The sequence below is a fragment of the Salminus brasiliensis genome, chromosome 9 (genome assembly GCF_030463535.1).
Source record: "Salminus brasiliensis chromosome 9, fSalBra1.hap2, whole genome shotgun sequence".
In the NCBI taxonomy this organism is placed as follows: Eukaryota; Metazoa; Chordata; class Actinopteri; order Characiformes; family Bryconidae; genus Salminus; species Salminus brasiliensis.
Genome location: NC_132886.1, coordinates 25,842,242 through 25,914,330, shown reverse-complemented (window position 1 = coordinate 25,914,330; position 72,089 = coordinate 25,842,242). Strand labels below are relative to the sequence as shown.

At 42.4% G+C, this 72,089-nt stretch overlaps 2 protein-coding genes and 1 long non-coding RNA gene across 4 annotated transcripts; 1 reads left to right on the top strand and 2 right to left on the bottom strand.

Annotated features, from left to right (window-relative positions):
* Positions 1-47,494: 47,494 nt before the first annotated feature.
* Positions 47,495-51,738, bottom strand: LOC140561672 (uncharacterized). The gene is made up of 2 exons (XM_072686904.1): positions 49,277-51,738; positions 47,495-48,907 (listed from the first exon to the last, which is right to left on the bottom strand). Exon 1 carries the CDS (start codon positions 51,561-51,563, stop codon positions 49,284-49,286), a length of 2,280 nt encoding a protein of 759 aa, XP_072543005.1. The 5' UTR covers positions 51,564-51,738; the 3' UTR covers positions 47,495-48,907; positions 49,277-49,283.
* A 3,310-nt stretch (positions 51,739-55,048) lies between these two features.
* On the bottom strand, positions 55,049-60,002 carry LOC140561671 (uncharacterized). 2 transcript variants are annotated; one of them, XM_072686902.1, is made up of 3 exons: positions 59,983-60,002; positions 57,492-57,614; positions 55,049-57,377 (listed from the first exon to the last, which is right to left on the bottom strand). In XM_072686902.1, the coding sequence occupies exon 3, from the start codon at positions 56,631-56,633 to the stop codon at positions 55,341-55,343; it is 1,293 nt and encodes a 430-aa protein (XP_072543003.1). In that variant the 5' UTR covers positions 56,634-57,377; positions 57,492-57,614; positions 59,983-60,002; the 3' UTR covers positions 55,049-55,340. The 2 variants fall into 2 exon arrangements, with proteins under 2 accessions (XP_072543003.1, XP_072543004.1); XM_072686903.1 differs by lacking the exon at positions 59,983-60,002 and adding an exon at positions 59,469-59,492.
* Positions 60,003-68,497: 8,495 nt separating this feature from the next.
* LOC140561670 (uncharacterized) lies at positions 68,498-70,399 on the top strand. Its single transcript, XR_011980085.1, has 2 exons — positions 68,498-69,340; positions 69,411-70,399. It is a non-coding gene; the product is annotated as an uncharacterized lncRNA (long non-coding RNA).
* The last annotated feature ends 1,690 nt before the right edge of the window (positions 70,400-72,089 follow it).

The following is a 72,089-nucleotide window of genomic DNA, read 5'->3' as shown; positions in this document are numbered from 1 at the left end:
TTCTGAGCACACTGTTTGGGAGATGTTCAGAGAAGCTGCAACTTCTGGTGATTCTATCAACCTGGAGGAGTATACAGAGTCAGTGACTGGCTACATCAGCAAGTGCATTGACAATGTTACTGTCTCCAAGGTCATCACAACTCACCCCAACCAGAAACCACAGATGACTGCAGAGGTGCGCATGCTGCTGAGAACTTGTGACAAGGCTTTCAAGTCAGGGGATAAAGCATGCCTCAAACAGCCATAATGTTTGTGATAAGGGTTGATTTTCATGGCAAGTAATTACTTTGCAATTAATTGCAATTCATCTCATCACTCTTCGAAATCTAGAGTTAATGCAAACTGCCACGAATAAAAATTGAAGCAGAACTTAAAACATGAAAATGAGGCCTTATAATAGAGTGTGAGGCCACCCTATTTGACTGTTCGGTTTTTCAAAATGTTTTTGGGTAATTTTGGAGGCTTCGTTTTTCCTTTTGACGATTTAAGTGTATTTTAAGACTGCAAGATATACAACAATGTATTTTACTAAATTCTGTTTTTATTTTAGTCTAATCAAAAACTATGATTTCAGGTGTAAATCTGTTTGTTCAGTTTGACCCAAAGTAAATAACGTTCCGTAGAGAAGAAAGGCAACAATTTCAAGTTTTAATGTCCCCCGCTATTATTTCTCTCCGAAAGTGTTTGTCTGTTGTAGACAACAAAAATAGGTAAAGTGTTTTTCCATGAAACCTGATTAGTTCTAGCTAACACTAGATAATGTGTGAATTACTAAAATTCCAAGACTGCTATGCCTAACTGGAAAGGAAAGCATAAAAAACAATATTGAATGTATGATAAAAGCATAAAATGTATGTATTATATAAAAATGCATTTAGATACTTTACACCGCACTCTTTGATTGGTTTTGCAAAGCTTCAACACAGACAGTACGGACATGGCATATATATGCATGCACCTATTTTAGCTGTCCATGCACCTGAAAATCTTGGAATGCACTCTTGAGCCGCTTTTCAAGTTGTCATGAGCCATCCTCAAAAACTGAATTGACAACAAAAAAGTAATCAAGAATGGAAGAGTTGAAGGAGCAATGGCCTGTGTTGTTAACAATAAATGAAGTAGGTACATTTTCTAAGCGGTGGCAGTAGGTCAGTTGTGGTCTGTAAATTAACTTATTATAAGAACCTAACAAACTGAACCAAACCAATTTAAAATACATGTCTGAACTGATGTCAAAAAGAAAAGATCACACCTCACAGCTGTAATGTAGTATGAAATTACATTTTTTATTTGCATTTTAATTTTTTTTAGATCATTAATGAATTATTGAGAATTCAAATTATTGAGTTTTGCTCAAAGCATTTGTAAATCACAATTACTTTCATTGTTGTGTTGTGTAGTGTTTGCATCTTTAGTCGAAGTTGTAAAATCAGGCACTATTATATTGAATTGTATGTGTTTGTGTTCTAACCTAGAGTCTTAAGGTGAGTCTGAAAAGAGTGTCTGCTGAATTGCCTTATTGTGTACCTTGGGGAGGATGTGTACACTCTTATCAAGAAGTATCTGGTAAGAAGCTTTATCATCACAGGGATTGAAGCAGCAGTCTCCTGATGATGATGCTTAATGCATAAACCACTTCTCTATCAAAATACATTTCTAAGAACTGTCTTGTCTCTCATCAGGTTTCTCAGAAGAATGAAGCAGATGCAGAACTTAAGAGGTATACAATGGCAGTGTTTGTGATCAGGGAAAATGAGGATCCTGTCCATCTCACTTTATAATGTGACATTCACCCATCCTGGTCAGTGCATTTTAATAAATACACTGTATTTTTTTGCACTTTTTTTACACTTCTTAATGGCTGTTGGAGTGCATTTCAAGTTTTGAAGAAGAGTTACAAACCAGTTTCATGTGTTACTCTGGTCGACCACTTCATTAATGCCACCTTCTTGTTTCTACACTCGCTGTCCATTATATCACTCCACTCCACTCCACTGACCATATTGGAGCACTGTGTAGTTATATTATTCCAGACTGTAGTCCATCTGTTTCTCTACATACTTTATTAGCCTCCTTTCCCCGTTTTTCAAATGCTCAGGACCCCACAGGACTGACCACCACAGCGCAGCCATCTTTTTAAAGATGGCGCCGCTGATGACGGCCGCCGTAACGACTGCTCTGACCACATCTAGCTTTTTTTAGTTAAATTTAGTGTTTTTAGCTATTTTATTCAACCCTTTTCATCATGGCTCGTATTGTATACGACCGTGAGACTCTTCTTTCTGTTAATTTACAATTCACTCACCTTAAATCGCTGCTAACTCTGGATCCAAGCTGGCCGAGAGAAATCCTGAAGGAGGACAAAGGACGGGACGCCGAACTCCACAAGAAGCGACACCGAGGAAAGCGAGCCGGCGTCAGAGACAGACTGAGAGCCAGGGCACACAGGGCACCTCTGCCTAGTATTCTCCTAGCCAACGTCCAGTCTCTAGACAACAAACTCGACGACCTCCGGGCCAGAATCAAGTTCCAGAGAGACATTCGGGACTGCAACGTCCTCTGTTTCACCGAGACATGGCTGAACCCAGCGATACCGGACCACGCCAGCCAGCCGGCCGAGTTCTTCTCGGTACATCGCATGGACAGAACCGTGGAGTCGGGGAAGTCAAGAGGTGGTGGAGTATGTATCATGGTGAACAACAAGTGGTGCGACAGTGCTAATGTTGTGACCCTCGTACGCTCCTGCACACCAAACCTGGAGCTGCTCGCCCTAAAGTTTCGTCCCTTCTATCTTCCTCGGGAATTCACCTCGGTCATCGTCTGTACAGTGTACATTCCACCCGATGTACAGAAGGACACCGCGCTGTGTGAGCTTCACGACACACTCACACAGATCCAAACCCACCATAAGGACGCTGCACTCACTGTTGTTGGGGATTTTAACAACGCCAACCTCAAAAGTGTGGCAGCGAACTTTCACCAACACATCACCTGCCCCACCCGGGGCCACCGGACTTTAGATCACTGCTACACCACACACAAAGACAGCTACAAAGCGCAGTCAGTACCACCGTTTGGAAAGTCAGACCACGCCGCCATCTTTCTCCTACCAAAATATAAACAAAGGCTGAAGCAAGAGCTTCCGGTGGTGAGAGAGGTCGAGCGCTGGACGGACCAATCAGTGGCCACGCTGCAGGACGCTCTTGATGACGCGGACTGGGACATGTTCCGGCGCAGCTCCGATGACGTCAACATGTTTACGGAAGCGGTCGTGGGTTTTATCGGGAAAGTAGCGGACGACACCGTCCAGAAATCTACAATCAAAACATTTCCCAATCAGAAGCCCTGGGTGGATAAAAGCATCCGGGAGGCTCTGAATGCCCGCACTGCTGCCTACAACACGGGACTGATCAGCGGAGATATGCAGGAATACAAGTCTGCGTCATATGGAGTAAGGAAGGCGGTAAAGGAGGCGAAGCAGCGCTACGGGAGGAAACTAGAGTCCCAGTTCCAGCAAAACGACTCTAGGAGCCTGTGGCAGGGACTGAGAACAATAACGGACTATAGGAGCCCACCCTGTGGACTGGGAAGTGCAGACTTGTCTCTGGCGAACGAGCTAAACACCTTTTATGCTCGCTTTGATGCTGCAGCCGGCAACGTTAACTACAGTGACACCGGCACAGCTGATATAGAGGAGCACGTCAGAGAACAAAGAGCCTTCACCATCACAGAGAGAGATGTACGGCGGGTGTTCAGAAGAGTGAATACCAGGAAGGCTGCGGGACCCGATGGCATCTGTGGTCGAGTCCTAAAAGCCTGTGCAGATCAGCTAGCCCCGGTATTCACGGACATCTTCAATCTCTCACTGACGCAGGGGATTGTTCCATCGTGCTTCAAACAGTCCATCATCGTTCCTGTCCCGAAGAAACCACAGCCAGCCTGCCTCAACGACTACCGCCCAGTCGCCCTCACATCAGTCGTGATGAAGTGCTTTGAGAAGCTGGTGAGAGACTTCATCACATCCACGCTGCCCGACACCCTGGACCCGTTTCAGTTTGCATACCGTCCAAACCGTTCCACAGATGATGCCATCGCTCACCTTCTCCACACATCGATGACACATCTGGATGCTGGGAGGGGTAATTATGTTAAAATGCTGTTTGTGGACTACAGTTCAGCATTTAACACTATTATTCCCTCAAGACTCACCACAAAGCTGGAAGATCTAGGTCTCCACCCATCCATCTGTGACTGGATCTCCAACTTCCTGACTAACAGACCACAAGCTGTTCGGGTAGGCAAGCATGTCTCACCCACCCTCACCCTCAGTACCGGAGCCCCTCAGGGCTGTGTCCTTAGCCCTCTGCTGTACTCGCTGTACACCTCAGACTGCAAAGCCACTTCCAGCTCCACCAACATCATTAAGTTTGCTGACGACACAGTTGTGGTGGGCCTGATCTCAGGAAACAACGAGAAGGCCTACCTGGAAGAGATTAGAACCCTGGAGAACTGGTGCCAGGATAATAATCTCCAGCTAAATGCCAGCAAAACGAAGGAGCTGATTGTGGACTTTAGCAGGAAACAGCAGAGGAGCTACCAACCTGTCCACATCAGTGGAACGGCGGTGGATAGGGTAGGAAGCTTCAAATACCTTGGAGTGACCATCTCTCAGGACCTGTCATGGAGTTGCCACATCAACACCATAACGAAGAAGGCTCGTCAGCGCCTATACCACCTGAGACGACTGAGGGACTTCAGACTGCCCTCCAAGGTACTACGATCCTTCTACTCCTGCACCATCGAGAGCATCCTCACGGGGAACATCACAGTCTGGTTTGGGAACAGCACCAAGCAGGACAGGCAAGCGCTACGACGAGTGAGACGTTCAGCAGAGCGAATCACTAGGATGGAGTTTCCTGACCTGCAGTCCATCTACAAGAAGCGGTGTTGGACCAAGGCCAAGAAGATTGTGAAGGACCCTAGTCATCCCAACAATGGACTGTTCTCTCTGTTGCCCTCGGGGAAACGCTTAAGAACCCTGAAGGCTAACACAGAGAGAATGAGGAGGAGCTTCTTTCCACAAGCCATCCGTGCCTTGAATGGGGACAGGGACTAGGACACTACATCAAAGTATCTACATACACAAACTGGACCCTCACTCACTACAATACACAGCCATGGCTCACGGAAAACACACTACGGACAACAATGGAAATATTTCTTTTAACTCACACATACACTCACATACAGATAAATATGTACATATGTATATGTATGTATATATACACACACACACACACAGACACGCACTATTTCATCTCTGTATATATATTTGTATATTTGTATTCTGTACTTTTTTTTGCTTATATTTCTATATTTTCATTTTTATATTCTATTCTTTAACTTAAATGTAACTTATTCTATTTTTATTTTCTTCATTTTTATTTTATTTTTCTTTTGCACTTTTGCACTTTACTTCATTAAGTTAAGGTTTAGTTAAGTTTAAATGTAGATTTTTATTGTATAGCTTGATGTGAGCAGACTGTCAAAAAAGCATTTCACTGCAAGTTATACTGTGTATGACTATGTATGTGACAAATAAAATTTGATTTGATTTTTGATTAGTATTTGGGTGATGGGTCATTTTCAGCACTGCAGTGACACTGAAAATGGTGATGCTGTGTTGCACTGGTGGTACGAGTGGATCAGACGCAGCAGTGCTGCTAAAGTTTTCCAACACCTCAGTGTCACTGCTGGACTGAGGATAGTCCAACAACCAGAAATATTCAACCTCCTGGTAGTTGGTGGACCAATTAGGTAGAGGTGTCTGAGTAGACACAGTGTTTAAACACTTCAGCAGCATCGCTGTGTCCGAACCACTTGTACCAGTGCAACACACACATGGACTTTTTAAAGAGAGTATTAATTAGTTAATTTTAATTAAGTAAAAACTCTGGATGTAATAGTAAATAATAGGGTTTTCCAAAATAAAAAATCATTTTAAACAAGCAGAAAAACTGTATATGGTCTTTATAATAAATGATGTGATTATTGATTGTAAATGTAAGATGAAATGTAAGATTCAACTAAATCATAAATATGATTTGAGAAAAATTAATAAATGTAGGTGTAATAAATTAGAGTAATTTTTTTGTGTTTGTCAAAAGTATAATTTTTTTCAGTGTACTAAAGTTAAAAATAGGCATTACCTATACATATATTAGGCCTAGTTTAACTACAGTATTTCAGTCCAAACACTCATATGTGTCAACACAATCCAACAGCATTTCCCAGCACCATGGATAGCACTTTTCTGAAACACATTGGTAACAGCAAACCAACCAATTATTAAAACCTTGTGTAGCAAGATGACCACAAATATAGATTCTAAATTTTACACAAAGAATGTTTATCTTACCTTAATTGTTATTCTTCTTGAATTTATACTTTTTGTCTGACCGTACTATGTAGGGTTTTTACTTTCAGTGCATAGCTGTAGAACTCCATGGAGCTATTCCCAAAGTTGTTCTTGACTTGAATCTCACTCTTGATAAGATCCACAGAGCACTGGTTTCGTTGGTCAGTCCATGCTGCAGTCATCACACAAAACACTCTTTTCATATGTGCATTTGTCACAGGGATGCTAAAGAGAAAGGATACAAGTACAGTCAATTTTGGTGTGTCTTCTTGCTGGCATGGCAAAGTCAGTACTCTTCATAGAGTTCATCCATGTTTAGTTTATCACTTATCTGGAGGATCTCCACTACATCACAGTGGTGCGAGAATGTGGATTCACTCTCAAGTCCTAACACTGCCAAATGGTTGTGAAAGTTGCTGTCAGACATTTTTTCAATTTTTCAAGGTAGCTGAGAAGACCTGCTTGATTGATATTGCTTCACAGTCTTTGACTGAAGATTGGAGAGAATGTCATATAATTCACAGATGGCCCTATTTTCTTCTTTCAACAGAAGAATAACATCATGGAATATCTTCAGTGCATTATGGAGGAAGGACAGACAGGCATGTAATTTAATAGGTGCCCATCACTGTGTTGATCCTTTTTTAAATGGCTTCCATAGCACCTTTTCCATAGCACAATGTTCCTCTCCTAGTGACAGGAAGTAGGCCTTAACTGCAAGCCAGCTTACATGAAGCCTTGAGACAGCAGGCTATATACTTAGCCATCTTGTAGGTACATGCCTCAGTACAGAATGATAGTCTTGATCCACAAATTCAAACAATGATTTCATTTCTTCAGTGCGCTTTGCAGATGATGAGAATTGACTGTAATTCTTGTTAGTTGTACATTCAATGTCTATGTCCAGTCTGTCTCCAGCATATTGTACACAATTATCAATGATAGGAGCCATACAGCCTTAATAATGCCATTTTTTTCTGCCTTCAGCTTTAGACCAACAGATTTGTACTTTCCATAATTCACGCTAGTGCCATCAGCAGTGTAAACAGAGATCATCTCCATCGTAAGAAGAACTGCTATTGTATTCCAGGTTGTTCCTAAGGTGTTGCTACATGGTTGCTATGATATCCCAGGTGGTTGGTAAGGTTTTACTAAGTGCTTGTTAGGTGATTGCTAAAGCATTGCTAGGTGGTTTCTGTGGTATCCAAGGTGGTTGCCAATGTGTTATTAGTTTGGTATGTCAGGTGATTGCTATGGTATCTCTGGTTTTTGCTAAGGTATTGCTAGGTGGTTGCTATGGTTGCAAATGGTGTGGGTGTGCACTGTACAATAGGCTCATCCAATACAGTGTGTGCAGTGTGTATAGTGGAGAATGTGCAAGAAGAAGAAGAAGGCTTTTCCATGCCAACTTAATAATAACTAGAAAGGGTAAGTAATTAAATGTGATGTGTAGTGTGTTGTGTGCTGGGAGTGTTGTGTACAGAGTGGCGTTACAAGTGTGTGGTGTACTGTGTGTGGTGTGAATAATGTGTGGTTTGGTGTATTAAGTATGTGGTGTATACTGTTTATGTGGTGTGTTTAGTGCATATGTTGCATAGAGTGTCTGTGGTGTCTTAAGTGTGTAGTGTATGTGGTGCATGATTACTAAGAGGATGCTATGGTGTTGCAAAGTGGTTGCTAGAAGGTTACTATGATGCTATGTGGTTTCTATGGTATCCCAGGTGCTTGCTATGGTATTACAAGGTGGTTGCTATGGGATCCCAAATGGTTGCTATACTGTTGCTAAGCAGTTGCTATGGTATCTCCAGTGATTGCTATGGTGTTGCTAAGTGATTGCTAGGTAGTTAATAGATTGTTGCGTGTGTATAGAATGTAGAATGTGGGTGGTGTGTACAGTGTGTGTGATGTGTGTGGAGTGTGTGGTATACAATGTGTGTAGTGTATTAAGTTTGTGGTGTGGTGTGTTGAGGGTGAAGTGTACAGTGTGTAGTATGGTGTGAAGTGTGGTGAGTGTAGTGGGTAGTGTGTGTGGTGTGGAGTATGGTATGTGTGTGGAGGGTCTAGTCAGGAGTGTGCTGTGTATGGTAGGGAGTATGTAGTGTGGAATGTGGAGTGTGTGTGTTGTGCGGAGTGCGCAGTGGAATTTGGAGGTTTGGCAAAAATGTGGAGTTGGTCAGAAAGTTAATCCAAAACGTTTTGAGTCCACAAACTTTGGGTCAAAAGCTCATCCAGTATGTGTGTCCACAAACCTTTGGCTAAAATGTAGAGTACAAAAATGTGACGACGTAACTTAAACATTAGATATATGTCAACTTACTAGCCAGCTAACGTTAATGATAAATATCATGCTCTATCCGTTGCTAGCTAGCTAGCAATTGTGTAAATGAGTGGGCCCCTTTATGGGGCCCTAAGCAGATTTTCATTTGAGGCCCCCATACCACCACCCCATCACCAGATGCTTTATCATTCCATAGGCTACACTGTGTGTGTACAATTCCCACTATCATTAGCATTATTTGTAATTAGCTACATCATTCTGGCTATTGTTTTTAGCCTTACAGGAGTAGCAAACTCACAAAATATTAACTTTGATTAAATTTGCTGGTGACTGCTCCTCACTCTCAGGTGCTGTGACTGCTCCTCACTCTCAGGTGCTGGTGACTGCTCCTCACTCTCAGGTGCTGGTGACTGCTCCTCACTTTCAGGTGCTGGTGACTGCTCCTCACTCTCAGGTGCTGTGACTGCTCCTCACTCTCAGGTGCTGGTGACTGCTCCTCACTTTCAGGTGCTGTGACTGCTCCTCACTTTCAGGTGCTGGTGACTGCTCCTCACTCTCAGGTGCTGGTGACTGCTCCTCACTTTCAGGTGCTGTGACTGCTCCTCACTTTCAGGTGCTGGTGACTGCTCATCACTCTCAGGTGCTGGTGACTGCTCCTCACTTTCAGGTGCTGTGACTGCTCCTCACTTTCAGGTGCTGGTGACTGCTCATCACTCTCAGGTGCTGGTGACTGCTCCTCACTTTCAGGTGCTGTGACTGCTCCTCACTTTCAGGTGCTGGTGACTGCTCCTCACTTTCAGGTGCTGGTGATTACTCCTCACTATTAGGTGCTGGTGACTGCTCCTCACTTTCAGGTGCTAGTGACTGCTCCTCACTTTCAGGTGCTGGTGATTGCTCCTCACTCTCAGGTGCTGGTGACTGCTCCTCACTCTCAGGTGCTGGTGATTGCTCCTCACTCTCAGGTGCTGGTGATTGCTCCTCACTCTCAGGTGCTGGTGACTGCTCCTCACTTTCAGGTTCTGGTGACTGCTCCTCACTTTCAGGTGCTGGTGACTGCTCCTCACTTTCAGGTGCTGGTGACTGCTCCTCACTCTCAGGTGCTGGTGACTGCTCCTCACTTTCAGGTGCTGTGACTGCTCCTCACTCTCAGGTGCTGGTGACTGCTCCTCACTTTCAGGTGCTGGTGATTGCTCCTCATTTCCAGGTGCTGGTGACTGCTCCTCACTCTCAGGTGCTGGTGACTGCTCCTCACTTTGTATTCTTCCAGCATCGTCTTCTTACTTTTCTTTGCTCCAGAGGAAAAATATTTTTAAGGAAGGCACCTTACTCTGACAGGTCCCATAACTCAGACCCTCTCTGCATATTGTGCAATTCCCTTTATTCCAGGAAGGCTTGAGGTGGGAGCTGACGTTTAAAAAAGAAGAGAGATATTGTGCAATGCGCTGAAGCACCTGGGCCTTTATCGATCATCTGAACAGCGCATATCTGCATTTGCCCAACAGTGGCAGCGGTCAACAGCAGGAATTTATTAACCTAGTATTGGTGTGCCAACTATGAAAATAAAATAATATAAAAATCGTGTTATCTGTGTAGTACCACTTCATTTTATTATTCAATGTTATATAATATATATATATATATATATATATCATAATATCTTTTTATCGTGCTCTTGGGGGCCCCCTGGTGGCATTGGGGCCATAAGCGGCTGCATATTTCGAGCATGCCTTGGGTCGGCTCTGTTTAAAGTATGAAAGCAAAGTGGAAGCACATAATAACTGGACTTGGGTGTTGAACTTTAAAAGAAGGTAATTGATTTATACTAAATTCTAAATACAGTGGATGAATTATACAATGGGCATTTTGTATGGAATTCACAAAATTATGTAATAATACCAAACAAAATTACTGGGCTCTATCATCATTGCGCAGGCTTCCAGTTACATTTTGTATTGATCTTAAAACAAATCTATTAACATATAAAACCCTACACGGTACATCTCATTTCCCATTACAAACAATTGTGATTATTAAGATCACAGGGTGCTAGCTTCTCACTAGTTCTTAGAATTCAGAAGGCTTCAGCAGGAGAAAGAGCCTTTTCATATAAAGCACCCCGACTCTGTAATAATCTTCTAAATAATGTTCGAGTCTAGTGTATTTGTGTATTTTATCTTTTGGTACTTCATATTTTGCAGATCCAGGTGCATGCAATTAGAACTAATTCTTTCTCTTAACCTTGTCATCACCTTTGGCTTGCTCACTGGACATTTTATATTTGTGTTGATCTTTAGTTTTATTTATAGATTTCTGTAGTTGCTATGCAAATATATTTGATTTGATAACATTCTTCTGCAACAATATATGATATATTCATGTTTAGTTCTCTCTGAAGCAAATAAACATGAACCTATTGGCACCATGTCTAATGCGAGGAGTAAGCTAGAGAGGTATAAAGCTCCCCAGCATTGAGCTGTTGAGCAGTGGAAGTGAGTTCCCTGGGATGATGTTCCACCATTCAATACTTCTGTGAGAATTTGCAGATGATGGGAGATGGTGACTTTCCAACATCCTGACCTAACACTCTTATCGCTGAATGCAACCAATTCCTCACAGTAATGCTCCAACTTCTAGTAGAATGTCCTTTGCTGGACAGTAGACAAAACAGGATAAACTCATTAATACCCTTGATTTTTAAAAAACACGTAATTGAGCAGGTGTCCCAATATTTTTGACCATATAGGTAAATGTAGTAAAGCATTATGATCTATTTACCTGTCAGGCCCTTGTTATCGCTCCCTCCCCCGGGGTGATCCCGAGCCGCCCACAGGCTCAAATAAGGACTTCATGTTCATGCATGTTTGATTCTGTGTATCATGTTCATTTGCGTTCATGTGTGTTTTGTTCAGTTCATTTGTGTTCACATGTGGTTTGGTTCCGTTGTTCTCGTTCTGTTTTGGATTATTATTATTTGGATTATGACTGGGGGGTACTTAAGGAGTCTTGACACTGCCATTCGGTGCCGAGAATTTAACCAGTTGGAGCCTTCTGGACACCCTGCGGTTCTTCTTTGGTCTCAGATGTGTCTAGGTCAGCTCAGGCGATTCACCCTCATTCAGGAGTAGGTTTTCCCAGCTACTCACGCATCAAGCGAGGCTCGCTCGCTTCCGGTTTGGATACTGAGGTCACCCATGCCCCAGCAAGGTGACCCATGCTCGCAGCAGCGTGCTGCCGTTTCAGGTTTGGTCGGACTTGCCGTTTGGTCTTGCAGCTGGTTTCCCAGCTCTCCTCATTTTGTTATTGAGCGTTGCTCAACGTTACGTTTACTTTATACCCCTCTAATGCCCAGGCGCTGCCTATAGGGTTTTGTTCTAGTCTCCTTTTGGTTTCTCCCCAGTTAGTCTCCCCTTTATCCCCGCACTGCTCACGGCTCCTCCCAGTCCCAGGTTTTGTGTTGTTCGCCATTTCGCTTGTCAAGTTTGGGTTTTGTTTGGTCACAATTGCTCACTGTTTGCTGCCTGACTTGCCCCAGTGGTGGGCAGTGGGGCATGGGGCAGTGGTGGATCAGCGGTTAGAGCGCCGGGTTATCGATAACAGGGTTGTGAGTTCGATTGTCTAGGGAGAGAGAGCAGAGTGGCACAGAAAATTAGCAGACTCTCTCCATGCTGTACTTTTGATTGGAATAAAATGTTTCATGATTGCAAGTAAAAGACGGTGGTCACGAGTCTCCTTTCAAGAGAAATCCTTCCTAGAACACCTCACAAGTAAAACCCCAACCATGAGAGCAGAGATATACAGCAATATGAGACAGAGAGACAAATGGAGACTGGCAGGAAATAAAATAGGGCAATTAGAAGAATGATAGGTGTATTGTGTCAGAAATATGAGTAACTGGTTTGTCATGGGTGGCACCAGGGTGGGCTTGTTTACTGACCTTAACATCTTGTTGAATGCAATCAAATCCTCACTGTAGTGACTTTCCTGGAAAGTAGAGACAGTTACTCCCACAGTAGGATAAACAACAAGGCAGGATAAAGGATAAAAGAAAATAAGAATGGAATCCTCTGGCTCCGTGGTCCAAATTACAAATTGTAGCACTCAGTGTACTGTGTAAAATGCAGTGAAAAGTTCAAAAACCTCTGCCTTTCACTAGCAACCAATCTCTTTGTTTTTTGTCAGAGAAGTAAGAACTAGTAATGTTTAGTTGAAAAACTGAACACTTCACGTCCAATTTTCTTCTTTTGGAATAAAAACATGTTTACATAGTCTTAGATTGCTAATAAATAAAAACACACATCATGTTTTCTCAGTTGCCTATGACCAATGAGTTTGTGTTCCTTTGCCCCCTGGTGGAACAACAGAGACTAACTCTCTTTCGTTGGTAATGTAGTATCCAGGACATTCTAGAATCATTTGGTGGGCTGGCTTGTAACGATAATTGTGCCGGGTCCAGCCAACAGGCTATATGTTTAAGATCCTTGATGTAATGAATTCCACAGCCTGTGAGAACTAACCATTTCACAAAGTAAAACATTTATTTAGGGAAATTTTTGATAAGAACACTTTCACTGGTAAAAGATAATTTGAGCATTTAATTTGAATCTGCCAATAAGCAAAAAGGACAGTGGATACCCTGGAATCTGATACACAGAAACCACGCCCAGTCTCGACCCAGAAGTATCAGGTTAAAAGACAGTAACCCAGGAAGAAAAGGTGTTATAGTTTAGTCTGCAGGAGTAAAAGAGGAGGAAAGTAAGATTAAATAACTCCATCTACCAAAGAAAACCAGCCTTGACCCTTGAGTCCAGACCAAAGCCAGAGGAACTTTACCTGTGGTGCGTGTGGAGACGCTCCCCTTCAGAACAAGACCAGACCCCCACACTCCTCAAGTGGAACAACGCTGACCAAAACCCTCTTGTGTGGTAAGGTGAAACAGCCTTTTTATGCTTACCTGCTTTTAGGTTACCTCAGATAGCTCTTTCTCTAAGCCAGAGTAATCCAATATGTTAATATGCCAATATGTTAAGAGGTGGAAGCAGAAAAGTGAGATGGTGGTAAGTAATTTATTGAATAATATTATCATGTTTTAATAGGGTTAAAACTGTTAACACAAATAAAAAAGAACCAGTTTTAAATGATAACCAACCCAAGAAGAAATAAAAGACAAACACAATATTTGACAGTAAAATCAAGTTTAGCCAGTTGTACTACCCAACACTGTGTGGCTGCTCCTAGCTCTCTGTAGATTGGCCACAGAATTGTTGAGTCATGACAGTATGTTATGACAGCATTTCACATTTACCCAGTTCAGCAGCAACAACCATGTTGGGTGCATTATCAGTGACTAAACGAAATATTTCTTAATCTGCCGTTCCTCTGCTACAAACTTTAACAGCTCAGCCATATTTAGCTCTCATTTACTGTTCTTGTTTTGGAGCACACAAGGTGCTAGCTGCCACTTATCAGTGATAAAATGCGCAGGTACGGTGACAAACAATTCTTTGGAAATGGATGCCCATGCATCATGTTAGATACCCTACCCGTTTTCTTCACTGATTCCATGACTTTGGTTTTGGTCTTATTGTCCAGGATGGGAATCAGTAATGTATATTCAAGATGGGACACTGCATCTCAAAGCACAAAATTGCACAAAAGCCCTGGTTTTTAACAACATCTATGAATCAAATTTTCCCCTACCTCTGTTCATAACCATCTTTTACTTCAGACAAGACTGCTCCCAACCCTTGACTGCTGGCATGAGTGTTACAGGCACAGAAAACTTTTTACAAAATACGCTTTTTTTGCCCAAAATCACGCTAGCAAACAAAATCAAAGCATCATGACAAGCCATAGTTTATAAGCAGAGTCCCTTTCTTCTGATGGAGGGGTACACTTTTAGACTTTGATCACACTGTAAAAGTGGCCCGAATCTGATTTTTTGGGCCATTTTCATACGTGGTATTGACATCCAATACATATCTGATTCATAGCGATGCTCCTCAGTCTAACTAACCAGATCAGAATTCATGCAACGTCAATTAAAGTAACAGACCTAGGGCTGGGTGATAAGACCAAAAATGTGTATCACTGAATTTAAATTTGCTACGACTGGAATGTTATATAGGTTTATGGCGCATTTATATTTAAGTGTTAAAATGGCTGATAATCAGTCACAATTCCCTCGGTTCTGGGCAAAAATTTATATTACACTATGTTACAGTAAAATTGATTTCCAAAAACAACACTATTCTCAACACTATTCTAGTGCTCAACAGTGTGTCCAATAGTGTGCATGAGTAGAAAGAGAAATTAAGCAAAGAGCGAGTTGTTAGAGAAAGCTGCTTGTGTACTTCATGGTTATAATTGTCACAGACTCTGCTGCCTGATGACCTCTCCTAAAGATCGTATAGGACTTACAACGTCTCTGCCTCTCCTCCGTAATTGCGAGGTTAACAGCAGTAGCACCTTAAGATGAAAAACTCGCTGCTAGTGCATGTTTCTGTTTAGGAGTGTGAACTGTTTTGACAAATGTTATATACAGGTTACGTTAAAAAGATGGTGTTAAAAAAGCCTTTGCTGCTGTATGAATACTGCTGTATGAATGTACCCAAAGAGAAATTGTGGTAATCTACACATGCTACTAAATCGACCCAAAGGTTTACATTTCCATTATCCTAATAACACATACATGACACATACATGACACATATTTTAATTCCTTAATAATTCTTCCAAAACACGATTTAAGAATGCCCTCTCCCACCCCTCTAGGCTTAGCAGGAATGCAAATAAGGGAGATTTTCTCATTGTTATAACTGCCATCTGCTTTTTATGGTGGGTCATGAATACCTTTTATGCATCCAATTGATATCAGCACACCATTACTGCTACCTACACAAAAGCTTTAACTAAACCAAGAAAAATATGTATTTAGTTATATATATATTTATCTTACACCAAAAATCATACTAAATACTACATTTTAAAGTACATGAAAGCACTGAGACTTGTGTTTGCTCAGTGATCTTCCAAGTCCTGGTACAGGCAACACAGGTCGTGTAAGCAGTAGTTTGGTCCTGGTATTCTTAATCACTCAGTGTGGAATTAGTGGGGGAGAAAGGGGTGGTTGCTCAATAGGGGAGCTTATGAACTTATTGGCACCATGCCTAATGCCAGGTGTGGACTAGAGGGGTGTGAACTGTGTTCTTTGGAATGATAAATGGTGCTCCATCTAATACTTTGGAGTGGTGCCTATCCAACATCCTGTCCTCACTAATGCTCACTAATGCAATCAAATTGTCACAGCAATGCTCTAAAATTCAGCATTTAACCAAAAATTTGTCTGGACAGAAGAAACAGTTATCCCAACAAAATCAAGATAAACTCTTGATTTTAGAAGAAACAGTGAATGAGCAGGCATCCCAATACTTCTGTCCGTATATTGTATCATGTATGTATATTGACTGTGTGGTTGTATTGATGCTATTGAATATAATGTGTTGTATATGACTCACAATTACGTTTTTTATTTGATTCATAAGTGTTAACTTATGAATTAAATAAATGGAGATTTCATGACTTTGAATTAGTTTTAGAAAGTGTTTGTGTGAGTGTGCATCCCATTGTCAGATCACTTACTCTGCCAAAGTATGTACAGTGTATGTGTATTTCTGATCTTCTGTGTGTGTATGTGTGTGTGTACTGGGGTCTCCACTGCAGCGGATGGCGTTCTGTAGCTGGCTATGCTGGGACATTTAGCAATGCTGATATTTACTGCATAAAGAAAGACTATGTGCAAAATTTTTGCAAAAATGCTGTATGTATGTATTTTGAAATGATCACGTACTTAAAGTGGAAAAAAATGGTGCATTTGTAATACCTAAATTATGTATCTTTTCCGAACTGTAGTTCCTCCCAGTAGTGGATTTACACCAAATTTGCTGATCCAGGACAGCACATAGTAGAGCCATACAAATTAACCCTAGGTGATTATGGCTGTAGAGTTTTGGAACAATCAGTCAAAATAATAAAAACAACAAGGTTTCCACATCTTCGGTGCCAGTGAATTATGGGAAACCAGGCCTAGACCCCTAATGAGCCAAAGGCAACAAGGCAAGGAAAAACTCCATTGGAAGTAAGAAGAGACCTTCAGAAGAACCAAGGCTCAGTTGTGGAACCTATCCTCCTCTGGTTGGTGCTGGATTGTGGAAAGTTACTTTAAGTTTGTAAACATGTTAGTTATGGGAGTATTGAGAGTTGAGAAATGAGAAACTTTATAAAAATATTTATGGTAACAATAGTTACACTCTAGCAGCTGTATTCTGAGCTAATTGCAGCTTATTTAATGATTTGTATAAACTTTCAAGCAGAAGAAGTATCAAACCCAGGACTGACCCTTGTGGAACAGCATATTTTACTTCTGTGTAATAAGAGTAATTAGAGTAATGACATTCTTTTTTTTTTTTTTTTTAAAGGGCTTTAATAGAAAATATTTTTTTTAAGTAAATCAAAGTTTTAGGTACATCCTCAAAATATATTGCAATAAGAGGCAGCCTATCAGGCACTCAGTTTAATTATTTAGTGTTCGTTACGTATTTGAATTTTCTTCATGTTTATGTTGTGTAAAAATATGTACACTGTATTAACATCACTGTTTGTATTCTGATTCCTTAATACAAAATGAATAAATAGAAACATTGAATAACTTTTAAATAGTACAATAGGCAGACTAGGCTCCAATAAACAAAGGTATACAACAACTGTCACAATGAAAACAATCCCAAACTCCAGTTATAAACTATTGGCAATTATACAAAATAATTAAGAGCACAAGATAAGGATTTTTATTTATTTTTTATAGTATATATATTTTAAATACATTCAATTTGATCTTCTGCATTTTTCAGGAATACACGATTAAAAATGGGGAACGTCCCATCAGAATCTAACATGGGCGACCGGCTCAGATGTTGCAAGTGCAACAGAGTCTTGCCTCCATGCACCTCCTTCTCAAATTTATGCCAAATGACTATTCATGGCCGGTATGTTCATGTTTTCAATGGAGGAGAGTACTACAGACCAGTTGGCGAAAATAGTTTATACGAGTGTCCGGACTGCTTTTATAAGCCAATCAGGGATCAAGAAGAAATGATGAGAGAAGAAGAAAGAAGGAGAGAGGAAGAGAGGAGAAGAGAAGAGGAGAGACAGAGAGAAGAAGAGAGGAGAAGAGAAGAGGAGAGGCAAAGAGAAGCTGAAGAGAAGAGACAGGAAGAACTGAATCAAAGACTTGAAGAATCACACCAACAAGCCCAAAAGCAGCGTGAGGAACAGCTGAGCAGGGACATTTCAGAGGAACAGGAGTTCAAGCAGCATGTTCTAAAAAGCCATCTGGATGAGTTTGAGATTAACAATGAATCAGGCAGTGACAGGGATCGGCTTCTAGAAATCCTTTCATTAAAATGCAGCTTCCCGGTTCCGAAACTCAGTCTTGCTCACCTGAGTGCTGATCAGCTTGAGAGCATCATGTCAGCACTGGACAAACTCCTGTTCGAGGAATGGGTCAGTGCTCCTCCATCCCTCAGCACTCTGCAGCACGCTCAGGTCTTCATCACAGAACTGTGGGCCCTGTCTCTGGAGATAGAGGAGGAATTTTCCCAGCAAAGCGTTTCCAGTCAGGCCCAGGAACTGGTGGGGTCCATCAGCCATTTGGCCTGCAATGTTTTTGAGAGTTTCTTGTTGACTCAGGCCCTGTACCTAAACCTCATGCACTTCATTACTGACCATAACAGCTGTGATACTGATGCAGCTCTCCTAGCCAAACGATGGGCTGAGCAGGACCCTTCCACCGAGGAGCTCTATCTTATAGAATTCCTTGGCACACTCACCTTGTCATTACAGAACGTGGTTGAAAGAGCCTCCATGTTCATATTAAAGATGGAAGTCCAGTGCTTCAAGCTTCTCCTCTTTAAACTCACACAGCTAAATGGCAAGGAAAGCCACTCAGATCCCACTAAAAGGCTCCTCAGACTTATGCAAACAAACCAATGGACCCCAGTAGAGGCGATGACTCTGCTCAAAGCACTGTCTGAGAAATATGAAGAGGACGCTCCAATAACTGAAGTGCTCACGTTGGTACAAGTGTATGAAATATCACCAAAATGGACAGATGACTCCGGACACTCACTCATCCAAGCTCTGGACTTTGTTGGCCCTAAAAGATTCCAACAGGATTTCAGAAGGGTTCTCAGAAAGCAGGATGCGAGAAGTCTGGATTCAGCTCTAGCAGAATTAAAAACACTCAGGAATTTGGATGATTCTGTTGTAAACATGATGAAAAACGTTACCACCGGTGTCCTGCAGTATTCAGAAAATGCCCCAAAAGATGAACCATTTATAAAAGATTCCTTTAAATGTGCAAGCCTGAACGCAGAGGACATCCAAAACTCTCTGTCTGTGCTCTGCAAAGCAGTTTTAGACACAAAAGGATGGTGGCCTACAGTGCAGCACATGTTGAGGTGGTGTATGTTGGTGCTAACCGAAAAGTGCAGAACACCAGAACTGGTTGGTGTGGAAGAGGATCCATGTGTCATAGCCATGTTTGCTGCCACACAAGTCTGCATGGGACACAAACTGGACATTGTGCTAACCTCCGACTTTCACTCACACAAGCAAACTGAAGAGTGGTCTGACTTCTACAAGCACCTTGGAATTTCTCTTAACACAAACATGAAGAAAAGCATCATGTCACAGAGTGATGTCTATAAAGCAGACATTGTGTACGGTACCATGGATGACTTTGTCTCTGATTACTTTCAATATGGCTTAGAAGTGATGGAAACAGGGAATCCTCACCTTAGCCGAGGATTTATCATTATTGAAAGAAGCGCCAGTGACTCCTGTAATCTAGAACTTTCAACGCTCAAGGAAAACGATGCCCTGGCGTCTGCTAGAGAGATCTTGCAAAACCTCATGAGTCAATTTCAAAGTGAGGATACTGAACTGAGACATGGGTTTATTAAGGCTTTTTTCCAGGTGCTTAATGCTAACCTAAACAAATGCACAGACACTGACAATAAAAGCATCACCATGTGGCAAAAATGTACTGGAAAAGAACTGCCTTCTGATAAGGTCTACATTCTGACCTTTCTTGAGAATGTCCTCCGAGTGTTTGCTGGAGAAACAGAGAGCGAGAAAAGCAGGGCATCTCTAGTAGGCAAATCATGGTTGGACATTTTTTTTGCCTGTGCAATGCAATTCCACGCCCCAAAAGACATAGTAAAAGAACTCGTCCAGGTGGTGTCCAATCTTGTGGGACAACAACTGTGGTCACCAATAGAAGCCCTAAACCTCCTTGTAGCATTAACTGACCGCCATTACAATGAAGACTGCATTTCCATCATGAAGATTTTACATCTCCTGCAAACATATCAGGTGTCTTCTAAGTGGGCAGATGAGAAGAACCAGCCTCTCCTTAAGCTCCTGAATTCAACAGAAACTGAAAAACTGATCAACCATTTCGAGAAGAGCTTCGGAGATGAGAAGGAAAAAAGCATTGAGTGTCTTGTTGATGAAATACGACAGATGAAAAACATTGATGAACAAACACTGAAGAAATCATACTGTATAGTAACGGCTGTTACAGACATGATTAAATCTGGAGAAATTAAAAAATGCACAGATGTAAAGAAAGCTAGGAATCTGAGTCACAGCACAGACGCAGAAAACCTTAAGGAGATCCTGGCGGTCTTATGCAATGCTGTAAACCAGTGCAATGCTGAAGGGAAGTGGTGGCCCAGAAACACTCAAATGATAAGCTGGTGCCTCTTGGCCTTGTCTGACACTGGAAAGCTCCTGGAGATGGGAACTGGAGAAGGGAAGTCTTGCGTCATAGCAATGTTTGCAGTGCTGCATGCACTTAGGGGTGAAAAGGTAGATGTGTTGTCCAGCTCTTCTGTGTTATGTCAAAGAGATGCACAAGAATGGAAAAACTTCTACTCATACTTTGGCATCACAGTTGACACAAACACAGATAAGACTGAAGACACAGAAAGAAAACACTGCTACCAGAAAGACGTGGTCTACGGAACAATCGAAGCCTTCGCTGCAGATCACCTTCGCCAGATATTCGAGATGAAGGATGTGAGGCCTGATCGCAGCTATCAGTGCATCATCATTGATGAAGTGGATTCACTGCTGCTGGACCAGGGAGTGCAGCTCACCTACCTTTCTAGCCCCATGGACTCCATGCAGCACCTAAACATTATTCTGGCCATGATCTGGAGCCATGTCAGCCAGTATGGCTTCCTGTCAACAGGACACCAGACATTTGTACAGGGATCCCCTACTTCATTCTTCAAGGCCATATTTGACTCAATTGATACAGAAGGAACTGAAATTAATGACCCCATAGATATTTTACAGATTGCTGAAGAATCAAACATTGTGTCAAAAGGATTTACAGAGGACATCTTCAACAGTGAAAAAGATGAGCTTCTCCAAAAACTGAGAACTGTGAGTCAGGATGCAATGGTTGATTTTTTCCAAGAAATTGAGCACTATGTCCCCTATGGCTTTACTGTATACACTTTAGATGACAAAGGATTGCTCCGTCTTAGAAAGCCCAACACGTACAACGACCAGGACATTTTAGATCTTACGTTTCTTGTTTTGGAGGAAGGCTTGTGCTGTCCTCTCTATGATTCTGAAGAAATTCTAATCAAGCCCATTGCAGAACAAATCTCTGAGAAGTTTCAGTACACCCCATGTACAAACATTAAAGACAATATCAGCATCCCTGGATTCCTGAGAAATCTGATAGAGAAGAAAGTGCCCCTGTGGGTTCAGAATGCCTTTCTGGCAATGAGACTGAGGGAAGGACGAGAATACGTGGTAGAAAATGACAGTGTCTGTCCAGTGGACTTCAGATCCACTGGGATTATAGAACTGAGTAAGAAATGGGGTGATGGTCTACAACAGTTTATCGAGATTAAACACAGAATCAAACTGAGCACAATTTCAACCGTCACAAACTACATTTCTAATATTTTCTTTTTTGAAAAATACCAAGGAAAAATATATGGAACAACAGGGACACTTGGGAGTGAACCAGAAATGCTCTTTCTGCAGGACCTATATCCAAATCTCTCGGCCTGCAAAATGCCAACCTTCAACCGGAGGAAATTATTTGAGGTCAAAGGCACTCTGAAGACTTCAGCTGAAGAGTGGAAATCTGAAATCAGACATGTGGTTATGGCTGAAATTACCCCAAATTCATACAGAGGTGGAAGAGCAGCCTTGGTGATCTGTGAAACTATCAACACAGCCAAAGACATCTATGAAGATCTGAAAGGCATCATCCCAGGTGAAATCATTCTCTACTGCCGCAGTGACAAAGACAGTTTGAGCAAAATAGAGAGGGAACTGCTTCCCGGTGATGTCATTGTTGCCACAAACCTCGCTGGCCGTGGCACAGACATAAAAGTCTCCAAACAGGTGAACAACAATGGAGGATTATTTGTGATCCTCTCTTTCCTTTCTGAGAACACACGAGTGGAACTCCAGGCATTTGGCCGAACTGCACGCAAAGGTAAACCTGGATCCGCTCAGGTAATCATGACCACCGATCATCTGATGGAGTCCTCAAGGACAGTGTCTTCTCTGGAGGAAGCAAAGAAGACAAGGGATAGACTTGCAGCAGAAAAGATAACTAACATGACGAACGATGTTGATGAGATGAAACTACGGGAGGACCTATTTTCGGAGTACTGCAAAACCCTTCAGGATATTCACAGGAACACGGATGAAGAGGAAAAAAAAGCTGTTGTCGCCATCTTAAATGAGTTCTGGGGGATTTGGTTGCAAACTAAATCAGAAGAAATTGACCAGCTGAAAAGAAGTGAATTGCAAACAAGCTTGAAAGCTGATTTGTCTCTGGCAAAAAGTCAGTCTCAAAGTCACAGTTCACCGTGTTCTAGCATTTACCACTACATCAAGTTTGGGAATATTGCACTGGACAAAAAGCAATGGGATATCAGTGCTAGACTACTTGAAAAAGCTATGGGACAAGATGAAAGTTGGGCAGCCATAGCATTTTACAGTCATGCGTACTGCACCATTATGCAGAAGAAGGAAGATTACATCGCCAAGACAATAGATGATCTACAGAAAGCACAGGAGTCTCTCAAATACCTAGTTGAGGAATGCCTGGTCTGCCTGCAGTTTGTAAAAATGTCTTCTGCTGTCTCAGCCAACAGTAACTCAACCAGCCTTGAAAAACAGTTAACAACCAAGTGCAACATGTTGAGCTACTTTGATCAAAACATCGGTGAGGCCATGAAGAAGCTGGAGGAGATCAAAGAAAGAGAAAGGGATGCAGGAGCCAAAAAAGCACCCATTTTCTCCCTGGTGCCAAACGCTGATGAAGCTCTCCAAGTTGAGGCCTACAATCTGTACAATCGAGGTCTGAAATATGTCTTTTCTGTGGAAGAGGAGCCTTATTTCCCATGGGAAGCTCTCCTGGTGTTCTTTATAGGGGTTTTGCAGATTATTGGAGGGGTACTGCTCACTGCATTTACTTTTGGAACATTAGCTCAAGTCGGCATGGGGCTGATCACTGAAGGAATATCAGACTGCATGTCCAGCATTGAGTCCATGGTGACAGGTGAATTCAGTTGGAAATCATGGGCCATAGAAAAAGCCATTTCTATTGGTTTATCTCTCATTGGGTTTGGAGTTGGAAAGTTGATTGCAAAGGGATTCAAAGCTACTAAAGTGCTGATTCAAGGATTCGGTAAAAAATTGAAGTTAATGCCAAAGTTTCTCTCTAGACAGGCTAAAGAAGGCCTTAGTGCTGTTACCAAGACAAATATGAAGAATGCATTTAAATTCACTGCAAAAACAATGGCAACGCAAACCAGTAGCTTTCTATTCGGAAAGGCAGAAAAGGCGTTACTAAAAGACATAATTATTGGCATCAAAAATGAGGTGAAAAAGAAAGTTGTTGGTGATGTGAAATCTAACATGGAAAAGGAGCCTCTGGCTGCTTTAGTAGACTCCATCATACTTTCACACCTTCAGGATAAACAACAATTGTCTAATCTCCTGCAGGACAATAACAAAAAGATCAAACTTCTGACCGTTTTCAAAGAGCTAAGCAACAGTGCATTACAGCCATTTTATGCCGATCTCAGCTGGCAAAAGAAGCTTAACTCTTCCATCTCCAGCGTGATTGATAGTGCTAAATCCGAAGCCAAAGGCACAACACTTGCAATTCTGACAGCTATCCAGACCATTCACATGACTTCACTGGCAGCTGATGCCATAAGTTCAGTTCTCAGCCTCTCTGACAAGTTTTTCTCAAACCTTAAAGAACAACTGAATAAATTTAAAACTGAAAAAGGTTTTTCAGAGAAAGTAAAGCCAAGCGAGCTGTCTGCTTCACAAACTGATTTACTGAAAGAATTCAAGCGGGATTTAGCTGACACCATCAGTGCTTTATTAACTGATGCTATGGTAGAAGTATTCAACCAGAAGTTCTCCAGTCACATTGTTTCACGTGTCAAAGTCACAGTACATGGCGTTATTGGCCAATACGTTGAAAAAAATGGCTTAAAGAGTGATAGAACGGAGGAAAAACTCAGAGCTGGACAAAACAACAGATATATTGCACACATGCCAGTAGACCTGAATTATGCCCACAGACCTGCAAAGGAGCCAGGCAGATACTCACAGTCACATGCTGAAAAGATCAAGAACTCCACAACGGCAGGTACTATTCTCGATGTCAAAGTTCTGTCAGAGACCACTGGCACTAAGGTTGTCATTCTAACAGAGAACAGTCATGGCAAGCTAACCAAAATGCAGGAGCTGAACCCTGGCTCGAAGCCTGCCAGTCAAACTGTGACGCTGATCTACAGACCAAAGAGTGCTCAGTACCCAGATGGTCATTATGATGTGAGCATCAATGATCAGACAGTTATTGTAACCAGCAAAGACAAGAGCTGCCTGTTTCATGCTTTAGCACGAGGCTTGAAACCAGAAGCTGGAGAAGAAGAGATCGCTGTGGAAGCAGACCGACTCCGATCTATGGAGGCTGACACCCTACTGAGACACCAGGGCCAATGGGAGCCTTTCATCAAGCGCAAAGAGTGGACGGAAGTAATCAGAGGAGGGGACTGGTACATGGCAGAGGGAGCAGCACCAAAAAGGGTGGTGAAACGTTTGGTAGAAAACAAAAAAGTGCTCAAGAAAGAGGTCGGGAAAGTAGAATTGTACAAAGATTGGAAAAAATGACAGAAACCTAGTCTCCGATATCATGTAATTCAAAGGTAACATGACATTTAATGTATAACTGCAGTGATAGTATGAAAATCGTTAATTGAGGTGTGGGTGGTAAATGAAGTAGATAAACCTTTCTTGGCTGTAGGGCTGTCAAATGAACATATCCAAACATCAACATGTGATTAGTGCAGCTTTCTATTTGAACAGCTTTCAGCTCAGCTTGAAACACAGTTAGCTCTACTGCACTTCTCTTCTGTAATGGCACTTTATTATCCAATTTTACACTTAATTTGATTTCTCTTTTAAATCCATTGTTACCCATGTCTTTAATTTCTATTCTTCCATATTTTAAATGTTTTAATTTGAACTATCTTTGTAGTTTCTCATGTGTATATAGGAGTAAAGGGGGTCCTGTCCTATATGGTATTTAGAAATATTGATGTTTCTTCTGGTATGTTCATCAAGGGAGGGAAAAATACACCAGATTTGATCCAACATGCAAGGTCGTGGGTCACACCACCAACCCCCTTATATATATTAGTAGTAAATGGCTTTCAGTGTTTTAAGTTTTAGGGTATACTACATCAATTTTGCATTTTAACAGACTATGTTAAAAATAGGGAGTGATGGGGAAGGGAATATACATGATAGTTTTTAGCATTGTATCTGCTAATTAAAAGAGTTGTGTTTTTGTGTTTTTCTGTCCATGTGTGCACACAAGCACACCATTAATCAATACAGGCCTTAGGGACTGATGGCACTATGCCAGTGCATCAGAATAAAAAGTATGGTAAAAGGACTGCTGAAGACTTTAGATTAGATTTAACATGAGGCTTGGTGGAAGCACTTCCCAAGTTCACTAATTGAAGACAAGTTAGGAGTTAGCATGCAGCATGGATGGAAAAGGTCACAACTTCTTCCCTTTTTATTTCTGACTAATTTTGTTTATATTCAATGTTTTTTTTTCTTTTATTTCTTTTTCTCTTGCATCAAAACTGTTTTTAACTGGCAAATTCTTTTGAATAAACTGGCGAAAGCAATTTGTGAACTGTTTGACTATTTTATGACCCTGGCACATACCCCTGCCCAGCCCCAAAATGGGACATACAAATTAATCCCATTTCTCACATATTTTCAGTTTCATTCAAGCACCTTGAATGACTGCAGTGTATGAATAGTGCCATATAAATAAACTCTCCTTACATTGCCTTGTCTTAAAAAAGATCTCAGAAATGTGGGAATTCTAACACACTCCATCCAAAACATGTTTGCACCTGACATTGTTTTATTATACTGCTGAATTAACTAATACACTTTATTTTGATGGCCCCCTCGTAGACACTCTATCAGAAAGTTGGTAACAGTGCTTCTGTTGACTAGCAATAAGATATATAGCTTATTAGGTATATGAAGGGTTGTTAACCTACCATAAACAAAAACATTATTATTATTATTACTTTAACAAATTAAGCTCTATAATAAAGAGAGAGTAAAATGTTCTGAGCTGGTAATGGTTGAAGATTATTATATGCAGAACAGCTGTAACTAAATGCATTTTCTTCTAAATAGGCAAAAGTGATGTACTGTCTGTCATAATGACGGTTTAAGCATCACTCAAAGCCAACCGACAAATACAACGACAGCGTGTTTTCAGAGATCATAAAGATTTTTTATTAACGCTGATGACTGGTTAATAACCCGATGTAGATTTCCAAGAGCCATCCTCATGGAACGGTGTGTTCAGTTGGACACAGGTTTAGAAAGACCAGTATTACGGAATTAGGCAGCACCCGTGGGTTCCTGGTGATGGGTAGCTTTTAAAGTGATTTAGCAGACAGGTCAGGAGTATCTTAACCATCCATAGGCTCCATAATGGCAGCTGTATTTGCTGGCATAATCAGATTGACAAGTTGGTACATCATATTTTCTTACACTGCAAATAACCAGACTGACATCAAAGCGCAATTTGCAGTAATCATGTACTGCAAAAATGTAATCAGTGCAATTTTCTGTACTGATGTTGCTATAAGACTGCAGGCCTGAATGAAGCTGCTTTCACCAACCAAAAGTAGTTTCTTTCTATACACATACAGGTAATTTGTGATGCACCATGACTTTAAACAATGTGGTTGCTCAGTGGCATGGTTCAACACATGACTCCTTTATTTTGAGGAACAGTACTGTAGAAAACTGCTTGAAATGGAGCTGTACTGAATGGTTGGCTTCTTGGTAAGTCAAACTTTAAAACATTTATAGACACAATGGTCACAGAAATAACTTGAATCTGACAAAGGTATCTGACATCTGACACCATTCTTGTCCAGGCCTGTTTCATGAGTTTACTTTTTTAAATAATTCTGTTGAAAAATGGTTCAAAATCAATGTCAGATTAATTTGTTCATTTTCATATATTTTTTTATTTATTTATGTCATATTCAAGTTATTGCTGTGACCATTATGGGTTTTTCTTTCATTAACCGAGGGGTACCAACAATTTTGTCAACATTTCTACAGGTGACAGGGCTACCCCCTTAAGCGCTGGCTATTTACTCCATTCCCCAACCTACCGCTCTGCTGCGGAACACTAAAAGGCTGTCAGGTGGGAGATTGCTCTACCTCTAAAAAAAAGTCTGCCAGACTGTAGGAGCTGGTGCTGTGCTACACAGTTTGGTACAACAGAATGGCCTCCCCCTGTAAACTGACTCTGAACCAGATCCACATCTATACCCACCAGATGCTCTTAACCATCAGGCAGCCAGACTGTGCTAGGATGTGATGCATCAATTGTAAATAACCGAAGACATGAAGACATTTAACAAGTTCTTTTAATTTGCTTGATATTTCAGATAGTTTCACTTTTATTTCTCTCAGCTCAGTTGTTAGTTTTTCGATTTGAGTTGGCAGTCTTCAGCTGCATGCTCACTGTCCACATACACAGTCCTCTCTAAAAAAGATAACAATGACAGTTAAACAGTTTAATGAACCATTATAAAGAACACTTAGTTTTGCACCTTAATTAAAAATATATAAAATATTAAAAAATAAGTAAATAAATAAATATCTGTTTCTTCCACGCATCATCAGCCACGTCCGACATGCCTGCCCCTGTTCAGTTCAAGCCCCTTCTGTCCATTAGTGTTCCCACCTGTGCCTCCTCTGTAGCCACGCCCCCTTGTTAGTCTCTGGTGTTTTTCGTGTGTGCCTCGTTAGTCTGTGTATAAGTACTACTTTGTTTCAGCCTTCCTTTATCTGGTCTTGTGCATGTGTGCATTATCATGGTGGCTTGGCTTGGCTTGGCTTGGCTTAGCCTGGTGGAACACTTCTACAATAGCATCAGTTAATAAAGCACTGATGGTGTCAGCTAAATCCTGCTTGAATTCTTTCAGTAAATCAGTTTGTGAAGCAGACAGCTCGCTTGGCTTTACTTTCTCTGAAAAACCTTTTTCAGTTTTAAATTTATTCAGCTGTTCTTTAAGGTTTGAGAAAAACTTGTCAGAGAGGCTGAGAACTGTACTGATGGCATCCACTGCCAGTGAAGTCATGTGAATGGTCTGGATAGCTATCAGAATCCCCCGTGTTGTGCCTTTGGCTTTGGATTTAGCACTGTTAATCACACTGGAGATAGAAGAGTTAAGCTTCTTTTGCCAGCTGAGATCGGCATAAAATGGCTGTAATGCACTGTTGCTTAGCTCTTTGAAAACGGTCAGAAGTTTGTTCTTTTTGTTATTGTCCTGCAGGAGATTAGACAATTGTTGTTTATCCTGAAGGTGTAAAAGTATGATGGAGTCTACTAAAGCAGCCAAAGGCTCCTTTTCCATGTTAGATTTCACATCACCAACAACTTTCTTTTTCACCTCACTTTTGATGCCATCAAGTATTTCTCTTAGTAGCGCCTCTTCTGCCTTTCCGAATCCATAGATAATGGTTTCCGTCACCATTGTCTTTGCAGTGAGTTTAAATGCATTCTTCATATTTGTCTTGGTAACAGCACTAAGGCCTTCTTTAGCCTGTCTAGAGAGAAACTTTGGCATTAACTTCAAATTTTCATCAGCACTTTAGAAGCTTTGAATCCCTTTGCAATCAACTTTCCAACTCCAAACCCAATGAGAGATAAACCAATAGAAATGGCTTTTTCTATAGCCCATGATTTCCAACTGAATTCACCTGTCACCATGGACTCAATGCCGGAGATGCAGTCTGATATTCCTTCAGTGATCAGCCCTATGCCGACTAGAGCTAATGTTCCAAACGTAAATGCAGTGAGCAGTACTCCTCCAATAATCTGCAAAACCCCTATAAAGAACACCAGGAGAGCTTCCCATGGAAAACGAGGTTCCTCTTCCACAGAAAATACATATTTCAGACCTCGATTGTACAGATTGTAGGCCTCAACTTGGAGATCTTCATCAGTATTTGGCACCAGGGAGAAAATGGGTGCTTTTTTGGCTCTTGCATCCCTTTCTCTTTCTTTGATCTCCTCCAGCTTCTTCATGGCCTCACCGATGTTTTGATCAAAGTAAGTCAACATGTTGCACTTGGTTGTTAACTGATTTTCAAGGCTGGTTGAGTTACTGTTGGCTGAGACAGCAGAAGACATTTTTACAAACTGCAGGCAGACCAGGCATTCCTCAAATTGATAAAACACCCCTTACAAATTAGGTTTATTTGCAGAATTTACGAACTTTCAGCAGTTTGCAATAAACCAATCAAACAAGACCAATTTAAATATCTCAACACGACTAATAGAACAAGTGCTTTATTCACATTCAAAACAAAATGCCACCATTAATGACTACTGCAGCCTCATAATTAATCAACCCCCTGAATAGAATCCCTCATAAAAGCACATATTTGCAAATCAGGTGGCAAATCAAGGGCGATCAAATAGATCATTGCCTTACAGAAACGAAGAAAAGGATACACAAGATAACAAAGGCACTGAGTTTTCCTAGAGATACAGTTGGAAGCTAAAGGAAAAGAAAAGAAAGGAAAAGAATGTCACTGGCTACACTACCTGAATATGGCAGAAAAAGGAAGCTATTACCGGTTGCCACCAATTTTTTAGGGAGGCAGGTGGTCAGAAACCCTTGAGTGGCTGCAAAAAACCTGGAGCAAGATTTTGGGGCAGCAGGCACTGAGGTTTCAGTTTGCACAGTAAGGTGCATACTGAATGCTGAAGGTCTCCATGCCTGAACCCGAGCACAATTTGGATTTGGATGCTGTCACTGGAGAGAAGTGCAGTAGTAGAACTAATAGTGTTGTTAACTAACTAGTAGTGTTGAATTTTAAAGTATCTAGTATCTAGTGTAGTTTTTGTCAATTGACCATTTAAGGGCAGCATAGTATCTAAATGCTGCTTCTCCAGGTTTAGGCTTTACCTTCGGCAGGACTATCTATAAGTGATCTGAGAGTTCAGCCCATATATATATATGTGTGTGTGTATATATATTTATATGGATACACCTAAATAAAATGGGAATGGTTGGTGATATTAACCTTACTGTTTGTGGCACATTAGTATATGGGAGGGGGAAAACTTTTCAAGATGGGTGGTGACCATGGCGGTCATTTTAAAGTCGGCCATTTTGGATCCAACTTTAGTTTTTCAATGGGAAGAGGGTCATGTGACATCAAACTTATTGAGAATTTCACAAGAAAAACAATGGTGTGCTTGGTTTTAATGTAACTTTATTATTTTATGAGTTATTTACAAGCTTCTCTTTGTTTACAGCCATTGACATGTCGCAGAGGTTAACACGTGAGGAGCGGATAGAAATTGTGTTAATGTCTGGTGAACGCAGTACTCGGGTCATTGCAGCAGATTTCAATGCAAGACACCCTACGAGACCCATCTCCCATGCTACAGTTAGCAAACTGCTTGCCAAGCTTCGTGAAACTGGTTCAGTGTTGGATTTGCCAAAATGTGGACGCATGAAAACTGTTACTAATGAAGAAACATCAGTGGCTGTCCTAGCTTCATTCAGCAAGAACTCACAGTGTAGCACTCGCCACATGTCACTGGATGACCCAGATCGGCGCACTGAATTTGCAGAATGGGCTAAACAAAAATTGGAACAGGACCCTCAGTTTACACAGAACATTTTGTTCAGTGATGAGGCAAACTTTTATTTGAATGGTGAAGTTAATAAACAAAAACACCGCTATTGGTCTGACACTAACCCACATTAGGTAGATCCCTCCAAGACTGTTGGAACAAAAAAAGAAAGTATGGTATGGTGTGGTATATGGGGTACAAAGATAGTGGGGCCATTCTTTATCAATGGAAACCTCAAGCCCACTGGATATTTGAAATTGCTACATGAGGATGTGTTTCCCTCTTTATGCACTGAAGCTGGCACGTTCCCTGAGTTTTTCCAGCAAGATGGTGCACTGCCACATTATGGGTGTCATGTCCGAGCATTTCTAGATGAACAGTTTCCTGGAAAGTGGATTGGTTGTCGTGGGCCAGTTGAATGGCCCCCAAGGTCTCCCGATCTGACCCCCTTAGACTTTTATCTTTGGGGTCATCTGAAGGCAATTGTCTATGCTGTGAAGATACGAGATGTGCAACACCTGAAACTATGGATACTGGAAGCCTGTGCTAGCATTTCTTCTGGGGTGTTGCTATCAGTGTGTGAAGAGTGGGAGAAGAGGGTTGCATTGACAATCCAACACAATGGGCAGCACTTTGAACACATTTTATAAGTGGTCAAAAACTTGTAAATAACTCATAAAAGAATAAAGTTAAATTGAAACCAAAAATTCTCAATAAGTTTGTTGTGTTACATGACCCTCTTCCCATTGAAAAAACTAAAACTGGATCCAAAATGGTCGACTTATAAAATGGCCGCCATGGTCACCACCCATCTTGAAAAGTTTTCCCCCTCCCATATACTAATATGCTACAAACAGGAAGTTAATATCACCAACCATTCCCATTTTATTTAGGTGTATCCATATAAATGGCCCACCCTGTATATATATACTGATCCTACACCATTAAGCCATTTATACTAGTAAAAACATCCACATTGTTTGCTTGTTTTTCCTGTAAAGTGACTCTACGTTCAAAGGAAAACCTAACCTGAACCTAACCTTAATCTACACCTAAAGCAAATTTGTGGAGCTTTTATGAGCTCCAGAAAGTTTATAAACAGCAGAGATTTCTCCAAAATGATCTTCCTATTCTGTTTTCTTTTTCCAGTTCTTCTTTGAATACATGACAGGCGGGTTGTGTACCTTTTATATTTTGCTCAACAATGCTACCAGTGGATGGGTGAAAAACTCCCAAATAGATAGATATTTATATTTATATATATATATATATATATATATATATATATATATATATATATATATATATATATATTGCTTCATGTTATAATAATCTTCTATGCAAAAAATTATCACCTATGCACCATTAATTAATCAACCGTATGATTAAAAATATCACAAATATCAGAATAAATTTCAGAAATAATTAGAATAGTCTGAAACAAAGTAAGGTACATTATATATACCTTTATGTAACATAGTCAAATAAAATGCATTTGAAATAGCAAGCAATTTCAGATTAATCCCTATTTTTACATTTCTGTGCTAAATATTGAGAAGCAGTTAATATTTGTTTTCTGCAATGAGGCTCTGGATTATAAAACAAAAAAGCAATCATCATTACAAATATCCAGAAAAGGGGTCTAGGGGAACATCGGGGTGGTAGATCATTGAAGTTTTCTTTGTACTTCTTTGCCAACCATATTGTCAGGTGCAAATATTCCGCTGTAAACAGAAAACACATGGATACATTTTTATCTTCATATTCAATAAAAAAGTCATTTGTTATTTAGATGTGAACATTTGATTAAATATACATACTCTAAAATGAGTCATTTCCCCTACTTTAGTTGAGCTACATTATAAATCCCACACTAATTTACATAGCAGCTGGCCTTAATGATTTTGTGCACTGCAGACAGGGCACCAATCACATCAGCCAAGAACAGTTTACACACAAGAGAGTCATCTACTTCATTTACCACCCACCCTTCACTGAACTATTCTCATACTATTACTGCAGTTTTACATTAAATGTCAAGTTACCTTTGGATTAGATGATACTGGAGACTAGGTTCCTGTCTGGATCGTTTTGATTCATGTAGCCCTTGTTGTTGATCCATGTCGTAATGGTAGTGACTTGGTTATTGTTCATGACACCCTTGCCTTGAAGCAGTGTGGACCATCTCTGCACCATATTTAAAGAATGCTGTTGGAAACTCTTTTGAAAAGCATCATGCCTGGTTTTACTTATTGTGGGTTGTTTGAAATTTTTGAACACCTTGTTCCCTCCAGTATATACCATGAATCTGGGCATTGCACCTAGGATGGTCAGTTTGAAGGTGCCCACAACATCATCCTTGCTTATGGCTGTTGCTAAGGTCGTCCTGAATGTTTTTGATTTTGTACTTGGAAACTCACGATGGGTTTCATGTGGCACATAAACAGTTGGAAGTTCAAGGCCATGATATTTTTGTACATTATTAATCAGATTAGTATTCAGAGGAGATGACTTTGTTGCCACTTCAAGCATGGCTTCAGCTAATTTGCTATTCTGGTTTAACTTTCTGGCTTGCAATATACTGTTCACTGGTGGTTGGTGATCTGCATTGATGAATTGTCCAATGCCGACATTTGTAGTCGCATATTTTTTCCAATCTTTGTACTTTTCTATTTTCCCGACCTCTTTCTTGAGCACTTTTTTGTTTTCTACCAAACGTTTCACCACCCTTTTTGGTGCCGCTCCCTCTGCCATGTACCAGTCCCCTCCTCTGATTACTTCCGTCCACTCTTTGCGCTTGATGAAAGGCTCCCATTGGCCCTGGTGTCTCAGTAGGGTGTCAGCCTCCATAGATCGGAGTCGGTCTGCTTCCACAGCGATCTCTTCTTCTCCAGCTTCTGGTTTCAAGCCACGTGCTAAAGCATGAAACAGGCAGCTCTTGTCTTTACTGGTTACAATAACTGTCTGATCATTGATGCGCACATCATAATGGCCATCTGGGTACTGAGCACTCTTTGGTCTGTAGATCAGCGTCACAGTTTGACTGGCAGGCTTCGAGCCAGGGTTCAGCTCCTGCATTTTGGTTAGCTTGCCATGACTGTTCTCTGTTAGGATGACAACCTTAGTGCCAGTGGTCTCTGACAGAACTTTGACATCGAGAATAGTACCTGCCGTTGTGGAGTTCTTGATCTTTTCAGCATGTGACTGTGAATATCTGCCTGGCTCCTCTGCAGGTCTGTGGGCATAATTCAGATCTACTGGCATGTGTGCAATATATCTGTTGTTTTGTCCAGCTCTGAGTTTTTCCTCCGTTCTATCACTCTTTAAGCCAGTTTTTACATAGTGTCCAATAACGCCATGTACTGTGCCTTGGACATGTGAAACAATGTGACTGGAGAACTTCTGGTGGAACACTTCCACAATAGCATCAGTTAATAAAGCACTGATGGTGTCAGCTAAATCCTGCTTGAATTCTTTCAGTAAATCAGTTTGTGAAGCAGACAGCTCGCTTGGCTTTACTTTCTCCGAGAAACCTTTTTCAGTTTTAAATTTATTCAGTTGTTCTTTAAGGTTTGAGAAAAACTTGTCTGAGAGGCTGAGAACTGTACTGATGGCATCCGCTGCCAGTGAAGTCATGTGAATGGTCTGGATAGCTATCAGAATCCCCCGTGTTGTGCCTTTGGCTTCGGATTTAGCACTGTTAATCACACTGGAGATAGAAGAGTTAAGCTTCTTTTGCCAGCTGAGATCGGCATAAAATGGCTGTAATGCACTGTTGCTTAGCTCTTTGAAAACGGTCAGAAGTTTGCTCTTTTTGTTATTGTCCTGCAGGAGATTAGACAATTGTTGTTTATCCTGAAGGTGTGAAAGTATGATGGAGTCTACTAAAGCAGCCAGAGGCTCCTTTTCCATGTTAGATTTCACATCACCAACAACTTTCTTTTTCACCTCACTTTTGATGCCATCAAGTATTTCTCTTAGTAGCGCCTCTTCTGCCTTTCCGAATCCATAGATAATGGTTTCCGTCACCATTGTCTTTGCAGTGAGTTTAAATGCATTCTTCATATTTGTCTTGGTAACAGCACTAAGGCCTTCTTTAGCCTGTCTAGAGAGAAACTTTGGCATTAACTTCAATTTTTTACCGAATCCTTGAATCAGCACTTTAGTAGCTTTGAATCCCTTTGCAATCAACTTTCCAACTCCAAACCCAATGAGAGATAAACCAATAGAAATGGCTTTTTCTATAGCCCATGATTTCCAACTGAATTCACCTGTCACCATGGACTCAATGCTGGAGATGATGTCTGATATTCCTTCAGTGATCAGCCCTATGCCGACTAGAGCTAATGTTCCAAACGTAAATGCAGTGAGCAGTGCTCCTCCAATAATCTGCAAAACCCCTATAAAGAACACCAGGAGAGCTTCCCATGGAAAACGAGGCTCCTCTTCCACAGAAAAGACATATTTCAGACCTCGATTGTACAGATTGTAGGCCTCAACTTGGAGATCTTCATCAGCGTTTGGCACCAGGGAGAAAATGGGTGCTTTTTTGGCTCTTGCATCCCTTTCCCTTTCTTTGATCTCCTCCAGCTTCTTCATGACCTCACCGATGTTTTGATCAAAGTAGCTCAACATGTTGCACTTGGTTGTTAACTGATTTTCAAGGCTGGTTGAGTTACTGTTGGCTGAGACAGCAGAAGACATTTTTACAAACTGCAGGCAGACCAGGCATTCCTCAACAAGGTATTTGAGAGACTCCTGTGCTTTCTTTAGATCATCTATGGCCTTGGCGATGTAATCTCCCTTCTTCTGCATAATGGTGCAGTACGCATGACTGTAAAACGCTATGGCTGCCCAACTTTCATCTTGTCCCATAGCTTTTTCAAAAAGCCTAGCGCTGATATCCCATTGCTTTTTGTCCAGTGCAATATTCCCAAACTTGATGTAGTGGTAAATGCTAGAACACGGTGAACTGTGACTTTGAGACTGACTTTTTGCCAGAGACAAATCAGCTTTCAAGCTTGTTTGCAATTCACTTCTTTTCAGCTGGTCAATTTCTTCTGATTTAGTTTGCAACCAAATCCCCCAGAACTCATTTAAGATGGCGACAACAGCTTTTTTTTCCTCTTCATCCGTGTTCCTGTGAATATCCTGAAGGGTTTTGCAGTACTCCGAAAATAGGTCCTCCCGTAGTTTCATCTCATCAACATCGTTCATCATGTTAATTATCTTTTCTGCTGCAAGTCTATCCCTTGTCTTCTTTGCTTCTTCCAGAGAAGACACTGTCCTTGAGGACTCCATCAGATGATCGGTGGTCATGATTACCTGAGCGGATCCAGGTTTACCTTTGCGTGCAGTTCGGCCAAATGCCTGGAGCTCCACTCGTGTGTTCTCAGAAAGGAAGGAGAGGATCACAAATAATCCTCCATTGTTGTTCACCTGTTTGGAGACTTTTATGTCTGTGCCACGGCCAGCGAGGTTTGTGGCAACAATGACATCACCGGGAAGCAGTTCCCTCTCTATTTTGCTCAAACTGTCTTTGTCACTGCGGTAGTAGAGAATGATTTCACCTGGGATGATGCCTTTCAGATCTTCATAGATGTCTTTGGCTGTGTTGATAGTTTCACAGATCACCAAGGCTGCTCTTCCACCTCTGTATGAATTTGGGGTAATTTCAGCCATAACCACATGTCTGATTTCAGATTTCCACTCTTCAGCTGAAGTCTTCAGAGTGCCTTTGACCTCAAATAATTTCCTCCGGTTGAAGGTTGGCATTTTGCAGGCCGAGAGATTTGGATATAGGTCCTGCAGAAAGAGCATTTCTGGTTCACTCCCAAGTGTCCCTGTTGTTCCATATATTTTTCCTTGGTATTTTTCAAAAAAGCAAATGTTAGAAATGTAGTTTGTGACGGTTGAAATTGTGCTCAGTTTGATTCTGTGTTTAATCTCAACAAACTGTTGCAGACCATCACCCCATTTCTTACTCAGTTCTATAATCCCAGTGGATCTGAAGTCCACTGGACAGACACTGTCATTTTCTACCACGTATTCCCGTCCTTCCCTCAGTCTCATTGCCAGAAAGGCATTCTGAACCCACAGGGGCACTTTCTTCTCTATCAGATTTCTCAGGAATCCAGGGATGCTGATATTGTCTTTAGTGTTTGTACATGGAGTGTACTGAAACTTCTCAGAGATTTGTTCTGCAATGGGCTTGATTAGAATTTCTTCAGAATCATAGAGAGGACAGCACAAGCCTTCCTCCAAAACAAGAAACGTAAGGTCTAAAATGTCCTGGTCGTTGTACGTGTTGGGCTTTCTAAGACGGAGCAATCCTTTGTCATCTAAAGTGTATACAGTGAAGCCATAGGGGACATAGTGCTCAATTTCTTGGAAAAAATCAACCATTGCATCCTGACTCACAGTTCTCAGTTTTTGGAGAAGTTCATCTTTTTCACTGTTGAAGATGTCCTCTGTAAATCCTTTTGACACAATGTTTGATTCTTCAGCAATCTGTAAAATGTCTATGGGGTCATTAATTTCAGTTCCTTCTGTATCAATTGAGTCAAATATGGCCTTGAAGAATGAAGTAGGGGGTCCCTGTACAAATGTCTGGTGTCCTGTTGACAGGAAGCCGTACTGGCTGACATGGCTCCAGATCATGGCCAGAATAATGTTCAGGTGCTGCATGGAGACCATGGGGCTAGAAAGGTAGGTCAGCTGCACTCCCTGGTCCAGCAGCAGTGAATCCACTTCATCAATGATGATGCACTGATAGCTGCGATCAGGCCTCACATCCTTCATCTCGAATATCTGGCGAAGGTGATCTGCAGCGAAGGCTTCGATTGTTCCGTAGACCACATCTTTCTGGTAGCAGTGTTTTCTGTCTGTGTCTTCAGTCTTATCTGTGTTTGTGTCAACTGTGATGCCAAAGTATGAGTAGAAGTTTTTCCACTCTTGTGCATCTCTTTGACATAACACAGAAGAGCTGGACAACACATCTACCTTTTCACCCCTAAGTGCACGCAGCACTGCAAACATTGCTATGACGCAAGACTTCCCTTCTCCAGTTCCCATCTCCAGGAGCTTGCCAGTGTCAGACAAGGCCAAGAGGCACCAGCTTATCATTTGAGTTTTTCTGGGCCACCACTTCCCTTTAGCATTGCACTGGTGTACAGCATTGCATAAGACCGCCAGGATCTCCTTAAGGTTTTCTGCGTCTGTGCTGTGACTCAGATTCCTAGCTTTCTTTACATCTGTGCGTTTCTTAATTTCTCCAGATTTAATCATGTCTGTAACAGCCGTTACTATACAGTATGATTTCTCCAGTGTTTGTTCATCAATGTTTTTCATCTGTCGTATTTCATCAACAAGACACTCAATGCTTTTTTCCTTCTCATCTCCGAAGCTCTTCTCGAAATGCTTGATCAGTTTTTCAGTTTCTGTTGAATTCAGGAGCTTAAGGAGAGGCTGGTTCTTCTCATCTGCCCACTTAGAAGACACCTGATATGTTTGCAGGAGATGTAAAATCTTCATGATGGAAATACAGTCTTCATTGTAATGGTGGTCAGTTAATGCTACAAGGAGGTTTAGGGCTTCTATTGGTGACCACAGTTGTTGTGCCACAAGATTGGACACCATCTGGAACACTTCTTTAACTTGTTGTTTTAGGGCGTGGAATTGCATTGCACAGGCAAAAAAAATCTCCAACCATGATTTGCCTACTAGAGATGCCCTGCTTTTCTCGCTCTCTGTTTCTCCAGCAAACACTCGGAGGACATTCTCAAGAAAGGTCAGAATGTAGACCTTATCAGAAGGCAGTTCTTTTCCAGTACATTTTTGCCACATGGTGATGCTTTTATTGTCAGTGTCTGTGCGTTTGTTTAGGTTAGCATTAAGCACCTGAAAAAGAGCCTTTATAAACCCATGTCTCAGTTCAGTATCCTCACTTTGAAAATGACTCATGAGGTTTTGCAGGATCTCTCTAGCAGACGCCAGGGCATCGTTTTCCTTGAGCTTTGAAAGTTCTAGATTATAGGAGTCACTGGCCCTTCTTTCAATAATGATAAATCCTCGGCTAAGGTGAGGATTCCCTGTTTCCATCACTTCTAAGCCATACTGAAAGTAATCAGAGACAAAGTCATCCATGGTACCGTACACAATGTCTGCTTTATAGACATCACTCTGTGACATGATGCTTTTCTTCATGTTTGTGTTGAGAGAAATTCCAAGGTGCTTGTAGAAGTCAGACCACTCTTCAGTTTGCTTGTGTGAGTGAAAGTCGGAGGTTAGCACAATGTCCAGTTTGTGTCCCATGCAGACTTGTGTGGCAGCAAACATGGCTGTGACACATGGATCCTCTTCCACACCAACCAGTTCTGGCGTTCTGCACTTTTCGGTTAGCACCAACATACACCACCTCAACATGTGCTGCACTGTAGGCCACCATCCTTTTGTGTCTAAAACTGCTTTGCAGAGCACAGACAGAGAGTTTTGGATGTCCTCTGCGTTCAGGCTTGCACATTTAAAGGAATCTTTTATAAATGGTTCATCTTTTGGGGCATTTTCTGAATACTGCAGGACACCGGTGGTAACGTTTTTCATCATGTTTACAACAGAATCATCCAAATTCCTGAGTGTTTTTAATTCTGCTAGAGCTGAATCCAGACTTCTCGCATCCTGCTTTCTGAGAACCCTTCTGAAATCCTGTTGGGATCTCTCAGGGCCAACAAAGTCCAGAGCCTGGATGAGCGAGTGTCCGGAGTCATCTGTCCATTTTGGTGATATTTCATACACTTGTACCAATGTGAGCACTTCAGTTATTGGAGCATCCTCTTCATATTTCTCAGACAGTGCTTTGAGCAGAGTTATCGCCTCTACTGGGGTCCATTGGTTTGTTTGCACAAGTCTGAGGAGCCTTTCAGTGGGATCTGAGTGGCTTTCCTTGCCATTTAGTTGTGTGAGTTTAAAGAGGAGAAGCTTGAAGCACTGGACTTCCATCTTTAATATGAACATGGAGGCTCTTTCAACCACGTTCTGTAATGACAAGGTGAGTGTGCCAAGGAATTCTATAAGATAGAGCTCCTCGGTGGAAAGGTCCTGCTCAGCCCATCGTTTGGCTAGGAGAGCTGCATCAGTATCACAGCTGTTATGGTCAGTAATGAAGTGCATGAGGTTTAGGTACAGGGCCTGAGTCAACAAGAAACTCTCAGAAACATTGCAGGCCAAATGGCTGATGGACCCCACCAGTTCCTGGGCCTGACTGGAAACGCTTTGCTGGGAAAATTCCTCCTCTATCTCCAGAGACAGGGCCCACAGTTCTGTGATGAAGACCTGAGTGTGCTGCAGAGTGCTGAGGGATGGAGGAGCACTGACCCATTCCTCGAACAGGAGTTTGTCCAGTGCTGACATGATGCTCTCAAGCTGATCAGCACTCAGGTGAGCAAGACTGAGTTTCGGAACCGGGAAGCTGCATTTTGATGAAAGGATTTCTAGAAGCCGATCCCTGTCACTGCCTGATTCATTGTTAATCTCAAACTCATCCAGATGGCTTTTTAGAACATGCTGCTTGAACTCCTGTTCCTTTGAAATGTCCCTGCTCAGCTGTTCCTCACGCTGCTTTTGGGCTTGTTGGTGTGATTCTTCAAGTCTTTGATTCAGTTCATCCTTTTTCTCTTCAGCTTCTCTTGCCCTTCGCTCCTCTTCTCTTTGCCTCTCCTCTTCTTTTCTCCTCGCCTCCTCTCTCCGTCTCTCCTCTACTCTTCTCCTCTCTTCTTCTCTTCTCCTCGCCTCCTCTCTCAGTCTCTCCTCTTCTCTTCTCCTCTCTTCTTCTCTTCTCCTCGCCTCCTCTCTCCGTCTCTCCTCTTCTCTTCTCCTCTCTTCCTCTCTCCTTCTTTCTTCTTCTCTCCTCATTTGTTCTTGATCCTGGATTGGCTGATAAAAACATTCTTGACACTCGTATAAACTATTGTAGCCAACTGGTCTGTAGTACTCTCCTCCATTGAAAACATGAAAATACCGGCCATGAATAGTCATTTGGGATATATTTGAGAAGGAGGTGGTTGGAGGCAAGACTTTGTTACACTTGTAACATCTGAGCCGGTCGCCCATGTTAGATTCTGATGGGACGTTCCCCATTTTTAACAGTTTTTTCCTGAAAAAATGATTAAAATTGAAAAATTGTTATATTGTGATATATATATATATATATATATATATATATATATATGTAATCTTTACAGTAAACTCAAACTTTATTAGAAGGATATATTTGTAAGGGTTTAGTCCACACCGCAAGTCACCAGCAGGGGGCCAAGGCGGTGTCGTAAGGAAGCAGCTGGTAGCAGCTCTAAAACTAAATTTCCCAGAAGCCCCAGCGCTGATTGCAGCTGATCAGACGCACCTGCTGGGCTCTGCATAAAAAAGACAAGACAAGACAAGACAAAAAAAAGTGGACTTTTTGCTTTAGAAAGGACTCAGCTCACAGTGCCTTTAAGTGCTGGTTTGGCTTCTGCTTACTACATAAAACCTAAAGTTCTCCACCGGAGATACTTATATTTAATCTATTTTCAATCTAATTTAATCTAATTTCATTTAATTGTTCTGAGGATGTATGGAATTGTAGTTACTGCGTTGCTATATTGCATTGTCATTTTGTTTATATATCTCATTGTCACGCCCGCGCCGGCGCGCCTGCCCCAGAGGCAGTCCCGGGACGTGGCTCACAGGCGATCATGAACTTCTCCTTCACAGTCACATTATGTTTTGTTATGTTCTGGACTTTTATGTTGACACAGACTCTTAGTTTGATATTCACCGTCGCCATTTTGTGTTTTTGTGATCTGTGTCATGCCCGTTCTGCATGCCATGCCTCATGTCTGTTCTGCATGCCATGCCTCATGCCTGTTATTTGTTTGGTTAATGCGTTACACCTGTAGGCTGGTGTATTTAAGTAGGGCCAGTGTCAGCTGCCGGTTGCCGAGAATTACTCTTAGTGCACCCCGTGCACTCAGGATACTCTGCTAAACTTAGATACTCTCTGTTCACTGGTCTAGTCTGTGAGTTCGTCTTTTGTTCTAGAGGACTCTTCCAGCCATAGCTAGTGTAGCACAGCCAGCTAACTATCTGGGCAGTATTCTTCCCAGGGTCCGTTTGGGGGCTACTGCAGGTCTGCGGCAATTTCTCGCCAGGCTTCACAGTCCAGCGAGCTCAGGTTCTGGAGCCCTACCTGGTGGTTTACGTTTCTGTGTAACGGTTCAGGCTCAGCCCCGGCAGCTAACACAGCCCTTGTGCTTTGCCAGCCCCAAGTGTGTTCCTTTGTTTTGCCCCTTTTGGTTGTCACGGTTTTTGTTTCTGTTCTTCTTTATCCCACGTAATCATTGCTGCTGTTTCTGTTTGTTTTACGGTTTATTGTTTCGCAATAAACGTCTCGCTTTGGTCCATCCCTTGCGAGTGTTCTCCCTCATTGTCAGACCGTGTGGTTCATGACAGAATTCTCGGCCGACAGCCTCCGAACAGCGGGGATGGAGGCCCTGAATCAAGCTGTTTGCGCCCAAGGTCAATACTTGGGGCAGCAGCAGCACACTTTGCAGAGTGTGTCCGAGACTGTTGCTCAACTGGTGCAGCAACAGGCAGACCAACAGCAACAGGTCACCCAACTAGTGGGTGGCATCCAAGGGCTTGCGAAACTGGTTCAGACTTTGCTGGAGCCCCCTAGTCCTCCCAGCCCTGTCACGACTTCCCCTAACCCGTATCCGGTTGGAAGACTGGATACGTACCATGGCAATCCAGAGCTTTGCGAGGGGTTCTTGCTGCAGTGTGCGGTCTTCTTTAGGAACCACCCGACCGGCACTGACCAGGCGAAGATCGCCTTTCTCGTATCCCAGCTCGCTGAAAAAAGCTCTGGATTGGGCCACAGCCACCTGGGAGGATCTCCGTGAGAAGCCCTTCTCTGACTACTTGAAGCACTTCAAAGCAGTGTTCCAACACCCCTGAGAGGGGCTCACTAAGGGTGACCTCCTTCTGCGGATGGAACAGGGCACCAAGCCGGCGGCTCAATACGCGCTGGAGTTCCGCACCCTTACCTTAGCGGGTGGAACCAACCGGCCTTGGTGGCGCTGTTCCGCAACGGACTTAATCCGTGCCTGCAGCAGGAGATGGCGTGCCAGGGTGAGTCGCTGAAGCTAGACGAGCTTATCGCGCTCGCTATTTGGTTAGACCAGCTCCTTAGTTGTCCTACTAACCCCAGGTCCCCGAGAACTGGAGGTTCAGCAGTCAGGCCTGGAAGGCAGACCGGTCCGGCTGTCCAGAGTAGAGAGCTACTCGCTAGTTCAGAGGGGCGAACCGCCCCAACGTCGTCAGCAGGTACTGTCACGCCCGTGCCGCCACGCCCGCCCCAGAGGCGGTCCCGGGATGCGGCTCACAGGCGATCAAGAACTTCAGTCACATTATGTTTTATGTTATGTTCTGGACTTTTATGTTGACTCTTAGTTTGATATTCACCGTCACCATTTTGTGTTTTTGTGATCTGTGTTTCATGCCTGTTCTTTGTTTGGTTAATGTGTTACACCTGTGGGCTGGTGTATTTAAGTAGGGCCAGTGTCAGCTGCCGGTTGCCGAGAATTACTCTTAGTGCACCCCATGCACTCAGGATACTCTGCTAAACTTAGATACTCTCTGTTCACCGGTCTAGTCTGTGAGTTAATTAAATCGATTTAATTTAAATTGCCCTCTGTTGCCCTCATGGTTGATAAATCATAGCTAAAGTGCTCTCTAGATGAGCAAAAATGAGAGGACATACCCTAGTAGATGCTCTTCACATGTGCAATAGGGTGCCTCTTATAGCAATTTATTATGATGTGCCCAAAACTTTAATAATGTGTCTTAATAACTTTTTAAAAATTATTATTGCCCTTTCAACAGAAAAGGGTGCCATTAAGAAGTGCCGTCTATGCCATCCCTACTTGACTGTGTCCCAAGGGGTGCCCTTTCCAGTGGAGAAAATGAGATGCAGTGCCATATACTTTATGATAAGATTTTGGATTTACTGCTCAAACCCTTCTTACATATCTAGCTAGAATTTTGATGGAACCCCATTTGCACTGTCCCTGTTTTTAATTTTTCAGTTATGTTAGGTTTACTGTATTACAAAGACAACAACAACAATACAGTAACACAAAGTTTCAAAAATACTATTCGGAAACATTTACCTCTGTTTTGCCATACCACATGAATGTGCAGAAGCCATCAAGCGCTTAACCCATTAAACTTGAGCGATTGAATAAAGCCTGAACCAGTTTTACAGTAAGTTGGACCTTCCTATCACCAATTATTAAAAAAGTTGTAACTTTGCAAATGTGACTTTTTAAACAAACTAAAGCGAAAATTGTTTTTAAGTCTTTACAGAAGTAATTTCAAACTTCAGAAATCTTTATCTATCTGGTGCCTGCAGAACACAGGTAATCCACCAGAAGTAAAAAAAACAAAAAACAAAAACATTGTTATTTAATAATACAAAGGTCTCAGAAACCCCAAATATGTATCAAATATGATACACTTGTCTACAATAGAATTTTTGATACAGTCTGATCTGTAACACTGACAAAGATTGAGTTTAGCCTACTAACATAATCACACTAGCACACCACTTTCACTTGTTACATAATTTGATGAGCAAATTACAGTTAACACAGTACAACCCAAACACACAATTAAACTAAGAGAGAACTAAAACTGATCAGAAAATATAGTGTACATACCGTCCAAGCCTAGGCTGGCTGTCTTTCGTCCAGTTTTCCAACTCTTTCACTCTTAAAGCTCCTGCTGACTAATCTGAACCTGAAACAGTTTCACTCTTAGGGCTCTTCCTGACTAATGTGAAATCTGTTTCTCTCTGTCACTTTTATATCTCTAAGCTGCTTTTTCTGGGTGGAGACAGGTCATGCACCATCACCCACGCATCACCCTTTGTGCTTATTGGTGGGTTGGTGCAGTCTGGTGCAACTAACTACTGTAACAAAAACTACTGTCAGATCAGATTTTTCCCTATTTCATAAATAACAGGCTGGGGATTCAATTACTCATTCTTATTCACATTTTTACTAGACTGAGAATTTTTACCTTCTGATAAGAGATTTTCATGATTCATTTCCACATTCCTCAGCCTGCTTAGACATAGCCCCTCACACTTGCAAGGCTATGTCTTTTTAATACTTTCATTTGTTTTTGTCCCCTTTGCTCTATGCTGCTACTGCCTGCTTCCAGTGGTCCTTCTAAGTTGGTGTTTGCAGCTTGTATTTATGTAAATCTCAGTAAAGCTGAAATACCTCTTTTCCACAAGTTAACACAGTTCCCTGGGATCAAAATACCACCATAATCAAATACCACACCACCCTCTTCACCCTGTGTCAACAGCCCTGTTGAGAGTGGCCAGTTTGAGTGCCTTTCCTTTAAACCAATAAATAGCATATGTCCCACCAATGGCCCGAAAGTGTTATTACTCTATTAAGTGTTATGTCTCTTTTACCAGAGAATAGCCCCACCAGTTTGTACAGAGGACCCTTAGTTACTGACTAATATGCCTTGGTTTATAATAAGCCTTGGAGTGTTAAGGGGTGAAATGATAATAAGCCACTTCTCCCTGTGCGTGCAGACATGAGAACAGTGCGTGCACCAGAATGTAACTACTCCACTATTAGAGGTGGACCTAAAAAATTCTAACACAAGTCTGCGCAAAATATGAACGGTTTATTGATTTATTGGTTGTCTTATTTCCTTGTTTGTGGGTGGGTGCATCACATACCTCTGTCCGAGTGTTACAGAGTATCTCACCACAGTGGTTGCAGCAGAGTTGCCCAGTTTATCTGAGGTACTGTTTGAGCATAGTAGTCATACAAATTGTTAAAAAAAAAAAACCTTACACCTTAACCCTTAAAAAAACTATGGCCCACCGGCAGGCTGAAAGTGTTAATACAAGCTTCAATTGTCAAAGAATTGTCCCACCTGTTTGTACAGAAGTCCCTGTAGTTCTGCGACTTTGACACTTTATCTGCCACTTTATTATATTTATATAATTTATATACATGTGCATATTTTTTTTTTTCTCTTTTTGTTTTATATTTTATTTTATAGAGTATTTATTTTATAGTGTATTACACAAACTGTAACAGCTGCAATTTCCCTCCTGGGATTAATGAAGTATTTCTGATTCTAATAATACTGATTTTAGCAATAAGGCTTGGAGTGTTAAGGGGTTAAACCGGCTCTTGCCTGCTGTTGACCGCAACTGTTATTACAAGCTTCAAATACCAAGGAATAGCCACACCAATTTGTACTGAAGTCCCTGTGCTCACAGAGTAACACACCTTATTGTGTAATAAGGCTTGGCGTGTTAAGAGGTTAAACTGGCTCTTGCCCGCTGTTGACTGCAACTGTTATTACAAGCTTCAATTACCAAAGAATAGCCCCACCAATTTGTATTGAAGTCCCTGTACTCACAGAGTAACACACCTTAGTGTGTAATAAGGCTTGGAGCGTCAAACAGACTATGGCATGCTGGTGGCGTGAAAGTGTTATTACAAACTTCTAATAGTCCCACCAGTGTGTACAGAAGTCCCTGTAGTTGCTGAATAATACGCCTTTGTGTGTAATAAGCCTTGCTGCATTAAGAGCTTAGTTCAACTATGTTTTGATGTTTTTTCACCTAAGTACAGTGTTAACTGCTATTCCTGCCTCAAAGGGAGACCAGCCAGAAGAAAGCTGCAGTAGTCAAGTCTTGAAGTGACAAGAGACTGAACAAGCACCTGGGCGGCCTCTCTAGAGAGGAAGGGTTGAATTCTCTGGATGGTGTACAGAAGAAATCTGCATGACTGAGTTACGTTTGCAACATGGCTTGAGAACGATAACTGATCATCCATGACTACACCAAGGCATTTCTATTGGTCCATTCATCCAGGATCATGTACAGAGTGTACAGAGCAGCTTAAGGTGCTTTGAGGGACCTTCAAGAAAAAGCTTTTAGAGGGAAAAGATTCCCAAATGGTTACTTAAAGCACCTTAAGAGATTTCGTGCTTGAAAACCATTATTTATTTATTTATTTATTTAAAGCTAAAAAGGATATTTTACCTTTTAGATTATACATCAGTTTTTCTGACATTGGTTTACGTCTTTCAAACTGTTGCATATGTCAGTACCGGTGGCCATCCAAAAGTTTAACATGCTCATTTCATAATAAAACATAAGATAAATAAAAATAATGTTCAACCAGAAAGCACTAATTAAGGAATGACCCAGGTGCCAGATGGATGATACATCTACATGTGTGTGTATGAACAGTTGCAATCAAATTGATAAAACCCCCATTGCAAATTAGGTTTATTTATTTTATTTAAATTACAAATGTTCAGCAGTTTGCAATAAACCAATCAAACAAGACCAACTTAAATATCTCAACACGACTAATAGAACAAGTGCTTTATTCACATTCAAAACAAAATGCCACTATTAATGACTACTGCAGCCTCATAATTAATCAACCACCTGAAATGAGAGCGTAAGAGGTGGCAAATCAAGGGCGATCAAATCATCAAATCAGATCATTCCCTTACAGAAACAAAGAAAAGCATACAAAAGATAACAAAGGCACTGAGTTTTCCTAGAGGGGCAGTGGTGGCTCAGCGGTTAGAGCGCCGGGATATCGATAACAGGGTTGTGGGTTCGATTCCCGGGCTCGGCAAGCTGCCACTGTTGGGCCCTTGAGCAAGGCCCTTTACCCTCTCTGCTCCCCGGGCGCTGGAGTTGGCTGCCCACCGCTCTGGGTGTGTGTGTGTACTCACTGCCCCTAACACGTGTGTGTGTGTGAGTGTGTGTTCACTACCAGATGGGTTAAATGCGGAGGACACATTTCGCTGTATAGTCCACACTGTACAGTGACGAATACGTGCACCTTTATCCTTTTTATCCTTTATCCTTTAGAGATACAGTTGGAAGCTAAAGGAAAAGAACGTCACTGGCTATACAACCTAACCATGGCAGAAAAAGGAAGCTATTACCGGTTGCCACCAAATTTTTAGGGAGGCAGGTGGTCAGAAACCTTGAGTGGCTGCAAAAAACCTGGAGCAAGATTTTGGGGCAGCAGGCACTGAGGTTTTTAGTTTGCACAGTAGGGTGCATACTGAATGCTGAAGGTCTCCATGCTTGAACCCGAACACAATTTGGATTTGGATGCTGTCACTGGATAGAAGTGCAGTAGTAGAACTAACAGTGTTGAATTTTAAAGTATCTAGTATATGGGCTCTAGAAGTAGTTTTCGTCAATTGGCCATTTAAGGGCAGCATAATATCTAAATGCTGCTTCTACAGGTTTAGGCTTTACCTTGGGCAGGACTATCTATAAGTGATGTGAGAGTTCAGCCCATAAATATATATATACTGATCCTACACCATTAAGCCATTTATACTAGTAAAAACATCCACATTGTTTGCTTGTTTTTCCTGTAAAGTGACTCTACGTTCAAAGGAAAACCTAACCTGAACCTAACCTTAATCTATACCTAAAGGAAATCTAAACCCCACCTACACAATTATACATATAGTCTGAAACAAAGTAAGGTACATTATATATACCTTTAGGTAACATAGTCAAATAAAATGCATTTGAAATAGCAAGCAATTTCAGATTAATCCCTATTTTTACATTTCTGTGCTAAATATTGAGAAGCAGTTAATATTTGTTTTCTGCAATGAGGCTCTGGATTATAAAACAAAAAAGCAATCCTCATTACAAATATCCAGAAAAGGGGTCTAGGGGAACATCGGGGTGGTAGATCATTGAGGTTTTCTTTGTACTTCTTTGCCAACCGTATTGTCAGGTGCAAATATTCCGCTGTAAACAGAAAACACATGGATACATTTTTATCTTCTGATCATATTCAATAAAAAGTAATTTGTTATTTAGATGTGAACATTTGATTAAATATACATACTCTAAAATGAGTCCTTTCCCCTACTTTAGTTGAGCTACATTATAAACCCCACCCACTGCAAATGTCTCCCACATATTCAAAAAGAAAAAGCTGCACGCTAATTTACATAGCAGCTGGCCTTTATGATTTTGTGCACTGCAGACAGGGCACCAATCACATCAGCCAAGAAAGGTTTACACACAAGAGAGTCATCTACTTCATTTACCACCCACCCTTCACTGAACTATTCTCATACTATTACTGCAGTTTTACATTAAATGTCAAGTTACCTTTGGATTAGATGATACTGGAGACTAGGTTCCTGTTTGGATCGTTTTGATTCATGTAGCCCTTGTTGTTGATCCATGTCGTAATGGTAGTGACATGGTTATTGTTCATGACACCCTTGCCTTGAAGCAGTGTGGACCATCTCTGCACCATATTTAAAGAATGCTGTTGGAAACTCTTTTGAAAAGCATCAAGCCTGGTTTTACTTATTGTGGGTTGTTTGAAGTTTTTGAACACCTTGTCCCCTCCAGTATATACCATGAATCTGGGCATTGCACCTAGGATGGTCAGTTTGAAGGTGCCCACAACATCATCCTTGCTTATGGCTGTTGCTAAGGTCGTCCTGAATGTTTTTGATTTTGTACTTGGAAACTCACGATGGGTTTCATGTGGCACATAAACAGTTGGAAGTTCAAGGCCATGATATTTTTGTACATTACTAATCAGATTAGTACTCAGAGGAGATGACTTTGTTGCCACTTCAAGCATGGCTTCAGCTAATTTGCTATTCTGGTTTAACTTTCTGGCTTGCAATATACTGCTCACTGGTGGTTGGTGATCTGCATTGATGAATTGTCCAATGCCGACATTTGTAGTCGCATATTTTTTCCAATCTTTGTACTTTTCTATTTTCCCGACCTCTTTCTTGAGCACTTTTTTGTTTTCTACCATACGTTTCACCACCCTTTTTGGTGCCGCTCCCTCTGCCATGTACCAGTCCCCTCCTCTGATTACTTCCGTCCACTCTTTGCGCTTAATGAAAGGCTCCCATTGGCCCTGGTGTCTCAGTAGGGTGTCAGCCTCCATAGATCGGAGTCGGTCTGCTTCCACAGTGATCTCTTCTTCTCCAGCTTCTGGTTTCAAGCCTCGTGCTAAAGCATGAAACAGGCAGCTCTTGTCTTTGCTGGTTACACTAACTGTCTGATCATTGATGCGCACATCATAATGGCCATCTGGGTACTGAGCACTCTTTGCTCTGTAGATTAGCGTCACAGTTTGACTGGCAGGCTTCGAGCCAGGGTTCAGCTCCTGCATTTTGGTTAGCTTGCCATGACTGTTCTCTGTTAGGATGACAACCTTAGTGCCAGTGGTCTCTGACAGAACTTTGACATCGAGAATAGTACCTGCCGTTGTGGAGTTCTTGATCTTTTCAGCATGTGACTGTGAGTATCTGCCTGACTCCTCTGCAGGTCTGTGGGCATAATTCAGGTCTACTGGCATGTGTGCAATATATCTGTTGTTTTGTCCAGCTCTGAGTTTTTCCTCCGTTCTATCACTGTTTAAGCCGGTTTTTACATAGTGTCCAATAACGCCATGTACTGTGCCTTGGACATGTGAAACAATGTGACTGGAGAACTTCTGGTGGAACACTTCTACAATAGCATCAGTTAATAAAGCACTGATGGTGTCAGCTAAATCCTGCTTGAATTCTTTCAGTAAATCAGTTTGTGAAGCAGACAGCTCGCTTGGCTTTACTTTCTCCGAGAAACCTTTTTCAGTTTTAAATTTATTCAGTTGTTCTTTAAGGTTTGAGAAAAACTTGTCTGAGAGGCTGAGAACTGTACTGATGGCATCCGCTGCCAGTGAAGTCATGTGAATGGTCTGGATAGCTATCAGAATCCCCCGTGTTGTGCCTTTGGCTTTGGATTTAGCACTGTTAATCACACTGGAGATAGAAGAGTTAAGCTTCTTTTGCCAGCTGAGATCGGCATAAAATGGCTGTAATGCACTGTTGCTTAGCTCTTTGAAAATGGTCAGAAGTTTGTTCTTTTTGTTATTGTCCTGCACGAGATTAGACAATTGTTGTTTATCCTGAAGGTGTGAAAGTATGATGGAGTCTACTAAAGCAGCCAAAGGCTCCTTTTCCATGTTAGATTTTACTTCACCAACAACTTTCTTTTTCACCTCATTTTTGATGCCATTAAGTATTTCTCTTAGTAATGCCTCTTCTGCCTTTCCGAATCCATAGATAATGGTTTCCGTCACCATTGTCTTTGCAGTGAGTTTAAATGCATTCCTCATATTTGTCTTGGTAACAGCACTAAGGCCTTCTTTAGCCTGTCTAGAGAGAAACTTTGGCATTAACTTCAATTTTTTGCTCAAGCCTTTCATCAGCACTTTAGAAGCTTTGAATCCCTTTGCAATCAACTTTCCAACTCCAAACCCAATGAGAGATAAACCAATAGAAATGGCTTTTTCTATAGCCCATGATTTCCAACTGAATTCACCTGTCACCATGGACTCAATGCTGGAGATGCAGTCTGATATTCCTTCAATGATCAGCCCCATGCCGACTTGAGCTAATGTTCCAAACGTAAATGCAGTGAGCAGTGCTCCTCCAATAATCTGCAAAACCCCTATAAAGAACACCAGGAGAGCTTCCCATGGAAAACGAGGCTCCTCTTCCACAGAAAATACATATTTTAGACCTCGATTGTACAGATTGTAGGCCTCAACTTGGAGATCTTCATCAGCGTTTGACACCAGGGAGAAAATGGGTGCTTTTTTGGCTCTTGCATCCCTTTCTCTTTCTTTAATCTCCTCCAGCTTCTTCATGGCCTCACCAATGTTTTGATCAAAGTAGCTCAACATGTTGCACTTGGTTGTTAACTGATTTTCAAGGCTGGTTGAGTTACTGTTGGCTGAGACAGCAGAAGACATTTTTACAAACTGCAGGCAGACCAGGCATTCCTCAACAAGGTATTTGAGAGACTCCTGTGCTTTCTTTAGATCATCTATGGCCTTGGCGATGTAATCTCCCTTCTTCTGCTTAATGGTGCAGTACGCATGACTGTAAAACGCTATGGCTGCCCAACTTTCATCTTGTCCCATAGCTTTTTCAAAAAGCCTAGCGCTGATATCCCATTGCTTTTTGTCCAGTGCAATATTCCCAAACTTGATGTAGTGATAAATGCTAGAACATGGTGAACTGTGACTTTGAGACTGACTTTTTGCCAGAGACAAATCAGCTTTCAAGCTTGTTTGCAATTCACTTCTTTTCAGCTGGTCAATTTCTTCTGATTTAGTTTGCAACCAAATCCCCCAGAACTCATTTAAGATGGCGACAACAGCTTTTTTTTCCTCTTCATCCGTGTTTCTGTGAATATCCTGAAGGGTTTTGCAGTACTCCGAAAATAGGTCCTCCCGTAGTTTCATCTCATCAACATCGTTCATCATGTTAGTTATCTTTTCTGCTGCAAGTCTATCCCTTGTCTTCTTTGCTTCTTCCAGAGAAGACACTGTCCTTGAGGACTCCATCAGATGATCGGTGGTCATGATTACCTGAGCGGATCCAGGTTTACCTTTGCGTGCAGTTCGGCCAAATGCCTGGAGCTCCACTCGTGTGTTCTCAGAAAGGAAGGAGAGGATCACAAATAATCCTCCATTGTTGTTCACCTGTTTGGAGACTTTTATGTCTGTGCCACGGCCAGCGAGGTTTGTGGCAACAATGACATCACCGGGAAGCAGTTCCCTCTCTATTTTGCTCAAACTGTCTTTGTCACTGCGGTAGTAGAGAATGATTTCACCTGGGATGATGCCTTTCAGCTCTTCATAGATGTCTTTGGCTGTGTTGATAGTTTCACAGATCACCAAGGCTGCTCTTCCACCTCTGTATGAACTTGGGGTAATTTCAGCCATAACCACATGTCTGATTTCAGATTTCCACTTTTCAGCTGAAGTCTTCAGAGTGCCTTTGACCTCCGGTAATTTCCTCCGGTTGAAAGTTGGCATTTTGCAGGCCGAGAGATTTGGATATAGGTCCTGCAGAAAGAGCATTTCTGGTTCACTCCCAAGTGTCCCTGTTGTTCCATATATTTTTCCTTGGTATTTTTCAAAAAAGCAAATGTTAGAAATGTAGTTTGTGACGGTTGAAATTGTGCTCAGTTTGATTCTGTGTTTAATCTCAACAAACTGTTGTAGACCATCACCCCATTTCTTACTCAGTTCTATAATCCCAGTGGATCTGAAGTCCACTGGACAGACACTGTCATTTTCTACCACGTATTCCCGTCCTTCCCTCAGTCTCATTGCCAGAAAAGCATTCTGAACCCACAGGGGCACTTTCTTCTCTATCAGATTTCTCAGGAATCCAGGGATGCTGATATTGTCTTTAGTGTTTGTACATGGAGTGTACTGAAACTTCTCAGAGATTTGTTCTGCAATGGGCTTGATTAGAATTTCTTCAGAATCATAGAGAGGACAGCACAAGCCTTCCTCTAAAACAAGAAACGTAAGGTCTAAAATGTCCTGGTCGTTGTACGTGTTGGGCTTTCTAAGACGGAGCAATCCTTTGTCATCTAAAGTGTATACAGTGAAGCCATAGGGGACATAGTGCTCAATTTCTTGGAAAAAATCAACCATTGCATCCTGACTCACAGTTCTCAGTTTTTGGAGAAGTTCATCTTTTTCACTGTTGAAGATGTCCTCTGTAAATCCTTTTGACACAATGTTTGATTCTTCAGCAATCTGTAAAATGTCTATGGGGTTATTCATTTCAGTTCCTTCTGTATCAATTGAGTCAAATATGGCCTTGAAGAATGAAGTAGGGGGTCCCTGTACAAATGTCTGGTGTCCTGTTGACAGGAAGCCGTACTGGCTGACATGGCTCCAGATCATGGCCAGAATAATGTTCAGGTGCTGCATGGAGACCATGGGGCTAGAAAGGTAGGTCAGCTGCACTCCCTGGTCCAGCAGCAGTGAATCCACTTCATCAATGATGATGCACTGATAGCTGCGATCAGGCCTCACATCCTTCATCTCGAATATCTGGCGAAGGTGATCTGCAGCGAAGGCTTCGATTGTTCCGGAGACCACGTCTTTCTGGTAGCAGTGTTTTCTGTCTGTGTCTTCAGTCTTATCTGTGTTTGTGTCAACTGTGATGCCAAAGTATGAGTAGAAGTTTTTCCACTCTTGTGCATCTCTTTGACATAACACAGAAGAGCTGGACAACACATCTACCTTTTCACCCCTAAGAGCACTGCAAACATTGCTATGACGCAAAACTTCCCTTCTCCAGTTCCCATCTCCAGGAGCTTGCCAGTGTCAGACAAGGCCAAGAGGCACCAGCTTATCATTTGAGTGTTTCTGGGCCACCACTTCCCTTCAGCATTGCACTGGTGTACAGCATTGCATAAGACCGCCAGGATCTCCTTAAGGTTTTCTGCGTCTGTGCTGTGACTCAGATTCCTAGCTTTCTTTACATCTGTGCGTTTTTTAATTTCTCCAGATTTAATCATGTCTGTAACAGCCGTTACTATACAGTATGATTTCTCCAGTGTTTGTTCATCAATGTTTTTCATCTGTCGTATTTCATCAACAAGACACTCAATGCTTTTTTCCTTCTCATCTCCGAAGCTCTTCTCGAAATGCTTGATCAGTTTTTCAGTTTCTGTTGAATTCAGGAGCTTAAGGAGAGGCTGGTTCTTCTCATCTGCCCACTTAGAAGACACCTGATATGTTTGCAGGAGATGTAAAATCTTCAATGATGGAAATGCAGTCTTCATTGTAATGGTGGTCAGTTAATGCTACAAGGAGGTTTAGGGCTTCTATTGGTGACCACAGTTGTTGTGCCACAAGATTGGACACCCCCTGGAACACTTCTTTAACTTGTTCTTTTAGGGCGTGAAATTGCATTGCACAGGCAAAAAAAATCTCCAACCATGATTTGCCTACTAGAGATGCCCTGCTTTTCTCGCTCTCTGTTTCTCCAGCAAACACTCGGAGGACATTCTCAAGAAAGGTCAGAATGTAGACCTTATCAGAAGGCAGTTCTTTTCCAGTACATTTTTGCCACATGGTGATGCTTTTATTGTCAGTGTCTGTGCGTTTGTTTAGGTTAGCATTAAGCACTTGGAAAAGAGCCTTAATAAACCCATGTCTCAGTTCAGTATCCTCACTTTGAAAATGACTCAAGAGGTTTTGCAGGATCTCTCTAGCAGATGCCAGGGCATCGTTTTCCTTGAGCGTTGAAAGTTCTTGATTATAGCAGTCACTGGCACTTCTTTCAATAATGATAAATCCTCGGCTAAGGTGAGGATTTCCTGTTTCCATCACTTCTAAGCCATACTAAAAGTAATCAGAGACAAAGTCATCCATGGTACCGTACACAATGTCTGCTTTATAGACATCACTCTGTGACATGATGCTTTTCTTCATGTTTGTGTTGAGAGAAATTCCAAGGTGCTTGTAGAAGTCAGACCACTCTTCAGTTTGCTTGTGTGAGTGAAAGTCGGAGGTTAGCACAATGTCCAGTTTGTGTCCCATGCAGACTTGTGTGGCAGCAAACATGGCTATGACACATGGATCCTCTTCCACACCAACCAGTTCTGGTGTTCTGCACTTTTCGGTTAGCACCAACATACACCACCTCAACATGTGCTGCACTGTAGGCCACCATCCTTTTGTGTCTAAAACTGCTTTGCAGAGCACAGACAGAGAGTTTTGGATGTCCTCTGCGTTCAGGCTTGCACATTTAAAGGAATCTTTTATAAATGGTTCATCTTTTGGGGCATTTTCTGAATACTGCAGGACACCGGTGGTAACGTTTTTCATCATGTTTACAACAGAATCATCCAAATTCCTGAGTGTTTTTAATTCTGCTAGAGCTGAATCCAGACTTCTCGCATCCTGCTTTCTGAGAACCCTTCTGAAATCCTGTTGGGATCTCTCAGGGCCAACAAAGTCCAGAGCCTGGATGAGCGAGTGTCCGGAGTCATCTGTCCATTTTGGTGATATTTCATACACTTGTACCAATGTGAGCACTTCAGTTATTGGAGCATCCTCTTCATATTTCTCAGACAGTGCTTTGAGCAGAGTTATCGCCTCTACTGGGGTCCATTGGTTTGTTTGCACAAGTCTGAGGAGCCTTTTAGTGGGATCTGAGTGGCTTTCCTTGCCATTTAGCTGTGTGAGTTTAAAGAGGAGAAGTTTGAAGCACTGGACTTCCATCTTTAATATGAACATGGAGGCTCTTTCAACCACGTTCTGTAATGACAAGGTGAGTGTGCCAAGGAATTCTATAAGATAGAGCTCCTCGGTGGAAAGGTCCTGCTCAGCCCATCGTTTGGCTAGGAGAGCTGCATCAGTATCACAGCTGTTATGGTCAGTAATGAAGTGCATGAGGTTTAGGTACAGGGCCTGAGTCAACAAGAAACTCTCAGAAACATTGCAGGCCAAATGGCTGATGGACCCCACCAGTTCCTGGGCCTGACTGGAAACGCTTTGCTGGGAAAATTCCTCCTCTATCTCCAGAGACAGGGCCCACAGTTCTGTGATGAAGACCTGAGTGTGCTGCAGAGTGCTGAGGGATGGAGGAGCACTGACCCATTCCTCGAACAGGAGTTTGTCCAGTGCTGACATGATGCTCTCAAGCTGATCAGCACTCAGGTGAGCAAGACTGAGTTTCGGAACCGGGAAGCTGCATTTTGATGAAAGGATTTCTAGAAGCCGATCCCTGTCACTGCCTGATTCATTGTTAATCTCAAACTCATCCAGATGGCTTTTTAGAACATGCTGCTTGAACTCCTGTTCCTTTGAAATGTCCCTGCTCAGCTGTTCCTCACGCTGCTTTTGGGCTTGTTGGTGTGATTCTTCAAGTCTTTGATTCAGTTCTTCCTGTCCCTTTTTCTCTTCAGCTTCTCTTGCCCTTTGCTCCTCTTCTCTTCGCCTCTCCTTCTCTCTCCGTCGCTCCTCCTCTCTCCGTCTCTCCTTTTCTCTTCTCCTCTCCTCTTCTCTTTTCCTCGCCTCTTCTCTTCTCCTTGCCTCCTCTCTCAGTCTCTCCTCTTCTCCTCTCTTCTTCTCGCCTCCTCTCCTCTTCTCTTCTCCTCTCTTCCTCTCTCCTTCTTTCTTCTTCTCTCCTCATTTGTTCTTGATCCTGGATTGGCTTATAAAAGCATGCTTGACACTCGTATAAACTATTGTAGCCGACTGGTCTGTAGTACTCTCCTCCATTGAAAACATGAACATACCGGCCATGAATAGTCATTCTGGATATATTTGAGAAGGAGGTGCATGGAGGCAAGACTCTGTAACACTTGCAACATCTGAGCCGGTCGCCCATGTTAGATTCTGATGGTACGTTCCCCATTTTTAACTCTTTTTTTCCTGAAAAAATTATTAAAATTTAAAATTTGTTATATTGTGATATATATATATGTAGTCTTTACAGAGAACTCAAACTTTATTAGAAGGATATATTTGTAAGGGTTTAGTCCACACCGCAAGTCACCAGCAGGGGGCCAAGGTGCTGTAGTAAGGAAGCAGCTGGGAGCAGCTCTAAAAAACTAAATTTCCCAGAAGCCCCAGCGCTGATTGCAGCTGATCAGACGCACCTGCTGGGCTCTGCATAAAAAAGAAAAGAAAAGAAAAGTCAAGTCAAGTGGACTTTTTGCTTTAGAAAGGACTCAGCTCACACTGCCTTTAAGTGCTGGTTTGGCGTCTGCTTACTACATAAAACCTAAAGTCCTCCACCGGAGATACTTATATTAAATCTATTTTCAATCTAATTTAATTTAATCTAATTTCATTGAATTGTTCTGAGGATGTTTGGAATTAGTTACTGCTTTGCTATATTGAATTGTCATTTTGTTTATATATCTCTTATGTATTTTTAATAGGTTAGTTCTTCTTCCTGAGAGGCCTTTTGTAGTTCAGCTTTCTGTATATGTAGGTAGGCCAACAGTAATGGCAATTATGTATTACAGGTAACCTGTAACTACAATATTATGCGGCAAATGATTATAAATTAGATAATGTTTTGCATTAATGAGTCTGCTGCTGTTTTGCCCTTTGGACTTGTTTTATAGGAGCACAGTGGTGCTGCAGGTAGTCCATGTGTTGCACTGCTCCAGGGACCTGGGGTTGTGCTCTGGTCACTGTTTGTAAGAACTTTCTTTTCCCCATGTCCGTGTGGGTTTCCTCCAGCATTCACCCACCTCACAAGGACACACATGATAGGTAGATTGGCTATGCTAAATGTCTAAAATTTTAAAGTAAAATTGATTTAATTTAAATTGCCCTCTGATGCCCTCATGGTTGAAAAAACATAGCTAAAGTGCCCTCTAGATGAGCAAAAATGAGAGGACATACCCTAGTAGATGCTCTTCACATGTGCGATAAGGTGCCTCTTATAGCAATTTATTATGATGTGCCCAAAACTTTAATAATGTGTCTTAATGACTTTTTTCTATTATTGCCCTTTCAACAGAAAAGGGTGCCATTAAGAAGTGCCTTCTATGCCATCCCTACTTGACTGTGGCCCAAGGGGTGCCCTTTCCAGTGGAGAAAATGAGATGCAGTGCCATATACTTTTTGATTTTGGATTTACTGCTCAAACCCTTCTCACATACCTAGCTAGAATTTTGATGCAACCCCATTTGCACTGTCCCTGTTTTTAATTTTTCAGTTAAGTTCACTGTATTACAAAGTAAATTATTGTCAACAATAACAAAATGTTTAAAAAATACTATTCGGAAACATTTACCTCCGTTTTGCCATACCACATGTATGTGCAGAAGCCATCAAGCGCTTAACCCATTAAGCTTGAGCCATTGAATAAAGCCTGAACCAGTTTTACAGAAAGCTGAACTTTCTTATCACCAATTATTTAAAAATGTTATTTGATAACACTTTGCAAATGTGACTTTTTAAACAAACTAAAAATTCTTGTCTTTAACATTTTGGTTCATTCATTAAAAGTGATTTCAGAACTTCAGAAATCTTTATGTATCTTTCTGGTGCCTACAGAATACAGGTAATCCACCAGAAGTCATTTATTATTTAATAATCCCTTAAAAGTAATGTTACAGAGGTCTCAGAAACCCCAAATATGTCTCAAATATGATACACTTGTCTATAATCGGATTTTTAATACAGTCAAAGATTGAGTTTAGACTAATAACGTAATCTTAATCTTAATCAAGGATGACGATTTTATGATGATGCTGATGATGATATTGTTTTTATAGGGCATCATAGCTTGTTAATTTTTTCGTCCCATCCTTCAAACAGCCTGAGTCAGCCACTGAGAACAGGACTGTCTTGTTTTGCCCTTAGCTGGAATTTTTTTGCACCTATGCACACTACTTTCACTTGTTACATAATTTTATGAGCAAATTACAGTTAACACAGTACAACCCAAACACACAATTAAACTAAGAGAGAACTAAAACTGATCAGAAAATATAGTGTACATACCGTCCAAGCCTAGGCTGGCTGTCTTGCATCCAGTTTTCCAACTCTTTCACTCTTAAAGCTCCTGCTGACTAATCTGAAACTGAAACCGTTTCACTCTTAGGGCTCTTCCTCTTTGTCACTCATATCTGCTGCTTTAAAGAGTTTTTTCTGGTTGGAGACAGGGCATGGACCCGCGTATGACCCTTTGTGCTTATTGGTGGGTTGGTGCAGTCTGATCAGATCAGATTTTCCCTATTTCATAAATAACAGGCTGGGAATTCAATTACTAATTCTTATTCACATTTTTACTAGACTGAGAATTTTACCTTCTAATAAGAGATTTTCATGATTCACATTTCCACATTCCTCAGCCTGCTTAGACATAGCCCCTCACACTTGCAAGATACACCTTTTTTTTTAACTTTCATTTGTTTTTGCCCCTTTTGCTCTATGCTGCTACTGCCTGCTTCCAGTTGCCCTTCTAAGTTGGTGTTTGCAGCTTGCATTTATGTAAATCTCAGTAAAGCTGACATACCTCTTCTCCACAAGTTAACACAGTTCCCTGGGATCTTGAAATGTGTGTCATACGCTTCGATCAAAATACCACCATGATCAAATACCACACCACCCTCTTCACCCTGTGTCAACAGCCCTGTTGAGAGTGACCAGTTTGAGTGCCTTTCCCTTAACCCCTTAAATAGCATATGTCACACTGATGGGCCAAAAGTGTTGCAAACCTCTTTTACCAGAGAATAGCCCCACCAGTTTGTACAGAGGACCCTTAGTTACTGACTAATATGCCTTTAAGCATCTTTTTATAATAAGCCTTGGAGTGTTAAGGGGTGAAATGATAATAAGCCACTTCTCCCTGTGCGTGCAGACATGAGAACAGTGCGTGCACCAGAATGTAACTACTCCACTATTAGAGGTGGACCTAAAAAATTCTAACACAAGTCTGCGCAAAATATGAACGGTTTATTGGATCTGGGGATTTCTGAAATTGGCAGCCCACAGAAAAGAGAATGGGTTGTCTTATTTCCTTGTTTGTGGGTGGGTGCATCACATACCTCTGTTCGAGTGTTACAGAGTATCTCACCACAGTGGTTGCAGCAGAGTTTCCCAGTTTATTTGAGCATAGTAGTCATACAAATTGTTAAAAAAAAAACCTGAACCCTTAAAAAACCTATGGCCCACCGGCAGGCTGAAAGTGTTAATACAAGCTTCAATTGTCAAAGAATAGTCCCACCTGTTTATACGGAAGTCCCTGTAGTTACTGAGTTCTGCCACTTTGCCACTTTATTATATTTATATAATTTATATACATGTGCATATTAATTTTTTTCTCTTTTTGTTTTATTTCATTTTATAGAGTTTTTATTTTATAGTGTATTACACAAACTGTAACAGCTTGCAATTCTTTGCAGCTGCAAAGTGTAATAATACACTTTAGTGTGTAATAAGGCTTGAAGTGTTAAGGGGTTAAACTGGCTCTTGCCTGCTGTTGACCGCAACTGTTATTACAAGCTTCAATTACCAAAGAATAGCCCCACCAATTTCTACTGAAGTCCCTGTACTCACAGAGTAACACACTGTAGTGTGTAATAACAGACTATGGCATACTGGTGGCCCAAAAGTGTTATTACAAACTTCTAATAGTCCCACCAGTGTGTACAGAAGTCTCTGTAGTTGCAGAATAATACGCCTTTGTGTGTAATAAGCCTTACTGCATTAAGGGCTTAGCTCAACTATGTTTTGATGTTTTTTTTGCCTGGGTACAGTGTTAACTGCTATTCCTGCCTCATTCCTGGTCCAACAGACCATGCCCCACCCATGTAACCCTGTTTCAGCCCTTCTGATTTCATTTGCTGCATAGTTTAATAAATTACAATAAACACAATGCAACCCAAGCAACGTTCAATCCAACCTTTACCAGAAACTACTGTTATCATAGTCAAAGGTTAGTTATTACAGGCTGTGTTTGAGTGACTCACTCTTATGCAAATATTTTTACAAGGCTATGAGAATGTTTCTTTTGCACATTTGATGATGCACATTTCCTCATTGCTCTGCCTACATAGACAACTGCCTCTTGTGAGATACAGTGAGAAACAGACATTCATTACAGTGTCACTTCAAATCTGATTTTCCCCTGCCCTTTGTTTGACCTGCTTTTTTTTTTTTTTTTTACTTTGAATTCTATATGTGACAGTCACATTCCCTCTGGGGGGTACTGTTGTCCATGGAGTCAACTGGAACAGGGAGTGAACCATGGAGTGTGACACCTTACCCTTAAATCAACTCTAAATCCTAACCCTAACCAAAACCTTAAATATACCATAAACCTAATCCTAAAAGGGTATGGTTAAGGTTAGGGTTGGGATTTGGTGTAGGGTTACATTCAATGGACAATCATTTACATTCCAGAGTATGTGCCTGCCATAAGTTCTCCTCAATACATATTTCCAGATCGAACAAGGAAAAGTGTTTTATTGTGAAGAGTGTCAAGAAGTCACAAGTCAGATATGACTACATCTGCCAGCTTCACACACTTCTGTATGATTTTGATTCAGAAAGATGTGCAGTAACCGGTCTTAACTTAAATATAAAGAAATGAGATGCAAATTCATTCATTCATGCAAGTTCACAGGAAGGAATGTTTCACAAAGATTGTGGGTAAAGTTGATATCTGACTTTTTATTTTCACTTTTACAAGTAATGATTTATTCAGTGATCAATCCTAAAGACATAACTATACTGCACTGATGTGCTCACCATATATTCAGCCTGCTGTTAGTGGAAAATTAGTATCAATAACCTCTATATAACCTTCCACATAACCAAATGCTCTATTGGCTAAGAAAACATGATAAGTAACCACTTACTTCTCATGGTGTGAATAATGACTTTTGAAAATCAGGAAGTCAAAAGGTCAGGTCAAAATGGAACTGCACAGAGAGCTTCACGTGTCCAGTGTTGCGAAAGGTTCCTTTCAGGAACTTTTTATGTTCAAGGCTATCTCTTCACCATATATGTACTGACTTTATTATGATTACCATGCATATAACATTTTTATTTGCTAAGAGTGAAAGTGAGGCTTCTGCCAACCTTTGATCGTTTAAAATGGCGGCCACAAGATAGGCTGCTGTCATGACCAATATCATATTTTGCCTTTTTTTAGATATTTTTCACTATTATTCTTACTGTAGACCATCTTTCTTTTCACCATGGCTTGTATTAGTTAGGATAGTCTCACTCTTGCTTCTGATAAGCTACAATTTGATAACCTTTTGTTGTTTTTAACTCCAGATCCAAACTGGCTGAGTAACATCCTTGGGGAAAAACAAAAGATGATATGCGAAGCTGCAGCCCTGAAAAAAAGCAAGTCGGTTATAGGAACAGGCTAAGAGCTTGAGCACACCGAGCACCCCTGCCTAGCATCCTGATAGCCAACATCCAGCATCTGGATAACAAGCTTAATGATCTCCAGGCCAGGATCAAGTTCCAGAGGCACGTTCAAGACTGCAACATCCTCTGCTTCTCCAAGTCATGGTTTAGCCCAACAGTACTGGATCACGCCATTCAGCCGGCCAAGTTCTCCTCGGTTTACCCTATGGATCAAACAAAGGAGTCAAAGGGAGGTGGAGTATGTGTGACGGTGAACAACAACTGGTGCGACCATGCCAACATTGTTACTTTCACATGCTCTTGCGGAAGGGTGACAAATGCAAGTCTCAAATGGAAAGTTCTTAAAGATGTCACCCTTCATATTTTGCCATATAAGCTTTATTTTTTTTCTTAAATACAATGCACTTGATTTGTGGTATATATGTAAGTAGTTTCAAAATGTTTGGTTTCATGAACAGAGCAGTATTTGTAACTTTATTGGTACCAATGCTTAAAACAAGTGTTGTCTACTGAAGACGATGTCCATAGTATCACTATTTCTTTTACAAAATAGTACAACACATTGACATTTTACATGAAATGGATATTGTTTCATGTTTATAAATGTAGAATTAATAATGTTAGGGAAAAACTATTTAACTTGATCTACTGATCTACTCAATTCCTACAAAAGTAAAATCTTGGTGGATTGTACTTTTCTTAATATTTAGAATTACTAAGTACATCTACATTGTATTCAATTACTTTATTTAGTTCAGAATTTGATTAATTAGTAATAAATATTTTCCCTCAAATGCTAGAATGTTTGTGCATTGTGGGAGCACTGCATAAACATATGATTAAATTCAAAAAGCCCAAATGGGGAACAGAAGGCAGATTAATCCTTAATATAACTTTTCATCATAGATTTAGTCATAACTTTTTCCAGCCTCCACAGCAAAACCCCTAAGCTAAGTAAAATAGATCACAGGAACCAGAGATGGCAGAATAAATCAATTAGTTAAACTAAAAAAGTTAAACTGATTTCACAACGAATTGACATCAATAATTTTACTCTTTTCAGGTGGGGGATTCCCATTACCTGTCACGCCCGCACCGCCGCGCCCGCCCCAAAGGCGGTCCCGGGCCACGGCTCACAGGCGAAAAAGGAACTATATGTTAATGAACCATGCCATGTTTATTCAAAGGAAGGACTTTTATGTTGAAATGGACCTTCGGGTTGACACCCCTTGTCGCCATTTTGGTTTCTGGTTTTGGTTGTCATGTGACTATTCTTTGTTTGGTTAATGTGTTACACCTGTGGGCTGGTGTATTTAAGTAGGGCTAGTGCCAGCTGCTGGTTGCCGAGGATTACCCTTAGTGCACAACATGCGCCCAGGTTATTCAGTTAATGGTAGAGACTCAGTATTCACTGGTCTGGTCTGTAGAGTGCATCCTCGTACAGAGGACTTTCTCTCTAGCTAGCTTAGCAGGGGAAGCCAACTAGCTAGGCTGCTCTTGCCTCAGGGTCCATTAGGGAGCTACTGTAGGTCTGTGGTGATCTTTCGCCAGGCTTCTTCGGTTCAGCAAGCTGGGGTCCTGGAGCTCCAGGAGTGAGCGACTCTCCAGCTTGTTTCAGCAGTTAGCTCTCCTCACGTTGGACTGGAACGGTCGTCTAGGTTTGGCGGCTGACTCCTTACGCTCTCAAGTCTAGTAAGTTCAATGCGCCTGACTAGCGCTACTCTTTAGGTCCTAGTACATAGTTTTCCCAGGCTCGGCTTGGAAGTTTGTTTCTGAGTAACGGTGTTTCTGTTTTGTTTATGGTTTATTGTTATCAATAAACTCCTCGCTTCGGTCCATCCCCTGCGAGTGTTCTCCCATCATTGTCAGACCGAGTGGATCATGACAGAATCCTCGGCCGACCGCCTCCGAACAGCGGGATGGAGGCCTTGGGTCAGGCTGTCTGCGCCCAAGGTCAATTCCTGGGGCAGCAGCAACATACGTTACAGAGTGTGTCAGAGACTGTTGGTCGCCTGGTGCAGCAACAGGCTGATCAGCAGCAACAAGTCGCCCAACTAGTGGGTGGCATCCAGGGGCTTACGAATCTGATTCAGACTTCGTTGGAGCCCCCTTGTCCTCCCAGCCCTGTCACGACTTCCTCTAGCCCGTATCCGGTTGGAAAGCCGGATACGTACCATGGCGATCCGGAGCTTTGCGAAGGGTTCTTGCTATAGTGTGTGGTTTTCTTTAATAATCACCCAACCGGCACTGACCAGGCGAAGATCGCCTTTCTCGTAACCAGACTCGCTGGAAAAGCTCTGGACTGGGCCACAGCCACCTGGGAGGACCTCAGTGAGAAGCCCCTCTTGGACTACTTGAAGCAGTTCAAGGCAGTGTTCCAACAACCTCGAGAGGGGCTCACTAAGGGCGATCCAAGCCGGCAGCCCAGTATGCGCTGGAGTTCCGAACGCTAGCTGCTGGGAGCGGGTGGAACCAGCCGGCCTTGGTGGCGCTGTTCCGCAACGGACTTAATCCGCGTCTGCAGCGGGAGATGGCATGCCGGGGTGAGTTGCTTGAGCTTGACGAGCTTATCGTGCTCGCTATTAGGTTGGACCAGCTTCTGGGTTCAGCGGCCAGGCCGGGAAGGCAGACCGGTCCGGCTGTCCAGAGTAGAGAGCTACTCGCTGGTTCAGAGGGGCGAACCACACTGACGTCGTCGGCAGGAACGACCTGCGAGCCCATGGAAGTGGGTGCCCAGGGCCTCACACAGGAAGAGCGCAGGAGACGGAGCCGAGAGGGACTCTCTACTGCGGGGCTGTAGGGCACGGAAGGAAGGCCTGTCCTCGACGACTCCCATTGAAATCGTGCCTATTCACCGAGGAGCGCGAGGAAGGGGCCCCTCGCACCAATGCGGTGAGTCTGCCCGTCCAGGGACTCATTTCCCGGTCGATCACGTTGCCAGTCAGGGTTTCCTACCTGAGCCAGTCTCTTGTTGTTTCAGCACTGATCGACTTTGGAGCGGAGGGCAGCTTCCTGCGAGCTGACATCGCACAGCGTCTGCGGATCCCGACCGTGCCGCTCCCAAAGCCCCTCCGCGTCACCGCCCTAGATGGACAGCCCATCACCGTACTGAGGGATTTTGTCTCGCCGTGAGCTTCCTCCACCAGGAAGTGGCGTCCCTGCTGGTTCTACCTGTCTCCGAGCATGAGATACTAGGTCTGCCCTGGTTGAGCCAGCATAAGCTTTCCCCCCATCGCCCTTACGATTGCGCCATAGATCTGGTAGAAGGGGCCACTTTACCCAAAGCCAGGATCTACCCCCTTACGGGGGAAGAAGAGAGGGCAATTGAGGACTACATTACAGAGGCTTTAGCTCAGGGATACATCACTCCGTCCAAGTCTCCGGTGGCTTCAGGGTTCTTTTTCATCAGGAAGAAGGTGGGTGGGTTAAGGCCATGTATAGATTATCGGGCTCTCAACGCAATCACCAATAGGTACCCTTTTCCTATGCCGTTGGTGCCTTCCGCTCTCAAGCAGCTGCGGGGAGCCCGGATATTCACGAAATTGGATCTCGGCAGTGCGTATAACCTGGTGCGTATCAGGGAGGGTGACAAATGGAAGACGGCGTTCATGACCACAAGGGGACATTTCCAGTACCGGGTTATGCCATATGGGTTAGCTAACGCCCCCTCCGTCTTCCAGGCTTTCATAAATGACGTCCTGAAAGACTACCTCGGATGCTTCGTGGTGGTCTTTCTGGACGACATTCTAGTGAACTCCCCCAACCTGTATACGCACATCCGTCAAGTTCGTCTGGTCCTGGCGAGGCTTAGGGCCCACCTGCTATTCGCTAAATTAGAGAAGTGCGTGTTCCACGTCCATGAGATCCCTTTTTCTAGGGTACATTATCAGCGAGCGGGGGGTTCAGATGGATCAGACCAAGGTCCAGGCAGTCTTGGACTGGCCGACACCTGGCTCCGTTAAGGAGGTCAAGCCGTTCCTATATTTTGCTCATTTTTATCGACGGTTTATCCGGGATTTTAGCAGGTTGGCAGCCCCGATAACGTCGATACTCAAAGGAGCTCCCTGGCGCATCACGTGGACGTCGGCCGCGGAGGACTCCTTCCAGGCGCTCAAACGCGTATTTACGTCGGGGTGGGGGCGGTTCTCTCCCAACGTCACGGGGAGAACGATAGACTCCATCCGGTGGCTTTCTACTCAAAGAAGCTCACGGGGGCCGAACGGAATTACGGGGTAGGGGATGGGGAGCTCCTAGCAGTCAAAATGGCGCTCGGAGAGTGGCGTCATTGGTTAGAGGGTGCTCCCTACCCCTTCCTTGTATTAACGGATCACAAGAATCTAGAGTTTTTGAGAAATGCCAAGTGCCTGAACCCCCGGCAAGCTACATTTACATTTACACTTATGGCATTTAGCAGACACTCTTATCCAGAGCGACTTACAAGGTTACTCGTATTACAGAGGTGGGTCAGTGTAGTGTTAGGAGTCTTGCCCAAGGACTCTTATTGGTGTAGCGTAGCACAGTCACCCAGACCGGGAATCGAACCCCAGTCTCCCACATGGTGTGGTAGCTCAGTGGCAGGTAGTGGTGTTATCTGTTGCGCCACACCAACCACAAGCTAGGTGGTCCCTGTTCTTCGCCAGGTTCAGATTTACGATCTCGTATCGTCCGGGCTCCCTCAATACCAAAGCGGACGCTCTCTCTCGTATTCACCAGTCTGCGGATGAGGGAGAGACCGCTCCAGCATCCATCCTGCCGTCGGGTGTCACCGTCGCGGCAATTCAGTGGGACCTGGATACTGAGATAGACGAGGCCCTCAAACGCACCACCGTGCCCCCATCATGCCCTGTGGACAAGGTCTACGTCCCGGGGGCTTTCTGGGAGAAGCTCATCGGTTGGGCTCATGCTTCTCCGGCATCGGGTCATCCAGGTGAGGCCCGCACATACTATCTGCTCTCTCCCAAATATTGGTGGGAGGGAATGAGGGCAGATATACATCGGGTAGTGGCATCATGCAGTGAGTGTGCTCAATGTAAGACCCCGAAGACGCTCCCGTCGGGGAAGCTCATGCCGCTACCTGTTCCTGAACATCCGTGGTCTCACCTGGCTGTCGACTTCATTACCGACCTGCCTAAGTCTGATGGGCACACGGTGGTCATGAGGGTAGTGGACCGGTACTCAAGAGGGGTTAGGTTCATACCATTCTCTGCATTGCCCTCAGCAATGCAGACTGCTCAAGCCCTGGTAGACCACGTCTCTGAAATTCCGGAGGACATAGTATCTGACCGGGGGGCCCAGTTCACAAACACCTGGGGGTGAGTGTAAGCCTGTCCTCGGGTTATCACCCTCAGTCTAACAGCCAGTGCGAGCGCACTAACTAGGAGCTGGGGAAGTTCCTACAGCTGTACTGCCATGACTACCCCAGCAACTGGTCCTGGTATCTGGTCTGGGCCGAGATGGCCCAGAACTCACTGAGGTGCGCAACCACTGGCCTGACCCCATACCTGTGTTACCTAGGCTGTCAGGGGACCCACCCGGCCTTTGGGGCATCCTCGTACAGAGGACTTTCTCTCTACCTACCAACATCTTTGGGTAAAGACAAAAGATGATATGCGAAGCTGCAGCCCTGAAAAAAAGCAAGTCGGTTATAGGAACAGGCTAAGAGCTTGAGCACACCGAGCACCCCTGCCTAGCATCCTGATAGCCAACATCCAGCATCTGGATAACAAGCTTAATGATCTCCAGGCCAGGATCAAGTTCCAGAGGCACGTTCAAGACTGCAACATCCTCTGCTTCTCCAAGTCATGGTTTAGCCCAACAGTACTGGATCACGCCATTCAGCCGGCCAAGTTCTCCTCGGTTTACCCTATGGATCAAACAAAGGAGTCAAAGGGAGGTGGAGTATGTGTGACGGTGAACAACAACTGGTGCGACCATGCCAACATTGTTACTTTCACATGCTCTTGCGGAAGGGTGACAAATGCAAGTCTCAAATGGAAAGTTCCTAAAGATGTCACATTTCATATTTTGCCATATAAGCTTTATTTATTCTTAAATACAATGCACTTGATTTGTGGTATATATGTAAGTAGTTTCAAAATGTTTGGTTTGAATGAACAGAGTAGTATTTGTAACTTTATTGGTACCAATGCTTAAAACAAGTGTTGTCTACTGAAGACGATGTCCATATGTAACCAGTGCAGCCTTTGCCTGGCTACGAGTGTCTGGTGAGCCCTGTCAGCCACCGTAGTCAAGGTGATGCGCTGTTTTCCCCCCTCCCTTTTCTCACGTACTAGGTATGCTTTGGTTGAGCCAGATCAGCTACCGTAGTTGGAGCACTGCGCTGTTTTCCCCCTCCCCTTACGGAAGCGCCAGGTGGATACAATCGGGGTGAGCATTAGCTTTAGCATATATACATACGGCGGTGCTGGGTGTATGGAGAGCTTCATTCTGCTAGGGTCTGTTGTGACTTCGGCGACGGTCATCAGACGGTAGGTTACTTCTAAAAGTGGTGCTACGTTGGGTTGTGGTTAAATATTAAGGTGTAATGTCCCTGTGCAGGTGTGTTGGCGTGCCGGTCTATGCAAGCTTCCCCCCCCTCTTCTGAGTCTGTGGTGCATTAGCACAGAGCTCTCGGAAACTGCTTAAACACTGTAGCCATTTGTTGTGGATTCACTGCGCTTTTACCGCTCCTGTAAGCAGGTTGTGCTGAGACAGCGTCTAACAGTAGGTAAGTACGCGGTAGTACGAATAGCTTTGCGTGTTTACTGGTAGCTTATGCGGCTAACGTCTGTTTTATGTAGGTGTAATGTGGATTGGTGCAACAGCTAACTGGGTGTGAGCTTGTGCATAGCAGCAGCTAAAGCGTTCTGTGGGAGCGTCGCCACTGACCAGTCCAGGGGGCGCCGGACTATTGGAACGTGCAGACCTGAAAGCAACTACTCGTCATCTCTTGTTTTAATAATAAATGTTTAATACCTACATGGTGAAATTGGAGCCGCTGCTGTTTTGCTGGGTTTGTTACTTTTGTTTGGTTGGTTTTGCTTTTTTTCTATTTTGTTTCCTAGTTTTATTTTGGTTTATCGTGTGGAATATTTTAAAGAACTATTTTTTTTGTTTGTTTTTATTATTATTATTATTATTATTATTATTGGCTATTTGTGGGAAATCATTCTGGCTGTGGGGAGTCCTCTGGTTCCAGTGATCAGAGCCATTGTGGATTCTAATTGTGTCTCTTCTTCTTATAGGACATCTGGATGCTCCTTTCCTGTCTGTTCACTCGTGGTTTGGCACCTTACTTGCTGTGGTGTGAGTTCACGTGCACTGCACTTTTGTGTGTGTGTGTATTGGAGACTTTAGAATGCAGACAGGGCTAGGCCACCTGTAATTGGACGCCCACAGCCGATATCCCAGTTCTTTGGATCTCCTGTAATTTTGTTATTATATTCTTTGTTTATTTTTTCTTATTGTGTTTGTTGCTAATTTTAAATAATATTAATAAATGAGTGATTTTATACATGGTGGTGAATAAACCTTTCTAATTACCTCAATCCATGTCTAGGTGCTTTTTATTACTCAGATTTATAGAATATTTCCTGGGGTGAAATTCCCCAGGTGGTGTAGTCGGGTGTTGCTATACTACCACAGGTCACACATAGTATCACTATTTCTTTTACAAAATAGTACAACACATTGACATTTTACATGAAATGGATATTGTTTCATGTTTATAAATGTAGAATGAATAATGTTAGGGAAAAACTGTTTAACTTGATCTACTGATCTACTCAATTCCTACAAAAGTAAAATCTTGGTGGATTTGTACTTTCCTTAATATTTAGAATTACTAAGTACATCTACATTGTATTCAATTACTTAGCAATTAGTTCAAAATTTGATTAATTAGTAATAAATATTTTCCCTCAAATGCTAGAATGTTTGTGCATTGTGGGAGCACTGCATAAACATATGATTAAATTCAAAAAGCCCAAATGGGGAACAGAAGGCAGATTAATCCTTAATATAACTTTTCATCATAGATTTAATCATAACTTTTTCCAGCCTCCACAGCAAAACCCCTAAGCTAAGTAAAATAGATCACAGGAACCAGAGATGGCAGAAAATCAATTAGTTAAACAAAAAAAGTTAAACTGATTTCACAATGAATTGACATCAATAATTTTACTCTTTTCAGGTTGGGGGTTCCCATTACCTGTCACGCCCGCGCCGCCGCGCCCGCCCCAAAGGCGGTCCCAGGCTGCGGCTCACAGGCGAAAAGGAACTATATGTTAATGAACCATGCCATGTTTATTCAAAGGAAGGACTTTTATGTTGAAATGGACCTTCGGGTTGACACCCCTCGACGCCATCTTGGTTTCTGGTTTTGGTTATCATGTGACTATTCTTTGTTTGGTTAATGTGTTACACCTGTGGGCTGGTGTATTTAAGTAGGGCTAGTGCCAGCTGCTGGTTGCAGAGGATTACCCTTAGTGCACCACATGCACCCAGGTTATTCAGTTAATGGTAGAGACTCAGTATTCACTGGTCTGTAGAGTGCATCCATGTACAGAGGACTTTCTCTCTACCTAGCTAGCTTAGCAGGGGAAGCTAACTAGCTAGGCTGCTCTTGCCTCAGGGTCCATTAGGGAGCTACTGTAGGTCTGTGGCGATCTTTCGCCAGGCTTCTTCGGTTCAGCAAGCTGGGGTCCTGGAGCTCCAGGAGTGAGCGACTCTCCAGCTTGTTTCAGCAGTTAGCTCTCCTCACCGTCGGACCGGAACGGTCGTCTAGGTTTGGCGGCTGACTCCTCACGCTCTCAAGTCTAGTAAGTTCAATGCAACTGACAAGTGCTACTCTTTAGGTCCTAGTACATAGTTTTCCCAGGCTCGGCTTGGAAGTTTATGTTTCTGAGTAATGGTATTGGCTCAGCCCCGGCAGCTAGCATGGCCCTAGTGCCTCACCAGCCCCAGGTGTGTTCCTTTTGTTTGCCCAGTATTGTTTGTCATGGTTTTGTTTAGTTCTTCCTTATCCCTTGTGATTGGTGCTGCATTTCTGTTTTGTTTATGGTTTATTGTTATCAACTCCCCAGGGTCAATTCCTGGGGCAGCAGCAACATACGTTACAGAGTGTGTCAGAGACTGTTGGTCGCCTGGTGCAGCAACAGGGGAAGCTCCCCTGTCCCCCTAGCCCCCTAGTCCTGGTTTTCTTTAATAATCACCCAACCGGCACTGACCAGGCGAAGA

Coding starts and splice junctions, on each gene's coding strand:
- LOC140561672 (XM_072686904.1), bottom strand. CDS start 51,563: ATGGGGCTGATCATTGAAGGAATATCAGACTGCATCTCCAGCATTGAG.
- LOC140561671 (XM_072686902.1), bottom strand. CDS start 56,633: ATGTCAGCACTGGACAAACTCCTGTTCGAGGAATGGGTCAGTGCTCCT.